Source organism: Corvus cornix, chromosome 4, assembly GCF_000738735.6.
Source record: "Corvus cornix cornix isolate S_Up_H32 chromosome 4, ASM73873v5, whole genome shotgun sequence".
NCBI classification, from domain to species: Eukaryota; Metazoa; Chordata; class Aves; order Passeriformes; family Corvidae; genus Corvus; species Corvus cornix.
The window spans coordinates 25,866,239-25,928,438 of NC_046334.1; the positions used below are offsets into that span (position 1 = coordinate 25,866,239).

The window sequence follows — 62,200 nt, forward strand, 5'->3', positions numbered from 1 at the left end:
CCCACCATTACCGCGGGTGGGAGAGGAGAGAAGCTGGCAGCTAGGACAGGTTCTGGGCTGCTTGCTGGTATCAGCAGGTGCCTCTGAGCAGGAAGCACAGCAAGAGGAGGTGGGGAACAACACAGCCGTTCCAACTGTGAACTACAGATTACCAAGACTCGCTGGGACTGGGATGCGTAATAGAAGCCAAGCAAAATTTTAACTCCTAAGGAGCCTCTGCACACTTTTCAAAGGATTAAAGGGGGAAAAAAAAAATGGACCAAAGAACAAACGTTTAAGATGTCGCAATTATACCTCATTATTGTATGTTTGTTATCCAAAACAGCCCGAGAAGCACCAAAGCTCTAAAGTAACAGCTTTACTGCACGTTTTAATTGTGTCCATATTTGGCATAACAGAAATATTTTATTTCTTTGTCTCATTCATTGTTTTAGCCAAGCTAATCTAACTTGGAAATGTAATTTAAAAGTTAGAGGGTGGGAACAACTTTCTCCCCAGGCAAGAAGAGAAGCACTCTAAAGTAATTTGTTTCTTGCAAAAAAGGCAGTTGCCACTGAGACGGACAGAGATTGTGTTTGCATACACAAATTAACAGGTGAAGTGCACGATGCACTGAAGGGCATTTCATAATTCATGCTGCAAGACACGACTCCCTTTAACCCACACCTTATGTTCTCCCCTGCCCACGTTTCTGTATCAGGCGCCCTCCAAGTTCTCATGAGAACAACGCCGAGCCCAACCACAGCATTTGGGCGTCTGTGTCTCAGTAACAACCCTCCAAAGAGGCAAACGGAGCAACTAGTTGCTGACTGCAGACAGAGAAGCTGCAAACGCCGATAACCAGCCCCTGATCCTGCCAAAACGTGCAGGTTACAAAGAACACGCAGCTTACACGATACAGCGACTTCGCACTTCCCCACTCAATGCATCCCACAAAAGCCCTGTAGGGCACCGCATCCCTGCCAGCCGGCCCGGGCTGGGCACCCGCGCGGGGCAGCGGCCCGGGCCAGGCAGGGACCTGACGGGGCTTGGCCGGGGGATCCACTCCGGCTATTTTTTTTCGGGCTCCCCAGGGGCCGCGCTCGCCCCGCCGCAGGGAAAGGGCTTCCAGGGGAGCAGCCCCCAGCCCCACCGCCGTGCTCTCCGCGCGGAGCAGGTGTCTGGCTGAGGTGCCCACGCGCCCCTGAGGGGCCCTGCCGCCGGGACCACCCGAGGGGCCGCGACGCAGATCCTCGCTCCGTAATTCCCTTCCACCGACACCGCAGGCCAGGGGGCAGCGCGGAGGGCGCTGGCGGCTCGGCTGCACCCGGGGTAACACCGCGCCCGCTGCCCTCGGGCTCCCGCCGGACCCCGGCGCCCCGATACGCGCCCTCGGGCTCGGCGGGAGCGGCCCGACCCCGCTGTCCCTCGCAGGACGTGGCGGGGGCAGCGCTCGCTCCGCCGGAGAAGCCGGGGCCGTCCGGGACAGCGCCCGCCCCGCCGTGCGAGAGGAGCAGCGGCAGCGGCTTTCCCGCCGTGGCAGGGGTCGGCCGGACTCGGGGTCCCGCGGGAAGGGGAGCCCGTCTCCCCGGGAGCGCTCCCCCTCCGCCACCCGGAAGGCGGCGAAGGACCCCCGCAAGCGGACGGCAACCCCCTGCGCTGCCCGGCCGCGCCCCCGGCAGCGCGGAGCCCCCGCCCGGCCGGGCCGTCCCCGCGCCCCCCGCTCACCTCCGCGCCCGCGGGAGCACGCGGCGCAGTCCGGTCCGGTGCCGCCGCCGCCGCCGCCTCCTCCCATCGCGCCCGGCCGGCCGCGCCGCCGAGCGCGGGGCGGGGCAGCGCAGGCGCGGCCGGGCGGGGCCGCGGCAGGTGACGGTGACGGCGGCGGAGCCCGGAGCGGCCCGGCCGCGGGCAGCGGGGCTCCGATCTACCCTGCCCGGCCGCGCCACCGAAACGCCCGTGCGGGAGGAGAGCGACCCCGCGACCCAGCGCCGGTGCCTCCGCCGCGGCGAGCGGAGATGCGCAGTGGCGCCTCCGGGGGCACTGGGTCTAAGCCAGCTCCGGCTGAGCTGATCCATCCACATATCCATCCATCATTGCCCGCACGCTGTCACCGCACTCACAGCAACTATTTCTATAGAAACAGGACAGCGGTGCTACCGGCAGCACGCCTGGCTGGAGGGAACGGGCTCCTTTCCACGGCTGAAGCCTTTCGCCCTCTGCCCGTGCTCCCGAGCAAGCGCATCCCTCGGTCCATCCCGCATCCCTCACCCGGACGCTCCCCGCCGGCTCAGCCCTGCAAGCTCGGGGGAAGCAGGCAGGCAAGACGGGCCCCTTGTGTCTCCAAAGCGGACGGTGTGAGAGACGTGCAGACGAATTTAAGATGTGATCACAGCCCTGGGTTACAGCGCTCCAGGTAGCAGCGCACGTGAGTTGTGGATACCCGAAAGCCAAAGTACCATCCACTGATAAGACAGCAAACAAATGCAAATGGTTCTAAAATACTTTCTCAAGATATTGAATCCTATTTATAAAATAAACCCATTTTCCCAGGAAGAGTAAAGGTGAAGAACTTCACTCAAGTCAGTAAATAGTTCACCCACACACCTCAACACTCCTTTTTACAGAAGGCAAATTCCAAAGGCCTTTCCTGAGAAGAGAGGGAGGGAGGAAAAAAGCCCCCTCACTTCCAGTCTTGCTTATTGTCACCCCAAGACAATAAGCCACCAGAGCTTTTGAGCTGAGCACAGGAGAGAGAAAACACCTTGGCAAAACCAGGGATGGGAAGGCAGGAGCAGCGGGACAAAATCATGTCTTACCTGAGTGTGTAGCGCCTCACCTGTCCTATTGCCTCTGCTCAGGGGTTGGGAGGCAGGAACCAGAGGAAGAGCGGGAGACCAGGTGGCCTTCTCTGGCCCCAGGCCTGGAGCCCAGGCCCATGGTCGCTGAGGTTACACCATTCCTGCTCACAGTTCTGCATCCAGAGATCTGACCTAGTGGTCTGGCAAGACAGCCTGCTTGAGTCACCTCAATTTTAAAAAATAATGTTAGAACAAAAGGAAAATTTAAGGAATGCAGTGCCAGAACCCAGTCATTTAAGCTGAAAATTCACTGAGTGAAAAGAGTTCAACTGCAGTAAAAGGCAATTCCCATCACAGCACACATCTCTGCCTGGCAGGGTTAGCAGCAGCTGGGGAGGACACGCTCAGCTTTGAGCCAGCATGGACATTCCTCGAGAGTGTCAGGTCACCCCTGAGGTCATCGGCGAGGAAGCGCTTTGCCACTCGGACTGTAACTGCTTGTGCTGCAGCCAAAGGGACTTGTTTTCATTGCTGCCAGTCATGAGCACAAACGCTTGCTCGAAAAGACGGAAAGAGCAAGCCAAACAAGAAACTTGCATAATGGCATTGTATTTAAAAAGTCAGAACCCAAACAGGACAGCAGAGAACCTGGGAGCCAGTCCGGATGTGAAGTTAAACTCTTCACTTTTCCTCACCCTGTGGGTTTGTTCTCCCCAAACTTTTCCAAAACATGTTAGCAAATTAATTTTAAGTTTTTAGCAGATTTTTTTTCACCTAAACATGTAACACTCAACAGGCAAGTATTTTGCCCACATGGCTAAAATTAACTGGAGTTATAAACAACTGAAAACAGGTCTTTACAGTAGGAAGCATTAGGCAACTTTAATAATAGGTAGATCAAGCAGCCCCACCTATAATAAACAACAAATGCACCTCCCTAGAACAGATAGCATTTAGATGAGTTGGTATACTACAAAACCAAATCATATTGTTAATTTTTTAAGATTTCTAGTTAATGAAATGCTCAAAACAGTTTGCAAGATTACTACTTTTTTAAAGGCTTTTTTTCTTATGAGAAGAAAAAAAACCACCTTGTCTTTTGTAAACTCTGCTTTTCTTCAGAGCACAAAGAGCATCTAAGTCTTTAGGCTGAACACAAATTTAATGACTGAACAGATCTAATGGAAATAAAGCAATTTATACCACCTGAAAAAAAGGTGTCATCATCTTCATTACAAGCCCTCAATTCTACAGAGTTTGGACAAAGGTAGGAGAGAAAGTTAATTGTGACACTCCTATCACATTAAAACCAAGTTATATTTGGTTTCAAAATTAAGCACTCTGTTAGTTAAACTCTCAAAACAAAAAACCCTGCAATTAATTACCACCATCACATAAAACTAGCATGATGCATACGCATATGTAAGAAATGTAAATCAAAACTGAACAGGCAACACTTCTTGTTAGCATTATTTAACTCTTAAGTGCTTGAATTTACAGCCCTTAGTATTCTTTAAAAGGCAGCAAGATGTATAATTATTTAATTAGCACAGTAAGACACACCATTTGTTAAGTACCAGGAACACACTGCTGATAGCTGAACTGCTCCCAACTGAACCAATGGATTTATGCTGCCATAAACAGCAAGAACAGGGAAAACCTGAACTAAGAAGTTGTTTCGGGTTTATTCTGTTCTATATCTGATCTCTGCACTTAATTAAGAAATGTTATCAGACAGACACTGGGACCCATCTCAGTCCTACCAACCAATGTTACAAGGGAACTCTGCAAAGATTCCCCTGATCTCTCTTTCTGCTCCTCCTGGAATATCAAATACTCCTTCCTCCAGTAGCTAATCTCTTTAAAACAGATTCTCATAAAGAAATGACACTGAGTGTATTTGCTCAGAAAACAAAGTTCTGTTCACCTACAGCCATTATAAAAAGTTAAATGCTCACTTTATGCTGAGAACAAGTACTTCACAGAAATACACCACCAAGAACAGAAGCACAGATTTGTTGCTGCTCCTGCTCCCCCTTCTTACACTTTTTTTTAGAAAGGCAGCTGAAGTGTAAAAGCAGTGCTTCTGTGCCAGCGCTCCCAGCTGTAGGAAACAAAGGATTTGCAAACCACAGACTGAGCTTTTCTGGCCAGGGCCACTGCAGTGCAACGTTCAGACACTGCTGCTCTGGGCCGCAGTGCTGGGGCTCTGATGAAGACAGCAACACATCACTTTCCACTGCTTCTCCATCAATTTATGCTCTTCTCCAAGGCAGGCACAAACCATCCTACTTGCTGCTCCTCCACTGCAGGTAAGTTACTTCCTTCACTCACTTCAAACTATTGCCATGATGATAAAAACATGTAAACACCCTTTGTCCCCTGGCCATTTGGTTTCCACAGAACACTCAAGGAAATGAAGAGGAAGGACCTTGGTGAAAATAGATGTAGAGAGGTGAACAAGAGTGCTGTCACAGACAGAGAACTCTTGTCTCCTATGTGTCCCTAGCTTTAACACCAGAGCACTTTCGTATGGAAAGAACATAAAGATGTCAAAAAGTGACTGACAAGGCTAGGTAATAAGAAATGAGAGAAATATAAACCAATCAATAGTCAAATCCTGTATAGATCTTCTAATAAAAAGAAACACCTTTCAGTTTGACACAACTTAGCTACCAGTAGTTGGATAAGTTTAGGGTTGGAGCTGCCACAAAATATTAAAAGATTCATGACTAATATAAAAATTTTCGTGACAAGTACCACCCTTAAACCAAGCAAGCAACATGGAAAAGATAACTAGACTAAAAAAAACCAAAACCAAACCTAAAGATAACTGCAGATCAGGAATGCTAAATGATTACAATACCTTACACTTCTTGTAACACCACAACAAGGAACAAGAGCAGATAAGCAAAGCATAAAAACCAAATATGCCCCCCATTCAGTTCAAAATGGAGTTGAGGGCAACATTTAGCTTTCCTTTTACATTACTTTGATCATTTTTGAAAGGACAGACAGACTAGAGATAAGGTTTCTGGGAGAACCAGTTGACTAAGGATTGAAAAAAAAGCTGTTACTTTAATGCTGCTGGTGTGTTACTGTACTCTGCTCGTATAGATCTCTTTCCAAATAAAAATACAGATACATTTTGTAACCAGAAAGGTTGTCTGTAAGGGACTTGTCAAAGCATGAAGTAGGCCAAAGAGCATTTTTAGAGCAAAAAAACTGTTTGTAGAATTCAGATGAACAAAATAACAGGAGCAACAATTTTCAAACAAGCCAGGAGTACAGATAACTTACAGTATGGTCACTGAGAATCAAAACAGCTCTCCAAGTCTTTGGTACAGCAGCTACAACAGTGTATCTGAAAATGTTATTGCTTTGAATTCTTCATCCTAAGAAACCTCACAAAACACCGTAAGCATTAATGCAACAATTTCTTAACAGAGATGAAACCTTTCACAGACAAGTCTTTCCTAGGTGGGTATGGACTCCTCTAAAAACAACAAAAGCACCCCCATCCTGACAACTGTCCACCTAGATAAAGGCTATATTACAACCTTAAGATATTTATAAGGCTTTCTTGCAAGCATCAGAAAGCCTGACACCCATAATTACTTCCCATTGGAAACGTTGGAAGTGTCTTTTCTCTTACAATCTCTTGATACAAGTGTCTAAATTTGGTTAAATCTAAAAAGCTAATTTTAAGTGTAAGATATGAGCTTCAATTATATATTTGAGTGGTGACAAAGAAAGTTCTAGTACTACAACAGACTACTATCAGTTTAATAACCTATTGACCAGCAGAACAGAGAACCCTCCTCACCGAGGCCACCCATTAGAACAATTGCTTTGCTGAGCAAAATGAAAATAATTCTTCCTTCCCCCTGATACTAAACAATACACAGACAGGTTTTAGCAAGTAATCTCTTTGGTCCAACCTTTTTTTCCAGGTGAAGAGACTCCAGCAGTTTTAAGCCATTGCAAAAGTTTGAGGGTTACACAATGCCACATGGGTCAGTTTTTCATAAGGCAACTGCAGATTCGAGTTCACTCTTACCATTTTTGACCGATGAGTTCCTTCTGAGCAGCAACACAGGCAGGAGATCTGTGAATCTGAGGCAGAAACCAAGAGCACGTGTTCTTTATGTACCCTTTTCCTGCAGTGGTCTGAAAGCTGGTACTTCAGTTGTGGTCAGTGGGTTTGATTCTTCACCCCTGCAATAATGCATTTCCTGGCTCAACCCTACAGTCACACAGCTCCCTTTCCTTGCACCATCATACCACACGTGTGCCAGGATTCACAGACAGTAGAAGTCAATGGCTTTGTAAGAATTGTAAATGAAATTTCATTTCCTTTTAAAGTCCAAGTCAAGAACCGCATATACGGAAAGATTTGTTTCACTATGGATTTAGTTTCCAGTTGAACTTGCACATTATTAAATCAGCATCACCACCTAGCACTGCTTTATGAGATATTCTTGGGCAGGGGTGACAACTCACAAAAACAAGACTAAGCTTTCACTGCAGAAGCTCCCTTCTACTTTTAACCATCAGAAGTCAACAAAGTTTGACTGCAAACACGTTTAATATGAATACAAAATTCACATAGGATATACATTCTAGGGAACGTAACTGAGCTATTACAAGAGATTCTGACAGAACAAAAACATAAAGAAGGCTCTGTCAGGGCCAAGAATTTAATGAGGAATGATTAAAAAGTTTGATTTACAGTTACATTACAGTTGTTTTAAGCACTGAAAACTTTAAGAATGTCAGCTGAAAGGTGTTTGAACGTACAGTACATAAATCATACAATCCACACCATTGTAAATAACATATTTGAAGTATTTCATTTTACTTAATATAACATAAAGCAACATAACATGTGCAAATGAGGACTCCAATATACTGAATTTAAAATGTCTATGATAAAATTGACGTATAATTTTACATTTAAGGACTACAGAAATTATGAAGAAATTAAAAATGTGTCCTCCATTTTACTCCCATTACTGAAGTATGCTTTTCAATTAAACAGAAAAACATACTGGCCCGATTATCTTTCAAAATCATACCTGTCCATGAAGTTTAACTAAAGCTTTAACTTGCTCTAAGTGTACAATGACACAGCATTTACACAGTCCTCTTCCCCTTGTTGGGAACTGACAAACTATTACATGAAAGGGTTCTTAGATTATGTACACTGGTGGAAAATATTATCTTATAAAAAGGCACATACCTGTGATTTAAGGCTAGTACGGTATTTGTTTCATAGACAAACATTTTAACTGAAATTAGTACATTTCATGGTTGGCCTCACTCAGCAAACCACTTGGTGCAAAGCAAAAACGTGTGCTCAGAAGCCTCAGACTGACAGTGATTCTTGCTTTAGTGTTTTTTGTTTGGTTTTTTGTAACCCTTTGATGGAAAGGTATATTTTTTAAAAAGGCATTTGCTGCAATTCCACTTGTCAATGAGCCATCTGCTATTGTTGCCTTATATGCAGATATCACATATAGGCCTTGTATTATTCATCTGCAAAATATTCTTTTAACTTTCTCCTTCTCTAAAAGTCATATGAAAATTACTAAAGATGTTTTCTATATTCATCTATAAAATACCAGATGTTGGTACAAATAATGTAAACCTCCATTTGGAAATATTTTGACTAGCCACCAAAATGACCAGAAATCACAAGTATTATTTGTCAGTGCAAATCTATAATAGTTTTGTTTCCCCTCCCTTTTTCCCTCCCCCATCCCAGTTACAGAAATAACCACCAACCTTTACATACAAAAGGAGTGCTCTATACTTGAAATTACAGAAATTACATTTGGTTACCTTAAAGTCACCCACTTTCCTATCAAATTCAATTTTACAGTATTATAAAAGGGGAAAAAATTTAAAGCTGTCCATTCAAGAATCACTACAACAGTGCTTCAACCCCAACCCTTAATTATTCTCAGATTTAAAGATTTTTAGGTTAACATTGGGTCCTCTTCTATGATCTGATTACTGTTCTTCAAGCCAGGACGGGGCATCTGCTCCAGGAGTTTTCAATTTGATGTGGAACTGTTTAAGTGTCTGTTCAAGCTGCTTTTGATTGCCAGCAAAGTACGCTGCAATGGCATTGTGGAACAGAACAAGCTGATTGTGCAATACCTTCACCTGCAGGCAAGGAGAGAGACATTAAGAGGAGGAGGCTGATGTTAACATCAATCAGAGGTCAGTTATAAAGAAATAGGTGTATTTCAGATGCTCAGACTTACTATAGATTTATTTAATAAAAGCTTAAAAATACAGATATGAAATGCAAATATGGAATTCTTTAACATTAAAGTGATTTACAGTTTTCATAAAGTATGTTTAACAGTCAATACCAACTCTGCATGCACAGAGCAAACACAATTCACTAAACAGCATAATGTTATCAAATATCAAACACTTGATTACAAGTACTTGATGCCTTGAAATCAGATGCCAAACCTCTAAGATACGTGCCTGCAGGCCAAATGGACCTCCCTGAAACAGTACATGACAAGGTCATTATCTGAGTACACAGTTCATGTATTTGCCACCCTTGCAGAGAGTTGCTGCTTTCCATCTCATGCATACATAAATCAAATTAAACGGATGTATTTCTCCCAACGATATTTCTTGCCCATCTCCTGTAACACAGGGTCATTCACAGCACTTTGTCAGTATCTTGACTAACATTTGTGCAAAGTAGTCATGAAACACACCTGTCAGAGCAGCAACCAAAACCTGGGGAGAAGAGCACAAGGGCAGCTGGAGTTTTTCTCTTCCAGCCTAGTCTATAGCCTGAGTGATGAAGTCAAAAGTCAAGGAAATGTTATGTTTCCATCCTAGCACACCAAGAAACGTGAAGTTGTGAATGGACAGCAGTATGCTGAAAGGCATCTGTCCAGTTTCTCCTGCAGCCAAAACTGGTCTTTTTTGTTCCTGAGTGTACTTTCAGCCCAGCACCACCTTACTCTTGTGTCAGACCCCAAATCCCCACAGTGATGGCCCTGTACCTGTTTCCAGCCTGGGTGTTGAGCCCAGCAGCAGGCAGCCAGTGTAGAAGGGAACAGAGGAACAAGGTGGCTGACTGAGCCCCAAGGGAAGAGGTGGGAGGTAACAGATTAAGCTTTCTCTACTCAAATTTTAGATCACTGCCTCATCTCTCAGCACAATCCACAAGAGACAAGTCTACTTCTGTCACGCTGGGAATCAAAACTGTCCTTGGGCCAGGTTTGGCCTATGCCTACCAGTGGGCCATGCCTATTTTAACAGGTTATTTGTTACTGGTTACTGTGCTTCTCTGAAATGCATGCAACTCAATACAGAAACACTTTATGGTCTTCATTTAACAAAACATCTCAAATTAAAGCCCCCCACCATTATATCTGACATGCTATGACACCTGAAGAGTGCACATTTACTCAGAAATGTAATAAACAAATTTTAAAAATACCTTGAGAAAAAAGGGCTGAGCACATGTGTATGCATCCATGCAGGAATATCTGAAAATTCTAACACAAAGCTAAAATTTCTGATTATATCCCATTTTTTTTAACTGAACATAGACGCATTGCAAACATTAAGTGATAACCTCTTCTTTGCTGGCCCAAATTTTCATCTAAGTTGCTCTGACAATTTGAAAACTGGTACACCTATGTTTTCTCCTTATGTTTCCCCTAATAATTCAGGCTAATTTATGCAAATACATGCCAAAAACCAGGCTTTTTGCCTCATTAACAGTGTAAAATGATACGTTATTCCACCAAAAGGCTCCCCAAGAAAATACATGAGATGTGTGAATGGTTAGAAAGGAATTCCCCATCATACCTTGAGATGATTTTCTTTTTCATTTACAATAGAATTTACAGAATTGATCACATACAGACATTTTAACATCTAGGAGAGACAGGATTTAGCTAACTACACTTGTTCAAACATAGTTCAAACTCTTTTTTGAGTCATAAAAGATGGCCTCTTCTTCAGTTTATGTGGGCAGACAGGTATACAAATACATGGATTTTTCATCTATAAAAATGTTCATTCCCAAAATATTACACTTTACAAGTGGAAAATGTCACAACAACATGAAGGCTTTGCTTTTAAAAGTTTAGATAGAAACTACAGTGCTTTTCTTGAGCAGATACTTTCATCATTGTCATGCAAGACTTCATGCAATCCAAGCCAGGAATTCTACAGAGAAGTACACTCACTATTATACCATATTATTAAAATGCTATAAGAGTTTTACTCATACAGTTAATAGGAATTCAAATAAAACAGGGGTAATGAACCTCCTCTCCCAGCCCAAGTTCATCAGTCTGAGACTAAATGGGGTACTTTGTCAGGGTAGCTTTTAACATAAACCTTCTGTGAACTGCCCCAAAATTTTCTGATAATTTAAAAAATTCAGTCAGGCTTAGGCTCAAGTGTGTGCGTGTGCACACAGACACATACAGAGGTGGGAATTAACAGTGTAGAGGCAGATAATCTGGACTGAAATAATATGGTTTGCTTTGGAGGGATTTTTTGAACTACCAGAGCTACCTCACTGTATGAGGTTCTATCCCCTAGATCACTGTGGTATAAATTTTGTGATTGTTATCAAACTGGTTGCAGAGGTTCAAGGTGTTACAACTTCTGCTCTCCTCCTTCAGAAGCTGATTGCAAAGTGAATCCCAAAAGTGATGGTGGGATCTTCTTTTCCATTAGCTTCATTCAAGTAACTTTAAGATGAAGTTTTTCTAGAAAAAGACCACCCAAACTGTCTGACACTGTACAAAGAAGCTCTACTCTGAAGCAGCAGCCAGCAAAGAGAAAAAAGCTGTAAGACCTCAAAACACCTGATGTCCACAGGAAAACCACCGGCAACCACAGCTAAGGACTGGACAGCAAGTATTCACTTAAAACCAAATTCAAATTTACCCACTTTTCCCATGAAAGCATCTCACTTCAACTTGGGGAATGGGAAAGTATCTTACCCACTCCCATATCCAGTCACTGACTCCAACTTCCACACTGTATTTCACCTTAGCCCTCTGTTGGCAAAACATTCATGCAGATAAGCAGTCAGTTGGATCAGGGAACAGATCTAGATTAAAATTAAGCAGACAACAATGTATCTGCTTTAACCTGGATCAGTTCCCCAATCTGATTCTCTACACAGCTGCAAAAACACTTTTACAAACACCAGAGAGAAGGCAGTGGGGGGAAGAGGGGGGGATGAAGGGATCACATTTTTTTTGCAGCAAAGCCTTGAAACGATTGTCAGATTACAGCACTAAAGGCCAACTCTTGATCACCAAGCTGTAGCACCAATTCCAGGAAAGGAGTGTTTGAAGATTTGCCTTTCAATCAATGAATGCTAATGGTATGCTGCTAAAATACAGTTAAAATACAGGTTCCAGTGTGTGACTAACATGCCTGTCAAAAAGCCATCATGCTTTACGGCTGAACAATAGTTAAAATCTTTGCTCCTTGTTAATTAACTACATATAGCTATTTGTTCCTAGTTATAAGCAGAGTAAGCACTCCATAATACAATTGACAAACATATCTCAAAACAGAACTGAACTTTGTGGATAAGCCTAAAAACCAGACACATCCCACACAGGAGACTTAAGTGTCATACACAGAAGATACTATAGGTTGGATTTGACTTTTCACGCGGATGCTCTTAGCATTTTAGTTTTTCCTAAATATTGTCCTCTTTCCCCACCTCCTGCTGAACATTGTATTTTCCGTGGCACAGTAAGTACATATTTCTTTACACCTCCTCATTCAGCCTGTTTCAGCCATCTCAACGACCAAAAAGACAACACCCTTTCAAGTCTTTCTGTGAGTCTGTACTTCCTCACAACCATCATAATCCTTTCTCCAAGCTATCTTAATTTTAAGGTACTTAGTCTAAACAGTTTCATCATCTGGGTCTCCACTGGATTGCAGAGTGCTTTCATTTGTAGAAGCAAGCATTTAAGAATCAAACTCCTGAAGTACAACTCACAGAAGTGCAGTCAATTTTTTTCTCTACACAGAATGGTATTTGACATTTCTCAAGTGCATCCAAGAGTAACAGGGTTTTTTTCTCAAAATGACAACACCTTCTAAAACTGTTTTCAGAAATGACAGAAATCTTTCAGCTGAGAACAGGACACAATCCTTATTAAAAAAAAAATCTATTTGTAAGATACAGATTTTGAATGCAACTATTCTTACAGCCATTAGCAAATGCTACAAATTTCTATGGAACTCTTGTCAGCTGGGGATAGCACCAATAAAACTTTGTAACAACATTAAGAAAAATGAGTTCTAACTTCAAGATCAAATGCTGTAATAAAAGTCAATAGAAATCTTGTGTATCTTGGTTTTACAGACAGAAACTTGCAATTCCAGCTTTACTGTAATGCAGCTCTCTGAACCTTCGAGGGCTTTTAATTGAAATACTAGCATAGAGAACAGGCACAAAGAGACTGCAACCATGCGATGCCTTTTCCCCATATAGGGAAAAGCTAGATAGGGCCAGCTAGATTATGGGTTCTTTGGTGACATTTGCAGCAACACAGACCAGCTGGAGCCCACCAGCCAGTTAAACTGGCTTTAGAGGTTCTTTGTAGCACCATTTACTAGGAACACACTGCTGATAGCTGAACTGCTCCCAACTGAACCAATGGATTTATGCTGCCATAAACAGCAAGAACAGGGAAAACCTGAACTAAGAAGTTGTTTCGGGTTTATTCTGTTCTATATCTGATCTCTGCACTTAATTAAGAAATGTTATCAGACAGACACTGGGACCCATCTCAGTCCTACCAACCAATGTTACAAGGGAACTCTGCAAAGATTCCCCTGATCTCTCTTTCTGCTCCTCCTGGAATATCAAATACTCCCTTCCTCCAGTAGCTAATCTCTTTAAAACAGATTCTCATAAAGAAATGACACTGAGTGTATTTGCTCAGAAAACAAAGTTCTGTTCACCTACAGCCATTATAAAAAGTTAAATGCTCACTTTATGCTGAGAACAAGTACTTCACAGAAATACACCACCAAGAACAGACAGCACAGATTTGTTGCTGCTCCTGCTCCCCCTTCTTACACTTTTTTTTAGAAAGGCAGCTGAAGTGTAAAAGGCAGTGCTTCTGTGCCAGCGCTCCCAGCTGTAGGAAACAAAGGATTTGCAAACCACAGACTGAGCTTTTCTGGCCAGGGCCACTGCAGTGCAACGTTCAGACACTGCTGCTCTGGGCCGCAGTGCTGGGGCTCTGATGAAGACAGCAACACATCACTTTCCACTGCTTCTCCATCAATTTATGCTCTTCTTCTCCAAGGCAGGCACAAACCATCCTACTTGCTGCTCCTCCACCGCAGGTAAGTTACTTCCTTCACTCACTTCAAACTATTGCCATGATGGCAAAATGTCATCTTACACAATAAATAGAAAAAAAATAAAGCTTACCTCAGAAAAGCTCTTAGCAGGTAATTATACTTAAGCCACTATTTAAGTGCAAAGGAAGTCCTTTCTGTAGCTCATTTGGGAACAAAATTACATACACCCTTTAGTAAGAATTTTTACATCTCTAGTGTCAAAACTGAGAAATGTCAACTACTGATAAAAAGGCTTAAGCATGTGAGATTCCCTACTGTATTAATCTAAAAGGCAGGAAGGAAAAAACAATCTCTTTCAGAAACAATTTTAGGCTGTGACTGCTAACAGGATGCTTGGTCTAATTCAAGACTGTCACTAGGAAGACAACTTCTTCAGTGTTCCCTAAACCATCTAATTTAGTTTAAAAAAATTATGGAAACTTGTTTTGTACAAGATGGAAATAAAATGCTTTTGCTCTGAAGCCTTCCTATACATATAAACATAAATTGATCAGTGTATTATACAGATAATGGAAACCATGAGGAAGAAGGGTAAGTCCTATTTTAAACTAATTCGAACTTAAGCATCAGAATTCCTGTACAGAGATGAGCTGGAAGGGTCAAACAATTTTAACAGAAGTACATTGTAGCGGTAGCAAAAACTTACTGAAAAATGAAAACAAAGGCAGGGAGAATGGGAAGACACCTTCAGCATATCTGTTTTCAACCTAGCATAGTTTTAAAACACAGCTCTTAGGAGCATTTTCTAATTTAAGAATCAGTATCAGCATTTAGATTAGACTTCAGCTTCTTCAAGAAAATTAATTTTAATATGGATTTTTTCAATCCTTTTATTATCCAATTTTTTCAGCAAGAACCAGAAATAAAGTTAGGCCAACACCAATTTTTTAGTCACCTGATCATCTGATCCATCACAAAGCCAACTTTTGATGGCTATGTGATTCCAGACCAGGGAGTCCTAATGCAGATGCCTTTATGAAGGAACAGTGCTCAGGAGCTATGTTTTAAGCGTGTACCGTTATGGAAACCAAAATGTTTGCTTATTTTCTCGATTTTTTTTCTCTTATCATCTGTTGATGGTTCACATTTCTTCCCTGACCTCTATTTTTATTCTAAGAAGTGGATGCAACTGCATATGTGATAATATATTCAAAAATACAAAGTAATAATCCATTTTAATTGGTTTAGCTTGTCCCCATGATTTTTCCCTTAAATTTTCCTCCAAGGAACATGGTTTGCTATCGTTGTCATCTGGGGCCAGTCATGTATTCTTTGACAGACTATTTTTACCTGTGTTTAAATTTTTAAAATAAATTAATCAAGCCATATTGAAAATGTTAATCCACTAAGAGACCTGGATAAACTGACAACTATCTATCTATATTTTAATCACATTTTCCTTCCTCTGAAGACATGGGAAATACAGCCACACATGATTATAACTATCTCCCTTACCATGACTAGGAACAAAAATCAGATCTTGAAAGACCGTACTTTTTACATCTAATTAGAGACAATTTAAAAGGACTCATTTATCACAGAACAATTTAAAGGTTGTTTTGTATGGCAGTTTTATTTTTGCCTGGTAGAATAAGAAGGGTAAGAATACCATCATTAAGAGGATATCAATGAAATGGTAGGGTTGAAATAAACACTTATGGAAAAAACCCCACCCTTCCAATCAACAGTTCAAGAGTCCTGTTTTAAATTAAGAAACTATAAGGGAATTAATTACAGAAAGTAGTACTTCTCAGTTCAAATTCTTAAAGCTTAATTTTGAAGAAGCCTCTTCATAGTTCTCTCGCTTTCATTGTGCATAACCTCCATGACAGTGTTGCCAAACATGCATATTACTTTGAATATTAAATCAGTAATTATGTGACTCATTTAACCATTAAATATGGTAAACTGGAAAAGTAATGCTTTTGCAAACTTGAAACCTCCTGTATCAACAAGAAATTTACTGCCATAATGTTTGCCATTTGTAGCTGGAGCAGCTTGCTTAGGGACTTCTAAAGCTGCCTGCTCTAAAAGGGTGTCCTCCAGTGATACAGCAAGAACTCAGAAAATTCAGCTTATTTTCTTTGCTTGCTCTACTTTTAAATGAATATCTATTTCAAGATATAACAACTTAAAATATTTCTAGAAAGCAGTTAACTTCTAGAACAAAACTCCTAAACATAACATGAGAATTAGCAGCTTACCTTATTTTCTTCCAAAAATTTCAATTTGATAGATACGTCATTACGCATTTTGTCGTATTTCTCTTTATGCACTTGAAACAGTTGCTGTGATTGTTCAATCTTTGGCAGAGTGTTTGCATCACGAGGGCCAAGATTCAGCTCTTCCAGGTCTGTTCGATAAGCATCGTATTCAATCCTGAGAAGAAAGAGGAGAAGGGGGAAAAAACCAAAAAAAATCTAAGTGTAGCGTCTCAAAACTGACCTCACAATTAAGTACAGAAAAAATTTTAAAAACTGGTTAAGTATTTTTTCTCCCTGCTCCTATTTACCAAACAAGCCCACTCTGAAGCACATTGTATAAAACTGCCTCAACAAGCACCCTCCCTTTTCTGTTTCTGCCTCGGTCACATGCTCTCAGCCCTCTGTTTTGTACAGGCTTCAGTAGTCAGAGCTTTTCCTGGTACATCTCAACCTACTAACCCAGAAAAAGGCAGCAAATATTTTTCAGGTCATTCTTCTGCTGTTGAATCAGTTCAATGGAGAGCTTGTGTTAAGAGTAAGAGACACATCAAGAGCATGACACCCCCTTTAAGCAGATGTTTGAGGAACAGGTCACTTATACCAAACTCTGACCTAAAGCACTTTCAGCATGCTCCACGCTTCTCCATATGCATTAACTGGACAGTTTCATAACTCTTCCACAACACTTTTCTGAGAACTTGTCTGTCCTATGGAAAAAACAGACTGCAAAAAGATGGTGCAGCCCTGCCCAAAGCATTACTCTTCCTTCCACAGTTTTCTGTAGCTGTCAAATGATGGAACCTAGCATATCCACCAATTTTAATGCGACAAACCACACTATTTCTGGCCTTTTAAACATGCTTTCTCACAAACATTTCTTAAACTGGAAACAAATGAGGATTAAAAACCGGTTATAAAACACAGTTTTCAGTTGATATAACTGCTCAAAAATAAAATACAACCTTTTCAGAGGTAAGAGGAATAATATTCACAGGGCTCTTCCTGATTCTCATTGCCACTATAATTGAGGATTTTTATGTAATTTATGGCTTAATTCCAAAAAGGAAACTATTAAACTAATAGAGAGCGGATAAAAGATGGGAACAGATGAACACTGAAGCGCAACTAGGGACAGGAAAGAACAGGCACAGAAAAAAATGCAACCTATTTTCACAGTGCAAAATGACGAACCGGCCCTGTCTGTGAAGAACTTTCGTAATTTATTTGCCTTATTAAAATGGCAAAGTATTTGATTTCTTTAGTGAACAGAAAGAGAAAACAATGAAGGTATTTCAGGAGGGAAGAACCATATATAGAAAATGACTGACAAAAACAACTGCAGCAGATGTATTTTGCACAAATTTTCAAGGGGATACCTGGAAAATGTATGAACCAATTCTTTCTTTTTTTTTTTTAACATGCCAAAAATAAAGCAATACCTTATCTACACATTAATTCTGCCTTTCATGCCTTTGAAAGTTTACCTAAATATCAAAACAATAACTTACTATTTTGCTTAAAAATAAGCACTAGAACAGAACAATTAAAAAAGAGAGGGAAAGAACTTCAAAACTCAAGCAGTTTGCACTTTCTGACCTAAAAAAATCCACAGAATCACAAAAAATTATGTGCATGAACTACATCCTTTGTCAAATTAAAAGAAATTGTGAAAGAAAGTCAGAATGGAACCACTCATCAGAAATAACTACAAGTTCCTGGCAGGAAAAAGGAACCCAGCTTTAAAGTGCTATGCCACATCTAAAAGTAACCTTCTCCAGGGTAGGAAAGCCATTCCTCGCTCACTGAGAAAGTCCGGTTTTATTTTCCCCTTTCTGACCAAGCCTGCAACTTCTGCATAAAAACTGAAGTGTGAATTGCAGGCATTGTTCATCAACAGAGGCACAAGAGTAAACATCTTTCAGTCACAGAGATTATTTTACCTATTGCAATGCAGCTGGATAGAAGGGCTAATCTTCCACTGTCACGCTACCTTAGAAAGCCACCTTTATCTAGCACGCGGGAAATGCCAGCTATAATTACTCCTACAGCTAACAAGTAAAATTCAGTCTACAAGGGAACATGTACAAAACATTTGAAGATCTGTGCAATCAGTTATAGTTAAATGGAAACCCTCATTAGATGAGAGCTGTGTTACAAGGTTTTTATCTGACAGATTAGTCACTCAAATACACAGCCTAAGCTGCTACAGAGTCTGCTTCCCAAGAATTAATTCATAATGAAAAGAGCTAGACACAGGATAGCTACCTGGCACTTTCATACTGTTTCACAGTCAACAACGTATCCTCAATTGTTTTATTTACCAGTGTATTCACACTGGCAATAAAAAAGTTAATAGCCCCGAGAAGGGTTTCTCCATTTTTGGCTAGAAGTTTCTGCGTATCTGCATTGTAGCCAAACTCCTCCTATAAACAAAGAACAGAGAAAACAAAAGCTGTAGATCAATTGAAATCATAACATTCATCAGCAAATACATAAAAAAATGCAAACACAGATGTGGCAGTTCTTTCACTTCCGTTTGGGTATGATTATGATTAAACCAATATGACTTTGATACCATATTCAGTTCACAGTTCTTATGAAATCTCTCCACCATCAGTAAAACATGGTTTAGATTTTGTTACCACACATGATGTTAAATCCTATTTTATAATGTGATTTTTCTGCACTCTGGTATCTTGAATGTTACTTAAAAGTAAGTGCTAATGCAATCTTCGCATTGTCATTGAGCAGGGTTTTAATCCAGCATCTCTCGTGGTTGTCTAGGTAATGCTTTAATACGAACAGAGACACCACTACATTAAATACAGTAATGTAACTAAATGCACAAGGGCACACAGCATTAATTAGCTATTAAGTTTTATTCTTACATTCTGGAAAGGAGCACTGCAAAAAAACCCCCAGCATCTATCACGGTTTAATAGGCTGTAAATAATTGAAGAGCAGAGCATTATAATGAATAACAAATAAAAATATTAATGTAGCTCATACATAAATTTCAAAGGGACAAGGGCAAAATTATTTCCAAGGCATTTCAGCCACATTTAGATATATGTTTGTCCATGTCTCTTTGTTAACAGCAGTGTAGACTGACCAAAGCTGCAAAGATTTTCCTAATGCATGGATGCCAAATGAATCCAATTATTATATCTATGTCATCCATATGGCATCTCCGTATTCTACAGATGGGAGTTCTCACAAAAGAGTACAATCTCTGGTTGTAATGACTGTAAAACATACTAGGTTTGTATTTGGAACTTGGGCCTTTTTAGAGCTTGCACACTGCCAACAACTGACTCAGAAGTGCTGTATTCTCCCAGTCTCCTTTCATCTGTCTAGAAAATGAACACCAGAGCCAAATGATATTTCATGTTAACAAGTTCACGACAGTAAGGGTAATGCATAATGGGCAACGGTAAGACAAGAATCCTCTAGAAAAGAGTGCAGTGGAAGTGAGCAACTGAAGGAGAAGAAAAAAGAAAGAGAACTTAGGGCAAGTTTTCATGAGCTAAGCCCTGTAAACACTGCTAAAGATCTGTCATCTTTGCTTTGTACAGCTGCTTTGGGCAGCAAAAGCAGTTGTCTAAATTGCTACAGATTTTGCTGGAAAAAAACCCCAAAACAGTATTTTCCAGCTGGCTTTGCTCTAACATTGCCGGCTACACAGCTAACACGAGTGCTAGCACAGAGAAGAAATAGCAGCATGCTGGCAAAGACAACAGCAGCAGGACTGCCCCTTGCAGCAGCTTAGTCTCATCTCTTTTTCCTTCTGCAGGCAAGACTGCAATTAGTTTTCCAGCTGGTCCTCTCACTCAGATCATCCCAAATGAACAACACTACCACTTCAAAGGGGGAGGTACGAAGGATGGGACTGCAGCGGCCTGCAGTACTAAGGAACGCGCTAACCAACAACCGTGTCCTTCCAACGGCTCACAGTTTCATACACACTTTTGAGCTTTGTCCATGACCTCTGCAGATTATCTCTTATGAAACACATAGGAAATCCTTTCTGTACCAAGAGTCTACGCTCATTTCACACCTTATGGTCAGGTCAATTAAAATTTGGATTCATCTGCCTATATAATTAGAGGCACATGAGCCTGGAACTAGGAGTTACCTTTGTATCCAAAAGAGAAACAGCAACCCATTCACATTAAGTAATACCTCACCAGATACCACATAAAAATTTCGTTTTGTTATCATGTATAAAAGAAGAAGTATTACCTTGAGACTTGGAGTTTTTTTAAATTTTATTTAAGCTTATATACTGTTATCACATTAAAGACTAACTATTCAGAAATTTTACTTTTAGTCCTGCACAAGTTTTAGAGGCAACAATCCAAATATCCAAAAGTAGGCCAGGCTACAGATGATAATACATTGCAGATTAAACAGAGGGAAAATGCAAAGAGGAAAGAGACAAACACCAGGAAAGTCTCCAAGAGGCAAAGGTCAGATAACTTTTATTACAGCAGCAGAAACCTTTATTTGATTTTCATCAACAGCCCCATTCAATAATCTACACGAGATGAACGACGGAAACAAATTCCAGACCAATACAAGACGTTGAAAGAACCTGGAAGATCAGTATTCCCATTAGAAGTTACAAGCTAATCATGGGAAAAAACCCAAGATTCACTAAATGAGCATGATGCCAGATTCCATCCAAGTTTTGGAAGAAACACCAAGCTTCAGCACATACTTCGTAACAACCACTAAGTTCTGCCACAAACCACATGCCCATATTTGTGTCAAGAATAAACTGATTATTAAAAGCTTCTTTTAGCAGATCATTTAATTTCTTAGCTGCTAGAAGTGTGCTACATTCACAGATTTTCATCTGTCAGACTAATATTAAAAATTCCCTCACATCAGTGTAGGAGTTTTAAATTTTTTCAGCTAGCTGTCACTTGAAGTTCCTCTGTGCAAGCATGAACTCCACCTACTCCCTTAAAACTCAATGGGAAAAGAGAATTATGAAAAGACAGATGTTTTTAAAATCACAAAGATAATTTGAGCTGTTTCAGCAGCTATGTTTTAGGGAATCATTAAGCCATTTAATACTGGTTTTCCAAAGGATCAAATTGTTTTAACTTTGCAAATGCAGCACAAGCAATGTAGAAGCAAGTCAGCTACTACACTCTGTAAGCAACATCCACGTTCTCTCTCTTTACAGCAAACAGCTTTACTACTGGCAACAGAAAGTGCCAGTACTACGTAGACTTCTAAACCATGGAATCATAACAACCCAGATATCTCAAGACTGCCTCTCTTGCTCAGCAACTCCAGACAACATAAGAATACAGATTAGTCTTATTAGTAGGAAAATTCTGATTAAGAAAGGACTTTGAGATCAAATCTCAATGCTTAAACATGCTACAGAAAAATAATTTACTCACATTCAATGTGCACAAGTGAAGTAATGTGCCCTAATCTACTTACTCCCAGGCACATTCCCCAAAGACATCTTGTAATTGAAATGACGTAACACTCTGGAACACTTTGATGACATTTCATTAGAAGCAAACTTAATAGTAAAATGCATCTTCTCTGCAAAGCATAATTGCCAGTTCTTGAGTTCAACCATCAACTAGAGGCTAACATTTAAGAAACAATAAAGAACTACAGTAATTTCAGTCATTTCCTATAGTTTTAAGTGAATAACATAAGCTTTCAACACAAAGAGCATGTAATATATTGTTAACTACAATGTTTGTAAAAGTAGAGGCTAACAAGTAGATACCCTGCACGAGTCAATTAGGCTTATCTTAATCTCTGCCACTATGTTTTTACATTGTAAAAGTCTTACATGAAGTTCCAATGATTTCAAACTCAGGTCAGCAAACGCATCTCCAAGTTGCCTTTGGGTATGTACCATCTGGAAGAGCTGTGTGGACAGTGTCTGTGCCAGTCTCAAGATATTTTCATATTTTTTTTTGTTATCTCTCAATATATCTATCTGAGCTTCTAGTTCCAAGTCTACTGTTCTTGAGCCACGACCCAGTTTTTCAGAGATGATCTGACGTGTACACTGCAGAAAAAAAAGTAAATTATAAAGATTCAAGTATATTCAAGACAACACAGCATACACCCATTTTCAGCTTCAAGGGACATATAATTACACACAATTCTTTCACAACCACCCCTCCCAATATAAGTTTGCACAACAAACTGAAAAAACAACACAGTCTTCAGAAGTTTATCAGGACTCAGCAAGAACAGTTGGACAAGTCTCAACTCCTACTAAGATGAATATTCGAGTTAGCAAATCAAGAGCATAACTAATTGTTTCTCAAGTAAAAGAACACTTATCTCTTTATAGGTTTGGTGAATCTCATTAAGTTAAAAGAAGCATTTTAGCACACTGCATTTAAAAGTCAGTTAATAGGAGCATTACTATTCTGCATAAAAATGTCTAGTTAGTAATTTTCTGGGCTTTGTCTACCAATCATCCTATTCCAGAACATCCATGTTGCATTTTCCAAAAATGTTCTTTTTGAGGTTTTTCTTAGGGGTTAAGTAAGAAGGTGGTGGTTTTCAGCATGTTTTTCTAAATCTGACTAGAAAACTGGGAACTCCTACTGAGAAATATGCAAAAGTATTAAAATGCACTTATTATTTACACATCTCTAAAACAGAGACAATTTACTCAGACTATTTCTTTTCTGTCATAAGTCAAATTCTTAGTAGATTTGCCGTTCATTAACACACTGAGCAGGAAATCTGCTCTTACAAGGCTGTAGACACTTTCACCCAGCCTATGGCTGTGACAGAGGAGGCTGCTACCACATTCCACTGATCCGTGACACCTTGTCTGCCAGCAATTCGAGCCCAACTTGGCAGTGAGCCTCCCAAGATGCACATTGGGATTTCCCTTGACTAAGACACAGGAGAAGCCATTTGCAAAGCAGATGTGTAGCAAAGCTATACTATTGCTCTATGGAAAGCAGAATTATTTACTGCTGTAGTAAGTTACTTGAAGTTAATCTGTGGTTGTCCCAATGGGTGAAGGGATAACCAACTTAGACATATGAAAAATTACTGATGGAAACAAATGTTACAAGGAAATTAAGTTACTCATCAAGGCCACAACTACTCTGAAAGGAGTTAACCTAAGCACAAAGCTGCTATTTTTATCTTTTTTGTGAAATAATGCCCAAGTTTATCTTATAACATACTCCCCAAATACACTACAGCACTGGATTTTCCAATTCAAGGACTCCCCAAATACACTTTCCCAGGGTTTCCCAATTCAAGGACTTTAGTTTAATCCTGCCTTTACTCGTGTCCAAAGGAGATGCACATTCAACCTCCTGGAACTTCCATGTCCTTTCTAAATGATGAACACAGGAAAGAGTCAAGAATGATCATAGAGAACAAGCTGGTCATTACCCATAAGGTTTAGGTTGGAAGGTACAGATTATTTGGGCTACTTCATTAGATTCAAGTAATTCACAAGAAAAAGCACAGCTAAGTCTAGGTGACATTTGTCTGTCAAGCATCAGAAATTTGGGCAAGCATAACAATTCACAACCTAGAATATAACTTTACTACCAAACTCTCCAAGAGAAATTGCAAAATACAGCTTAGCAATGAGTGTGCTCAGAGCATAAATAAGTCTTTCATTAGGAACTATGAAAGTGATGGTCAAATTTTGGCTATTTTCCAAAAGAGCTGACACACACACACACAAATCCCCAAGGAAATGCAAGAGAAAAATCTGAATCATGGAAAACAAAATTTTTGAAAGCAAGAATAAATTACAAATGAAGGGATTATTTTCAGCCAAAGGGTATTTGCTTCAGAAGTTACAGCAAAACACCTAAAAAAGCCCAGCATTGACAAGTGAGGAAAACCCAGTAACTGGAAAGACTTACACTGCATACTTTGTTAAACTCAGATGTAGCAAAAGATAAAGAAGATGCCCCAATCTATTTTGATTTACTCCAGTTCTACGTGGACTAGTACAAGCACACAAGTTGCTCTATATTCTCACTAGCAAACAAAGAAGAATCCACTCATTAATTTCATCATGCTTTGTTCTAAGAGTATCTATAAAGGAAACTGTCATGAATAAGACCATGCTACTCAAAAACAAGTCACCCAATGCAAAGTTTAAGAAAAACAACTCAGAGAAAAAAAGTTACCAAAATACATTTAAGAGAACTATGTTTTAAATTGCATGTTAAAGATAAACAGAGGCATTACTGGACATGTCTCAGAAATAAATGTTCCACTAGTAGCCCAGTGTTAAGAGAGATTTGTAAAACAGGTTTGCCTTTTTTCCCCCCTCAAAGTTGAAGAAGTTGTATGAAAAACAAGAAGATAAGCTTGTGAGAATTGCTGAAAGTCAAGAAGAGTAATGACTTTCTTGTGCCTAAATGTTTTTGCTAGACTGAAAACCTCTTTCGCATCCAAAGGGGAAGGCAGGGGCTGAAGAAAGAACAGAAAAAGATCTTGTCACTAGACTATGGAAAAAAGGGCAATTTCTTTCCATGCTAACTCACTAACTAGGGAGCATACGACTGGCAAATGTGAAGGGGGATGGTAGTTGCAAAGGCATTTATATATGGGAATGACTTCTGAACATATCCAATAATTTAGATTTCTCAACCCCTGATACAGACACCATGGCACAAGAACTACTCATGTCAGATTCCTAAAGAACTTCCCAACCACAGATTTCACCACTAACTCCACTTGTAGATTAATGTCTGGTACATCGATACCAGGGATTTTAAGTTCAGAGGGATTCAAGTGCTGACCATTTACTCCTTCTCCTTATTTCTGCATCTTCTAACCTATGAACAGTTAGCTATTATGAGATAAGGAGGACACTTCTTCCCATGATCTTTCTGATGGGAACCAAAGCAAGCCAGTATTTCCACAAATTTAAACACTGTCCTTAACCATATTAAGTATGCTTTTTGTACATAGCCTAATAAACAAATGTATGGCATCTCCAGGTACATTTGCATAATACTCCATCAACTCAAAATGAACTTTTAAGTTCTCTGAATGATCTTATATCTCAAAAAAAGAGCGCAGAAGTAGTCAATATGGAATTCTAGAAAGATCACAACGGACATATCTCCTTAGGCATGTTTGGAACAGCTAAAAGAAAACATTAATTTAGTTTTCTGAAAATGCTAGTCTTTATTTCCTATGCCATAACTGGTGTGATTCTGGATTTCAGGAAGGGGAAGCTTAAGCCATGAAAGAAATCTAAAAATCTGGACTTTGCAGAGACTGCAGTCAAAGAAATAATGTTCTAAAAAGGATCCAAGACCCCTTTCCCAACATTTTTCATTAGTCTTCTAGCTGTTGGTTCACGTCAGCGAGTTTGAGACATTGTGAGTTTTTTTGGTTTTGTTTTCTAAATCAAGGTACCAAAAATACAAAATAAGGTCAAGTCCTGTCCTCTTTAGTTGTGGTATAGCAGATTTGATCCCAAGAGTCAATGTTTTAAAGAGACAAGAGAATTTTAAAGAACAGCTTCAGCTCAATAGCACATATTCTGACTGGACCACAGCACACTGTCAGACTAGCTGACAGAATCAGAGAATGGGTCAGGTTGGAAAGGACCACAGTGGGTCACCTGGTCCAACCTCCCTGCTCAAGCAGGGCCATCCTAGAGCACATGGCACAGGGTTGTGTCCAGACAGTTCTTGAATATCTCCAGTGAGGGAGATTCCAACACCTCTCTGGGCAACCTGTGCCATGTGCTCGGTCACCTGCACAGTGAAGTTCTTCCTCAGGTTCATGTGGAACTTCTGTGCACCAGTTTCTGCCCATTGCCTCTTGTCCTGTTGTTTGGCACCACTGAGCAGAGCCTGGCTCCATATCTTGACACCCTCCCTTCAGATACTTTATAGGCATTCATGAGGTCCCCTCTCAGTTGTCTCTTCTCAAGGCTGAACAGGCCCAACTCCCTCAGCCTTTCCTCCTGAGAGATGTGCTCCAGTCCCTTTCACCATCTTTGTTCCCCTCCTCTGGACCTGCTCCAGGAGCGCCGTGTCTCTCTTGTACTGTTGAGCCCAGAATTGCACACAGCACTGCAGATGTGCCTCACCAGGGCTGAGTAGAGGAGGATCATCTCCCTCAACCTACTGGCAATGCTCTTCCTAAGGCACCCCAGGATACCACTGGACTGCAACTTCTGCAGTTGCTACAACTATTTTGATGACAAGAAAAGTAGCCATTTAAAGAGAAAAAAAAAAAGAAACTTCTGATTCTAACAGAAAGACAGCATAAGCATTTACTAGAGGGTAGAATGCTTCCCATTCTCACTGAGGAGGATGTCCTTATCTGGACTTAAAGAACACTGGAGTGATTTAGACTTTCTTTTCCACAGATTCTTCATTTCTTCATGGTTTGATGTAGACCCTACTAATGCACCTGCCCACAACTCCATCATTTCAGTTGCAGGCACAACATAAAGTAATTTTTCAAAACTGGTATTTGTTTAAAACTTGACAGGAATGCACTCCCTGACAATTGTTCCTTACTTTATAGCTTTTTAGTGAGAGTCACTTATAGCAAAGTTGTCTGCTTTAAGCACCTTTTCAATTATTATGTTATTTTTTAAATTTCATCATATCTCAACTGATCACGAAGTAGAAGCACATAAAACATACACTAATTGAAGCAACTGTTACAACACTAAGAAAAAACAATCAGCCAAGACAGGACAAAATCATCAGAATACCATATAACAAGTTTTGAACTTAGAGATGGCCCTGATTTTTTCATGTCAACTAAAATCTTATTGTATCAGCAATCACCTCCAAAATAGCAAAAAGATTTAATTCTGAGCTTTAGTGCTGAAATCTCTCTGAAGGGAACATTAGAAATGGAACATTCTTTACCTTGCTAAATCAGTAATACCTATTAAAGATTTTCCACATTATACCAGGGATTTAACAAAGAATGCTACACTTGGAAGAAACCTAAGCCTTTCCTATACATTCTTGCTTATGCTCACTGCAACAACAGCTCACTTCATACAGCTCTAGTCCTACCTACCTAGTAGCAATCTCACTTACAGAATACATACACACACACACACATATATGGCTGCATACCTTGTAAGTGTTTAGGCTCCACTTTCTCACCAATTCCAGTTTCTCCATTGCTGGATTCTTTACTTCATCTGCTAACAGAACAGGTCCACTCTTCTGCTGAGCTCTGCCCCCTGTGTCAGACACAAAGCAAATCTTCAAGGCCTTGCGTCTGGGCTTTTTGTTTGTTTGTTTTAAGGGTAAGTAGCAGATATGGAAGATTTGTGCAATTGCAAATCCAAAAGCAGAACAAGATGACAGTATGAATTTAAATGAAGAAGCAGATTTTTCAAATCAGTTCCAGAAAGAAAGACTTACTTTAAAAGTGATATAAAATGTATGTATATATCACTATTTCATGTAGTAATAGGCTGAATTAAGTGGACTGAAAGCTTAAAACAGCTTTTGAGACATGTTTATTACTTAATCTATGCTTAAAAACTCCAACAGTTGAACACTCTTTTGCATTTAGTCAATCTAAAAGCCTGTTTACAACCTGAAGACCATTAAACAACAACTATTGGCATCCTGTTGTCATGAAGTACAGAGTTTTTAGATCTTTTCCAATGAAAGTCATTCTTTCCAGAAGATGTGTTCAGCCAGTATTTAACTTACTTATTTCAGTTTTATTAGCTCATTGTATTAGCAACAAATAATTCTACAAACCAGGAGAATAAAACCAGCAGAGAAGAGATTGAAAGCAACAAATTAAAATACCTAGGGCCAATCACCACACAATTTGCCACTATCCAGCATTTTCAAGCTAGTAGATCACGTGGATTCCATGTTTCAATTTTGCAAAATTCCTAGTGTCCTAAATATTAAAAACTGCTAAGTATCATCACTTTTTAAGCAACGTTTTTATTTATTCATGTACATACTCATTTTAAGTACTCCTGCTTCTGATCCCTACTGCTACTTACGGCCACCTTAGTCTTGCCAAGTTATTTACGTAAGCAAGAGTTTGGAAAAAAGGTTATACCGATGCCCCAAGATACTTCTTTAGCATCAAGTTCTGCTGTGCTCTTTACATCTTCAACACGCTGTGCAAACATTAAGTAATTAACCCTCTCAACATCCTTATGAGGTAACTGAGTTTTCTCCTTTTATGCAGGAGGAAACAGACGAAGATGTTAAGTAATTTGCCCATAGGCACAAAATGAGTCAAGTGGCAAAGCCTAGATCGGGTGTTGTGCATTCCTAATGGCCACCTCCACAGTCTATTGCAATATGTGACCATTTGGGCAAAAAATGCTAAAAGTGTCAGCTTTAACCTAAATAAAAGATTTTGGTCACTCCTATTTTATCTACTGTTTGTTATTATTAGGATTAGTTATAATTTTAATTTTATAGAGTAAAATCAGCTTAGAGAGAGGAAAGCAGAGGTTAATTTGTAAACTGCTGAAGTCAGAAGTGAGAGCCACCAAAATCCCCCAGAAATTTTATTTCCAACTGATAGTAAATCAAATAATTAGAAACGTGGAGGGGTTAGTACACTGTCAGCAGAGACAAGGGCGTTATCCATTCAGTGCTTCGATACCTGTGGGAATAATTAAATCACAACCTTGTCCAGCCAGTCTGCTAGCTGCTGCACTGCTAGGAGATATAACAGATGATTTGGGTGATGCTGACGAACCTGAAAAGCGGACATTTAACCATGAAAATCCATCATCCTCCCTCAGACGTGAACATGCACTCTTACAGAAACACGTTTCCAAAACAAAGAAACATCTGCTTCAGCAGCTATAGAAGTATTCACAGAAAAGTTGTTGGAATTTCTGATGGAAATGCTTTTTAGGAGGTGCATCTCTCCATGTGAACTACTCCAAGTTTTCATGATTTAATCTTTTTCATGATTTAATCTCTACGTCATGACGACATTTTTTTTTTTTCTGTAAGAGCAATCAAAATACAACTGAGGGGCTCATCAGTTAAGTACAAACAGAAAATTCCATGGAAGATGGTTATATAACAATCCACAGCTGAAACATTCTTTTTCAGGTCTAGGTAGCGTTCACTCTGCATTGTCACTGAATGGAACTTAAAGCATTAAGAGGTGAAGTAAGCCTCAAAATCTCTGCCAGTTTCAGATACACTTACTGACACCAGCTCTTAAGTCTGTATAAACAGGCAGCAATAAGTTATCCTGAAGATCATACAAGTCATTAGCTGTAAACTCATTCCCAAAAGAAAGATTTTACAGCACTTGCTTTTTCCCTTAAAAAAATAAACAAAAAACCAAACAAAAAACCTCAAACCAAAACAAAAAGCAACTAACTTTTAACTAAGTGACCTGCACTCTGTGTGCTCTCTAAGCTGTTTTAGGATTATGCTTATTATGCTTTTCAGAGCTTTGCCACTCTTTAGCAACAGATAAATCTGAAGTGGTATCCTTATGGAATTTTCAGGATTTAAAAACCAAGTAAGCTTTTCCTCTATAGTGACGACCACCATATTGGAGGGGGGAACATTTACTGCTTTCGCTGATAAATTCCAATGTACTTCAGGGCTAACAGTGTGATGAGGGAAAAGAAAATCAAACCTGAACTTGGCAGTTTCAACAAAATTTAGTTATCAGTAACACCAAAAACATCATTTAAAGTAATTGGATCAACAATCAGCTTTAAAACCTTCCACAGAGCACTACTAACATGGGGTAAATAAATCCAGTGATTTGGATCCAACTGCACAGAAAAGATGAGACAAAGACAGCTAACTTGCTGTGTCCTTCTGTAGAGACACATTGTGTAAGAGCTGCAACTGAATTCACCCAGGCATAAAAGTTTGACTGCAAGATCCTGCCTGAATCATTTCAGCAAGCAAGCCAAAACAAGCAGTTAAAAAAATCCTTATCATTTGACAGAGTATTAACACAGACTTATGCATGCTTCATCATTCAACATCGCCCAAATCTGAAAAGCCCTTCCCCTCCAGTACTGTCTACTTTGCATTCAAAAATGAAGCCCTAATAAGGACACTCAAACAGACGACAGAATTTTCAGAAATAGGGCAATCATTCAACTTTTGTTCATGGTTTCATAGGAAGCCCTAGCTTTTACCACTTTCTCTGATTTTGTTAAGAGCATCAGGAAAAATCTGAAGAAAATATCCTTGGAGAAAAACTGTGATATCTAAAGTGTCCAAAGCTCATAATTTGTGTACAGAAATTTCCACAGAACATTTGCATTTCAAACATATTAGTGTAGCTTGAAAAATCTTAAGACACTTTTCCCTTACAGACTAATACAATTAACAGCTGGAACAGTTATCCTGCCAATAGAATACAAAAAGGCAGGAATGGTGAGCAGTTTGCCATCTGCTCCAGTTTTTAGCTAGATATTTTGCTAATTTCAAAGGCATAAAGAAACACAGCATTCACTTTGTAATATATGTAAAGTACAGCATGTAAATCAACTGCATTCATAAGCAAAGAATTCTACCAAACAGGAAATGAAGCAAAATGTAAATTAAATTTATGACTACAAAGAGACTTATTTTCACAGCTGCACATTTGAGATAATTTTAAATCTTTCCAATTCAGAAACTGTCCAAGGTACATAATACATTAAATACCATTTGCCCATACAATATCATGGTATTCTATTGCTTTTAGACTGGAAACAGTGACATTATTGGCTTATTTATCACTTTGCATTTCTCATTGGTTAATACCACATAGATTCTCTAACAAGAAGAATCCCACTTTTTAATCTACCCTAGGTAAGTGAAGTGTGTATCAAGAAATAACTAACTCTCCAGTTACGTTTCAAACCAGACCAATAACCTGCAAAACCTAAAGAAAACTTCAACACAATGTAATAGTAAAATTCTTCAGCCTGACACCAGTTCAAGGTGCCCAAGGCCTTCCCTTCCTGTAAGGGCAGACCAACTTAACACTGAGTAGTTTCCTTTAGTCCCTTGACAGATACTACAAGTGCAGTATATATTCTCTATTTTAACAACCCAGCTACCAGAGAAGATAAACCAGTTGTCACTAATGCAAATCTCATTGTGTACATTTATAAAAAACCGCTCAAAGCAGCTACAGAACATTGTATTTCTGACCATTTAAGAATATGCCTAAAGATTTTAAATTGAGAAATACAAAAAAAAACCCATTTACCTTTACTTGGAAACTGTCCTGCCTCAACAACTCCCTCTTTGGCACTGTCAAAGCCACGAGATGTTATTTTGGTTTCAGAAAGTCCAAGTCCAACTGGTAACGAACATTTCAAGTCCTGGAAAATATATTAATAAAAACGGAAATTTAATGATTTAAAAAAAAAAAGGATTGAAGTGACTCAAAAATATTATAATGCAGTTTCAGCAGCTCTCAGACAATCAATTCTGCCTTTAGCCTCGAAAGAGTCCTTGCTGGTGTCACAGCTTTCTACTGCTATGCACAAATAAAGCTATAAAAAAAAATATAAATGAATGAGAAACACTATAAGTATAGCCTGAGTATTTATTCTAGAATTTTTTGTTATACTGATGATCAAAGAGAACTGCTTCTCTCAGAGAAGCAGTTACCAAACATGTGGCCAGAAACATCATGTTATGTGGTCTGAAGCTGGTCCAAGCAACCATATCAGTTTAATAAAGTTTCCAGTTAAAAACTGACAGGGGTGCAGAATGATGTAAGATTATCAAGCAGAAAACACCTTACAAACCAAAAATATGGAAGCAACTATCACAATGTTGAAAATATTAAAAAATCACTAAGCAAGAAATAGCCTTAAAATTCATAGCATCCTTATTTTTTACAAATAGCACATGAAATCTTTTTAGTATTTGACATGGGGAGTCATCCAGAAAGGCATCACTTCAAAAACTTCCTTCTGAGCACCTATTCTACAACATAAGTGCTCAGAGCACAAAGTTGCCACTTACTTTTGTTTGCTTTGGAAACTCCTTCATTTAAAATTGCGTGTGATCACCTAGTTTAACTTTTGAGGGCTAGTTTAACTACTTCAACCAGCTCTCAAGGAACAAAAATCTTCACTGAAACGCAACACAGGCCTAAGAATCCACACACCACAGCTGACATACCATCCTACTGCCCATTTTTGCTATCTTACCTACCTCTACAAAAAGCTCCCCACAGGTTTCCTGGACCATACTGCCAGCGATCTAATTGAAGTTTAAGCCTCTGGTGTTATGGAATTAGACATGGTGCTTTAAAAAAAGTTCAGGTTTTAAAGCAATTTAAAACCATTAATTAATAGAAGGAAAAAGTGAGTGAAAAAGTACTATAAAAGTGAAAGCGAAAAGGTAAAATACAGTTACAAAAAATAAAGCATCAAGAAATCAGAACACTGTCAGCATCTGGAGTCAGGTACTATTTTGTATCCCCTCTGCTTCCATAGAGAGGTAAAAAAGTGGAAAAAGTATGGAGGACCACTAGAGAAAAGCTATACATAACTTTAAGATGTTTGTGTCTACACACATGTAGTAACTGTTTATGATCCATACAATGCTTCTAATTGCAAAAAACCCACAACCTTTAAAATCTAATCCATGTTTGACCTATTACTGTAGTCACTCAATCCACAAACCAGAAGCAAAGTAGTGCATAAGAATGATACTGATACTGCCTAGAGGCTCAGATTGTCAAGAAGTAGTTTTGGATCACATCCCCCCAGATTTCTTTAGATGTCTTCAGTTTAGGACAAACACCTGGGAAGAAGAAAAAAGGAAGAACTACAAACACATGAATTCCAGCAAATTCATTTTTCCATGTGAATTCCAGGAATCTTGCTGACATCAAAAACCCAGCATACTACTGCAAAGAGCAACCAATTCCTACAGCCATACTTTCACTTACATGAACAGGCCACTTGATAACAGATTATGCCATATTTGTGTATCTGAAGCATTATACCAAAAAAAAAGAAAAACAAACAGCAAGAAAAACAAATAGTAGTCACATGCAGAACCTGATCTCACAAATTAAGCATATCAGAACATTGGATACATACTGGTTTCAGTCTTCACAACTGACTTAACACTGGTCTTCCATTTAAGTACCCGCAGTTGGTGGTACGCTGGAAAGCCTTTGCTTCAACTTAGTTTAGCTAACAGACAGAGGCCATTTAGCTCAAAATGTAGCAAGTCACTAGAATGTGAAAAAGCAGAGACACTTGAAAAAGGATAACCAGATTGCAGAGAAGATGCACTGATTTCACTAAAAGGACACAGCGTGAATTATTTTTTTCCTGAAGGCACCTTGGCATGTTGTGTAGTTTTCAGAAATATCTAAACCTGGAGCCAAACAAATGTAGACAGCTAACCTCCTTAAGCCTGTTTGCAATAGGAATCTAAGCAATCAACTGTATTTAAGGTTAAAATGCAGAACATCTGCTTTGTACAGACAAAAGTTTGTATCTAAACCTAAGCAACTGCACTACTTCCGTACACTCAATGTAATTCTCCTTTGAAGTTAAACACAAGCTGAAAAAACTATAGAATTAAGTAAATCAAAATACAACGCATCCATCTCTTAAATAAAAACTTGATATTTGGATTATGAAAATTTTAAACATCTACAATTGTGTATATATACACACCAGAGTTTTTTACATTAATATATACATATGTATATGTATACAAACACAGATTTGTTCGAAGAGATCTACTTTTTTCCCCACTGTCAGAAAGGCAAAGTTCAATGTAAAGAAAGGCAAAGTTTAATTCAAACCTCTTTTTAAATACCTATAAACCAGTTCAAATATATCTTTATGAAGAATGATATTCTTACGTATGGATTTTAAAAAAAACCTTTACCATTTGTTGATTTGTACATGACCAGAATGAAGAAAAAGTCAGTGATTATCAAGATAATACCTTTTTGTTGTTTACAAACATGCAAGTTACTGTTCAGGGGAGACACATTGCTGCATGTAAACTACATTTTTTAATGTCATTCTTGCAACTGATTGTGCTTGCTTTTTTTTTTTTTTTACACAAGCTTAAATAAACAAAAAAGATGGCAAAAAGTCTGTAAGCACACTGACAAAACAGTTTATCCCTTCAATAACTTACAAAGACGGATAATTTAGAAACACTGCACAAAACGTAACACTTAAGGGAAGGTATGACTGTACTTAATGTTTGAGTGGTAAGAAGACAACATAAATAGCTTTCTTTTTTCTTCCCACTAAAAGTAAGTTTGCTGTTACAACACAGGAAGTGAGGACAGATTTCCCTACTACAATATGGTGATTATATTTTGACAATGTATTGCTCTTCTAGCTAAGTTTAAGATTTCCCCCCTTCTTTGTAAAAGGTAAATTCAAGTCTTTAGAATTGATCAAAATTTACTGATATATTTCAAGTCCACAGATCTATTAAGGGATCACCATCACCAAAAAACAAATAGAAAAATGCTTCATTAATAATTTTCACTTGTATGAGGCTGAAACCATATTTATGCAATTATCATCTAGCACAAATATTTTAATATTGTAACTTCACTGAGACCCAGAGCCAGAGGTACAAAAAAACCACAACTCAGAAGATTCCCAAGTTAAAAGGTTGCATTACCTATCCCATTCTCAGACATTTGGCATGCTAAAGGCTCAAAGAAGCAAAGGCATGAAATACAGCTACACAGAATAGCTGCAATAGCTTAATTAGGTCTACTCAAGACAGTTCAAACCTATATGTCATAGAACATTTAAGTCACTTTAACCATTTGTTAAAATCCAATTTTAATTACTTCAAGTCACTATATTACACTAAACGTATTTTAGTCAGGTTAGCCTTATTTACACAACTCTATTATGCAGATCATCTGATGAACCAGTATGAATTTTTGACATAGCAATCCTGTTGAGACAGTAGACACAGCAAAGAAATCGTTCCGAATGCATGTTCATGAAAAAATGTTGGCTGAATTACAAGACTATTTCCACAATGATACTTCCCAATCATGCTATCCATAATAATCCAAAATGAAGAGGGGGAAAGACCAGAATTGTATTGTTTCTCCAACAGCAGAAACCAACCTAGCCAAAACTTAATTTATTGAAGCTTACTTAACTGAGGAGGAACTAAGGAAACAACTAATAGTAATGCATCACTAAGCATTAACTTCTGCTTAGTACTAGCAGGAGGTTTGACAGATACAGTTTTACTTGCCTTTACTACCTTGAATTAAGGTATTCTTAAAACCTCACACCAATGGCTAGTTTAGCAGGGGAGCAACTAATATCAGACTAATCACATGCTTGTTTCTTTTTTAATGGTGGATGACATTTTAAATAAAACTACTCAAGTTGCCTTCAGGAAAAATTTACAACATATCTGATTGTAAAGTTCAGTTTAAAGTGTGATTACAAATCCTATGGAACAAAAGGTTACGTAGATAGACACAACATCTATCCAGTGAGATACATGGGCTCTGAACGTTAACTTATCAAAATCACATGCAAGTAGAGCTCCTTGTACATATTCAGCATTTTCTTCTTCTCTTTGCCCCATTACATCACTCAGTTCCTATTTTCCATCAATTAAGCCACTAGACCCTCACATCAGTATAAATTCAACATAAATAAAAGGGAGGAGACCTGAAGGCTTCAATGTTTGATGAAGTGGCAAAGAACAGACGAACACATTTCTTCTACTCTCCAATACACTGCTCTTCACTCAGAAGACCCTTTCTACTACATCCCTTTTGATTTACCTAATGTCATACTACAATCCAGTTTTAAATTAGCTTCCCTTCTACTCTCATCATTAACACACATATTTTTAGTTTTTCAGACTGTATGAAGAACATTTGACTTTTTTATCTCCTCAATCCAGTTTTCTAGAACTGACACAGTTCTAGAAATAGATTTTAAATCAGATCTACATTAATTAAACTATAATTACCCAAAGTAAAAACCTAACTATGTCATTCAACATAGCAAAACCTAATAGATGAACTCAGACCAGTTCAGTTCAAACTCAGTTGCAGGCAGAATGTGAGTGACAAGGCTGGCATTTTTTTTCAGAAGGCAAAAGACAAAAGAGAATTGACCTTATCTATTTGTGCAGTCTGGCGATAAAATTACAGAACAAGAAAGTGAACACATGCACTCAGATTCATCAGATCTCAGACCTTATTTCGTAATTCTGGTAAGATAAATTGAAGACTCACAACAAAGTTCATTATCTTTTGCATCCTGAAGTTTATTACTGGTATTATACACATGCTTAACTATGATTTTGTTCCCATAGGAGTACAATAAGAACCACGAGAAGAGGCAATACTAAAAATGAAATTAAACAAATTCAGGCTCAAACTGATAAGAACATCATATAGACTTTGTGCAGTACTTTAAACGTAACAAATTGCTTACAGCTGCTTGAGTATCTTTACAGGCAGACCAAACTGTTTTCTGAAAAATTTCGTTTATTCCTATGCAGCTCTCACACTATATGGCATGTTACTGCATATAGGAATAACAGCAATAATATACTTCCCTCACTCCTTCTACAGTCCTCAGCTCCCAATCCCCCCAGTCACATTAAAACACCACTGTGCTAATCACATAATTACAATAGCACGGGAGGAAAACTGGGCTCTAGAAGTCAGGGGTAAGTGAAGTAAAACAAGTGAATAACATAAACCAGCTAGACTTTTTTGTATGTTGGGCTTTCTTACAGAAAGTAGTAAGAAAAACTTTTAGTTAGGAAATGCTGAAGTCTCCTGTCTAACAAATACCCAAACATTAGTGAACAGTTCCATAGACCAAGTTCTTAAAGCTCAAATGAGATCCAACAGAGCTTGTGGAGTTAAAAAGCACTATGTCAAGCTTTTGTGTAATGAAAGAACATTGGATATATGTTCCAATGACGACTGAAGCTACAGCTTTTCAGCTTTTTTTAGTAAAAGAGTTTCCATCCATCATTCGGGCAGGACAAAACTTGTCTGAATTCCACGGGCATGTCTTACTAGAGAATTAGAATGTAGCAGCATATTTCTGACAGAGATTTTACAGTTAGGGGAACACTTAAGTTACCTTTTAAATATGCATTATACCAAGAAGATGCATCAATTAGTGCTATGTCACATTCTCACAAGAATGGAACTAACATGCTTCCTTCTGAACTGCCATTATGACAATCTATGCTCTCTGATGTTCTGAAAAACTAATGGCAATTTTCTTTAAAGAAGGAGCAACCTTACTTGTTATTTCCAGGTAAATACATTTGCTCTGCACTGCCTTGCAAAATGAAATACTTCTCATGCTTGAATGCCTATTAATACTGCATTGGTAAAACCCAAATATGTATTTTCACGCCAGAGCAGCTTATGGACAAGGTCTGATGGAAATGCTAAGCACAATGCAAGTCTAGAGGAAAGTGCAGTTTTGTAATTAAAGAATTCTAAGGAAAGGTTGCACAAATACCTCTTACTCAAAAACAAATAATCAAAGCTGTTCAAGTCTTTGTGGCAAAATAGCTGCAGAACACCAAAAAATACAGAACAAGTAGTATTTTATTCTTTACATCTGAACTGTACAGCATCTAGATGAGTATTTCCCTGATCATAAAAATAAGGAAGCAGGAAATTAAAATAACCTTATTCCCCAGCTTCCCAAGAAGGTGCAATCAAAATCAGCACACTGGAGTGCCCTAAACTCTACTGTGGTCACATACTCTTACTGAGCACTGTGGTAACAGTACAAATTATAGTGGTCATGGTTTCTTGCCCCTTTCTTAAGTGACCTTATAAAAATCACTACTTGGCTTGCCATTTCCATAAGCTGATATGAAAAAAGACCCCAGAAATGTTGTGGTACAGTGCACACTGCTTTAGGTTAAAGCAAAAAATTACCTGGCAAGGAAAAAAAGAGAAAGCAGGCATTAAGCATTAGAAATAACAAACATGAAGCAAGATGAATAGAAGCTAAATATTAGAATTTGAGACTAACAGATTAGTAAACAGACCTAGATGTTAGTTCCAAGAAGTTTATTTTCTTTGTTTTGTTTATAAGAAGCCTTGATTATCACATATTGAGTTTAGGTCACACATGCAGGTGTGAACTTGTACAAGACAGTTCAAAAAAATAATTGAAGTGCACTTCTTCATTGATCTCAGAATAAGCACTGCGAAAATAATTACAGCAAGTTCAAATATGCTTGCAGAGTACAGGTTTTTCTGCACTTTGAGCAAATATTTGACCCATTTTTGTCAAAGTAAAGTTTCAGAATATAGTGGACTCCAAGCCAGCAAAACGATTAGCATGCAGGAAAAATCTACTCCAACTTTTACATATGGCCATAGACAGAAACTACCTTAAAATTCCAACTTTACACTTTGACTAAGCAAGGGCCCCAATGCAGTCATTTGCTGTACATAAGTGTTGCAAGCATTGCACTCCAGAAGCAATCACTACATAAGAAAAAGGTAACTTAGACAGCAGCCAAGTCACAGCAGCAGCAAGGTCATCAAGATTAAAACTACTAAGTCTGTTTCCCTACTTTGAGGTGAACCCAAATTCATTACCACTTCAAGATGCATTTCCCAACGTTGTCTCCCTAAACACACATCCTCATAGAAATGTAGTTTTAACTTCATTTCATGAAACACTCTGCTAATTTTTACATTACGTCACTGGTAGATCTTAGTTGAACAACAAATCTTATGAAGGCTCCCCTCGTCTAATCAGCATTTTAATAAAACAGAATAAAATGTTGAAGTTCTGCTGAGTATTTCTTTTAAGAGTAATTCTGCACTGCAAGTCAGTATGGAACTGTTAAAACTTAAGGGCTTTCCTTAAAATCTAAGCCTCTGCACATATCAAATAAACATGGACAATTAACCGGCCTCCATACTTCCAAACGAAAATCCAAATAAAAGGAGCCCGACCCCAAATTCCACACGCTGTGCCGTAGCGCACTCTGCTGGATGCCTGAGCACGAGCAGAACTGATCGTTCACCTGCACCAAGCTGAGGGGGAAGAACTCAGCATTTGCCACTGCCAACGTGCCTTTTGTATGGAAAAGATCACTGCAATATGCAATCACACTGTGTTAGTCAGCTCTGACAATAATCTATGTGCTTCAAAGGAGTTTCTTCAGTAAACCTCCAGAAAACTATGTCAAGTGAAGTCTGCTGTGCATTGCATTGTGTCTTGGGGAGACGTTGTGATGTGTATCCCATATCGCTGCCCCATGCCCAGGAATTCATTCTGTGCCCTTCTATGCCTTTAAACTGAGCAAGAGGGAAGGGAAGCACCCGGCTTTTTTTTCTTTCCAGCCAGCTTTCGGCAGCTTTTTTTTCCTCAGCTCCTTTTCCTTCAGAGAGTTGAACTTTTGTTTTCCTGGGACTTCAGTTTTCTTTTTTCCTTTTCTCTCTGCTGGACTGTTTCAGCATCAGAATACATTGGGAGAACTTTCCACCGAGGCCTTGGCCCTGGAGGTGGGCCCACCACCTCGTCCCAGCTCCAAAGATGGGGAGAAAGAGATCTACGGAAGGACGCTGAAATTTTCCCAGGTTTCTCTCAGCAGATCGAGAGGTTTTAATATTTAGCATCATTATCCCTTTTCCTGTGTGTTTGTTAAATAAATAGTTTTTATCTCTTTCACTTTCCTTCAAGGAAAATTTCTTTTTTCTCGAACCTGGTGGGGGAGGGGTGGTTATAGCCTGCCTTCTCTCAGAGGATGTATTTCTAGATTTGGCCAAACCAGCACACATTGTAACTTCAGCATTTCTGATAACCGTACCACGGCAGACAGCAAAGAAAATTCTTACCCTGTTAAAGCTGTGCTCATGAGAATCTTCCAGCTGTCCGTTGCTAGTCACAGGAATTTCTGCTGCTGAATTTTTGGGAGATTCTTGAGCCATTGCACTTTCCTATAAAAAGAAACAGGTTAGCATTTGTCTTACATTTCCAATGAGTAATCCATAAGAAAATATTTGATGTATGGATTTCATAACAGTTGATTTTATTTCAAATGCCAACTGGAAATAGTCTGATATACTCAGTCTGTATATATTTATTTAATCACATCCTCGAATCACAATAATACTCTAGCACAACTCAGTCAGAAGTAATTTAAAGTCTCCAGATTTAAGAGAAAACTAAAATTTAACCCATTGGCATTGGGGGAGTAAGACACAAATGAGACATGTGGGCTCACACATATATTTTACAGGCACACTTGAGCCTTAGAGTAGTTTTTGTATCTCAAAACTATATTGAGCTTGGCTAAAAAAATTGTATTAGTTATTCATAAGCAATAAATACTAAAGAAGAGCAATATGTTTAAACATATGTTGCAAGAAAAGCAACAACTCCAAACTTTAAAATAAATTCAGTTTCTTCTTATTTTACCATAATACAGTGCCACCTTCTGACTAAACTGTTGGTACGCAACTCTTCATGCAGTCAACAGCAGCAAACCTGAAGTGAAATGCAGAAGCGCCAAAAGAACTCAAAAGTACCAATAGAATTCAAAGTTAGTTTCAAATGCAGCTGCATCATGAACAGCAGCAGCAGCTGTGACACCACTGCTTTCAAATACAACCTAAGGTAGAGCCTAGAAGATATATTCCCAGAAGAACTGCACATCATTTACTGCACATCATCTAAAGAGAGAAAGGCAGCTTAACACTCTCCAAAATTAAGAGGAACTGAAAATTTCATCCCTTTCAAAAGGCTACTCCTAACTCTGCAAGGCAGGTTCATCAGTCACATAAAGTGTAAACAGTAGAAAAATTAACACACAACCAAGTTTGTTCACTTAGATAAAAGTTGTCTGAGGTCCTCAGACCAGCCCATACACTTGTGCAAGACTGGCAATACAAGGTATAGCATCAACAGATACTTGAGAATAGGTACTCTTCTACCTCAAAAGCTCTTAAATCATCAAACTGAACCAGCTTTTTTCACTCCAAAGGCCAGGAAGAGGGTCAGCCTGAGATCAGGATCTGAAGTACCATCAGCTTCTCCAACCACATGTGAAGCTTCACAGACTATCAATATAGAAGGAAGATTCTACTGGTACATACTGAGCATCACTTGCATCATTCTTAATTGGAACATCTTCTGGCATACCCCCATTGCTAATATTTCTTCTACTTTCACATATCACCACTTAATTTACATTAGTGAGTCTGATTTCCTTTATTAGTTTTGAGGCCTCTCAAGACTTTTTCTAACTAGTCACTGTCTGTGGGCTCCAATAAATGTACTTCTACTAAAGCACACCAAAAGGTCTATGCTTATTTCATGAGTTAACTTTTAACTTTTAAAACAGTTAATTTGTTTCATTTCATAGAATATAGAATATCCCAAGTTGTAAGGGACCCACAAAGGATCATCAAGTTCAACTCCTTGCCCCTCACAGAGAGCTCCTATACAACACCATTAGATTAAATGGTCTAGTTACTGCCACATTACATTTTGACTTGAGAAATCTGTCCAATAGCTCAAGTTTCTTAAACTTGCTCTAAATCTCATGTGTGCTTAAGCTCTGAGACTGCTAAGAACTATACTTCTACTTGACACAGTCAAGTGAGGTATTTTTCAAAATGCTTGGCCAGTCACAGCTACTTGCACAATACAGAAACATTAGCATAGGCCATGTCCTGTTCACAGCTATTTTTGTTCTTCTTTCTGCAATTATCAGAGAACACTGTGCAAAGGGAAAGTCCTCTACTGTCAAGGGGCACTTTGCTAGGGATCATAAACAAAACTGCATCTCTAATTAAAGGAAAAACAAATACTTGACTTAGGTGCTTTTCAACAAGGATCGCAAATAATTTTGCAAGTATTTACATTGATATATTTTTATGCTTTTATTCAGAGATATCAAGCTCAATGCATATGCACACATCTCTAGTAAATACATATGCCAGAAAACAAAAAATCATCAGCTTCTCTGGACAACTAGAAGCAATTCACGTATTTTTTAGGCACTGCTAGTTGAGTCAGACCTATATATCTAGTTCAGAGAAAGCAAAAAATTACTTGGCAATGTCAGTTCCATGCTATGTTTGAACTACAACAATTTCCTATTGCTGAAAAGAGGACATTTCACCACTCTACTTTTCCAGTCCCTACCACTGTGCATCACGTCCCACTCACTCACCTGACTGCAGTCACCACACACAACTCACTAGCCTGGCAATAAACCTTTTCACCAGGTAATTTTCCAGTTTCAGCGAGTTCAATCAGTTTGCAATGAGGTCAGACAAGCACCAAAGCCATGAAATGAGCAGCTGAAAACAGGAAGTGGGATAAATTGCTAATTTGACTCAGACATAACAAGAAATGACTGTCTGCATTTTAGTCAATAGTTTAAGCTTGCACTGCTGTCAAGAACGAGTCCTTGCCCTTTGCCCCCAGCTCTTCCCCCCAGCAGCTTTCACCATCCCTTCACCTCCTTCCTGAGCCAGAACAATGTATTTGTACAGCAAACAAGATTCTGGAAACACTGCAGGTTAAAAGAAAGCGACCTATGCTCAAAATGAGGATGGGTATTTTCCACTCCCATCAATTCTCCAAAGCAGGCACAACTCCAACACTTGCTCCTTTGAAACAGAGCAGGTAGTAATGCAGTAAAAAAACTACTTTCTTTGAAGGAGAATGAAGGACTGCCCACAGCATCAGCTTACTTCAGCAGCGCAGTATCTCAAAATACTTTTTCTGACTGTAGGCTACTGCCAAATCCAGAAGCCATTTCTCTTTTCCTCTGGATGTGTGTTCCTGTAACTTCACACAATCATGGTAAGGTTATTCATCTAAGAGAAAACTAAACCACCAAATCACATTCTGTTTCAGCATTTCTGTTGAAACAGGGAGTATGATTCCTGAATCAAGTGTCTCTTTGGCAAGTGCAGTCCACAGCTGACTTAAACTAAGCATATGAAGAAATTGGTTCCTCAGAAAAAAATTTATCATATGTATAAACAACCTAAAGTAAATCTAAATAAGTTCCTAAATTTGTATTGATGTATTAGACATGAATGACATAAGCACTACAGAAAAACATTGTGTTTCAGATGAAAGTTTTATTTTGAAAAAATAGTATCATCCTTTAGTAACAATCAGTATTTTCTTTGTACATCTCTGTTTACAAATATCAGATTTGCAAATACGCTAAATAGCTGTGGAATCACTATTCTGTTTTTGCTGGAAGTTTAAAAACAATTCACTGTCACTGCAACTCCAATAGTGATAAAGTTAGCATTACCTTTTTTCATTTTTACTCAAGAACAGTCAGGAAAATGTTGACTCTGTCTTTCTGAAAGAGCATCCCAAACACACCTGATTAGCTAAATAATATTGGGAACCTTAGGAATTTGTTCATAATTCTAATAGGTCACAGACCTCTCCACAGAGAAGGGGCAAACTATATCTGCTCCCAGGGAAAAAAAGTCACTCCTTCAGCAGTAGATAGAATACCTTGTTATACTGAGGTTACACAAAGATTGCTGCCCTTTAAACACCAACCCTTTCTTCCTGCAGTACTCACACATTTCAGACTCCTCCTGCCTCAATCTATTCAATTTACAAAACAAACAGTGCAGCACAGCAGCAGGCTACTGGCTGAAGTAATCCTTTGCTACGAATTAACTGGACTGTTCTTAATGGTGTCTCAAAACCAACCCCACCCATTCAAGATGCTGTGCACAAACTCATATCCCCATACTAACAGCACTGTGCTATGCATAGCAGAATTTTTGGGAGTCTGAAACTTGTTAGGATTGGTTGATTTTACACTATTATAACTATCACCCAATCACCTCAGAGCCAGACTGGACCTCTTCTGCAGCTGGATGAGATTCATCAAGTGTTGTGGATTCACTGCTGTGTTCTGACATACCTGAAAACCAAATAGGTTTGGCATGCATTAATTAAAGTGAAAGGAGCTGGATGTTGCACCTCATAGAAACTAAAGCAGGCTTTCAGAAAACATTTCTTTTACAAGTTCTGCTAAAGCAAAGTGAAACCTCCTTCTTTTGACGGTGACCAGGTCTTTAGCTCTCCAAAAACGTAAGAGGGATTAGGAATACAGTCTAGTGTAACTTCCATTGCCAAAGCAACCTTTCCCCATAGACAACTAAGCTTGCAACATAAAACCCTGGAAGTCAAACAAGGTTCTTCAGCTGATATGTATACTGTCACCTGCAACAATACACTGACTGTATCCTACCACTGCAAAGATGACCATTTCATTAAGACATAAGATTTATCCAAACATTGCAAGATTATATTGGTGCTAAGCCACTGAAACCTATTAAGCTGTTAAATCTGTTGTGTTTACTAGAAACAGAATCCCTTTCATTTTAGTCTCAAAAAGATCTCAGCTACAGAGGCAATGGAAGACTTGCACAAACTTGCACATTTCTTGCACATGTGCAAGAAATCAACTCTGAGTATAGTGATCATGAAAGATGAATTACATACCCAGTTTTAGCTTAAGTAAGAAAAGTATCTAAGTTTGATTTCAAATAGCTGGTAACTACTGGTGACACCACAATTCACTCAGCTGTTTGAGAGGAGGAGACAACCAATCATTAAAAATTAATCAAACTGTCAGTATTGCATATAATCACACATGACTTCAGTTCATTAAGTCTTGCACCATTTCATACATGTTCAGACACATACCAGATTAAGAAAAATTATAAAGAGATTACTATTTGTGTTTATATTGTACTTCAAATTCTTAAGCTATAAAACATTCTAATTCAAGCAAATAATTAATAAGGTAAGCAGCTCACATAGCAAGGGAAATAAAATAAGGACACAAAGGCTGAGAAACGGAATCACCCAGATCATCTAGATAATATTACACTGGATAACCTATTACTTTGTTTTGGAAAACGAAACATGTAAAATAAGAGATTTTCTACAGAAAAACTGTTCATCCAGGGTTATCACTGAATGAAGTTAGATTTTTCTAGGAGCAATACAAAATTCCCTTTGAAGTAATTAAGAAATAAATTAAACATATACCTTATATAGCTTTCTTAATTTTTCAAATTTCTTTTGAACATGAAAGACTGTACAGCAGAGGTGCTGTTTGCCCACATGGTCCTGTCCAAACTCTCCTTGTGGCTGAAAACAACCTCTGTGCTTAACAGCTTATTTCTGAGTAGCTAAAACAATTACATTATACAATAGAAGAATAAGTGTGATCTCCTTGTTCTACTGGTTAAACAAAAAGCTAAATTCATCTTGTAGTGCAGCCTTCATTAAGACAATCTGTTCTTCAGTGTTCCTGGAGTTACATTTGTACATCGCATACAAGCTTACATACCACGGTAACACTGTTTTAAACTATTAAATGCTATAGGCAAAAATATTTTTGATAGATTTAAGAACTTGTAATAACCTAATCTAGAGTCAAGAAGCATCTCACAAATCCATATAGAAGACACTGCATAAAGGCAAGTAATTAATTTTTTAAAATCCAAATCAATTCTCCATTTGTGTTAAATACTCTTCCATCATTAATGTTTTGTACAGTCTCTTTTCCTACAAGTAGTGCCAATGCTTTCGACACAGCTCTGCAGGATCACACTGTTCAACTTTAAAACACAAAAAGGTGAAAAAAATGTAGTTTAAAGGTGGCTTTCATAAAAAGTTCAACTGCACATTCTAATTTAACCACAGAATTTCCTGGTTTCTACAGCAAAAAAATGGGGATGTAAACACCAAATACTGGATGAAAGGATGAAAGCTTTCTATACCTTCACCAAGATTCAGAAGTGAAGACAGTCATGTGAAATTGTGGTAATCACGCCATCTACATACATGTATCATTTAAGGTTCCAGTGCAGAACTGCATACACACTTTTGCATCTCTGTAGCTCTTGCAAGTGCCAGGCAAAGGGCTGTTCTTTATAAGAAGCTGCTAATCCCCAGTGCAGCGTGGATTCTGCATTATCAAGGGCTTGGTTTGTTTCTTCACTAAAGCAGCCACAACTTTAGAACACATTAGGTGACTGGTATAGCAGGACATTTGCTACCATCAGCTGCAATTAGAACAAGTCAAAGAGGTTCTACTTGGAAAAAAACATGCTTGATCCATATTCTGACAAGAACTGAAACCCCGTCCATATCTCTCCTGACCCTCTGGGTTTTCTTTTTCCCTACTATACCAATTCTGCAAATCCACACAAATACTGCACCACAGTAGAACAGAGGACACAGAATAGACTAAGAATCATTCCCCCCATGGTGAAGCTACCTTAAATGCATACTGAATTACAGCCTCAGTAATTTTAAGTTTTGCTCACCATAAATAAAACCACACAATTTTTAACTCCTGGGGATTTAGATATCACTTCTTTAACTGGCAAAGTAAAAATCAAAACAAAGCAAGAACTTACAAACAACATAGTAAGCATCCTCTCAGATGGAGACGTCAAAGACATTTAACCATTTATAATTAATTGTTATAAGAGCATGCTTATGTACTTTTCATTAAAAAGGCAAATTCATATTTGCTTATTCATGAAAATATGAAGTAAATGTCATCAACAATAATTTAATTTTGAGTAAGAAGTCTATTCTTCACATTCTTACATCAGTTAGGTAAATGATTTATGGTGTCAGAAATAAGAACCATGGGATTCTCAAGAATCAGATCTGCTTCTCTAAGTAGGATGCACTGGCTCCTTTGCTTATTTTTCTCCTAAATTAATTGCCAATAAGGCATCAGCAAGATATCTTCTGTCTAAAATGAAGTTTATTACACACTTTTATTGTTGTCTTATTACTTAACTGCATAGACAAAGAATATGAATTTTTCTAACACTGCAGAAAATTCCAGTGCTCATGGAAAAATAATGATTTTATGGATGTTTTCTTAATTTCAGTTTCTAACTAAGAACACTTCCACTAATTCTTGTCAAGATTGAGATCAACCACTTTTTAAAAAAGACTGTAAAGAGCTGTATTAAACACTTCCTGCTGCAATCACACCGTAATTTCCTCTTCAGGGTCTTGAATTCCCTGGCTGTTCCACTTGCAAAATCTAGTTATGCCTGAGAGTTACAAGATGTGATTGGAGACAAAAACTGGAGAACAGGGCTGCTGCTGACTTTCACACTCCCCATGCTTCGTCAACTTGGCCCTAAATGCTTTAATGCTCTGCTCATCTCCAGATTAGCTAAGCCATGGACTCCCATTATGGTTTCAACTTCCACCAAACCAGAAAAAAGCAGCTGATCAAGATACTGCCTCACCTTCCAGTTTTCCCAATCTGACACTCTTCTGTGTTTCTTATTCCTGACATTTTAACTGCATGTGTACATACATACATACATATGTAAACATACACATGACTCAGAAAGTTTTGGAGTTGCACTGATCAAATAACATCCTTCTCCAGCCCTGCAAAAAAAAACCCTTCTGTTATCTTGTCCAGTGAATCAATTCTTAGGTAACAGAGCCACCGACTGCAAAGTGATAACTCCTTGCTACCTTTTCCACCAAGCATAAAAAGCACATGTTAGACACTGAAACTACATCCTGAGCTGGATGTTCAGAACGATCCCCTTCAAAGCCTTCCATGCAAGATGAAAGGCTATTAGGGAGTTTCAGTTAAAAACAACCTATTAGAGAGGTACTGTAAGAAACACTGGAAGAACTGCCTCTAGTTTGCAAACAATACCACATGCAACACCTGCTTGTCACACAACACCAAAGCGCTTCCATACTTTAAGAACAGTAAGCAAAACACAAATTGGCACACTTAAAACAGTAATTGCCAGGGCGTGGAATAAGTCCCAGGGGCACAAAATTTACACAACATCTACAGTTTTCTTCCTCCACCAACACACAGCTTCCCTTTCTCTCTCGTGGAACCCGCCTGCTCCCGAGCTCAGGCGCTGCCCTCCCCGTGCGGCCGCCCAGCACCCCCGGCGCGGGGCCTACGAGCCGGGCCGACCTCGACCCGCTGGGCACTGCCGGTGCCGCCGGGAGCCCGAGAAGGGGAGGCCGCTCCCGTGGGGTGACACGTCGGACGGGCCGGAGCGGGAGGCGCGGCCCGGCCCTCCCCGAACCCGGGCCCAGCGGCCGGGCTGGCCCGGCCGGCCCGTCCCTCACCTGCCGGCGGCGCCGCTGCGGCCCCGGGGGCGTCGTGCTGCGGGGGGCGAGAGGGCAGGACGGAGGGAGGGAAGGGGGGATGGAGGAGGCCGGGCAGGGCGGCGCCGGCGGCCCCTCTCCAGCTTTATTTTCTTCCTTCTCCGGTGGCAGCAGGAGCCGGAAGCGCCGGGCCGGAAGGGGATGACGGCGGCGGCCTCTCTAGGCTGTCATGTCTATGGTCGCAGCCATGGCAACCACCGCCAGCACCGCCCGGGAGGCTGCTCCAGCCCCGCCGAGTGCCGTGCCCGTGGGATCGGGCCGCCGGCTGGGAAAGCAGCCCGGAGCGGCAGAGCAGGAGCGTGCCTGCCCGGCTGTGGGCGCGGATGAGCGCGCCTGGGAGACGCTGCTCGGTGCCATGGCAGAGGCTCTGCCCGAACCCTCAGTGAGGAGGAAGAAAAGCATATCTATCGAGGAAAAAATTGACATCATAAGCGCTGTGGAGAGCGGCAAGAAGAAGGCGGACATTGCAGCCAAGTATGGCATCAAGAGGAATTCCCTGTCTTCGATTATGAAGAATAAGGAAAAAGTTTTGGAAGCCTTTGAAACTTTACGGTTTGATCCTAAAAGGAAGAGACTGAGGACTGCTTTTTATGCCGACCTGGAGGAGGCATTGATGAAGTGGTACAGAATTGCACAGTGCTTGAATGTGCCGGTCAATGGCCCTATGTTGCGCCTCAAGGCGAATGATTTTGCCCAGAAGCTTGGACACAGTGATTTTAAATGCAGCAATGGCTGGCTCGATCGTTTCAAGTCGAGGTATGGTTTAGTTTTCAGAGCTCAGCCTGTAGAAGCAGCTGCTACTGCTACAGTGGATGCTCCAACTCTTTGGTACCAAAATGTGCTTCCTTATTATTTAAATGATTATCAGCCGAAAAATGTGTTTTATATACAGGAGACTGGGCTGTTGTATCAGATGTTACCACATAACACGTTTGCTTTTAAAGGGGAAACTTGTTCTGTAGGTAAACAAAGCAAAGAGAGGATCACTGTAGTGGTGGGTACAAATATGGATGGCTCTGAGAAACTCCCACTGCTTGTTATAGGAAAAAACAAAAGCCCACGCTCTTTCAAAGATGTGAAATTGCTGCCAGTGGATTATGAAGCAAATGATAGGGTGTGCATGACTTCAGGAATCTTTGAACAGTGGATGCATAAACTTGACGACAGATTTCAAGCACAGCAGCGCCGAGTGGTGGTTCTTGTTGATTCTCTCCCAGCTCACACAGAAGTAAAGAACCTGAAGTCTGTCAAATTAGTGTTCTTTCCTCCAGACTCTTCTTCATGTATACCTATGAAAGAAAGGATTATCAGAAGTCTGAAGGTTAAATACAGGCACTGTCTTATCAAAAGATTTGTTGACTCTGTAGAAAGCAATAAAGAGTTTATGCTGACCCTTCTTGAGGCAATTGAGATGTTGTACCTGTGCTGGAGGGAAGTAACACCAGAGACTATTGTAAAAAGTTACAATGGAGCAACTTTCAAATTAGAAACTGAGACAAATGATAAGGACAATGAGGTTGAAAGTGATTTTGATTTGATTGCACATGCACGGGCAGCTGGAGTAGAGTTTCCAGAAGGTTTGTCTTTGGAAGAATATACAGCTCTAGATGATGGCTTAGTAACTTATGAAGTGCCCACAAATAATGAAAGGATGTGTGCCAAAGAAAGCGCATCAGATAAAGCTGAGACATTTGTTGGTGATGAAGATAAGGATGAAGGTGATCGACTTCAGGGAGCTGAACAGCCTTTACCATCCAAAAATGAGGCTTTGAGTGCTTTAGATACACTTAGAAAGTTTCTCAGAAGTCAAGACACAGATGATTCTCTTTACGATTCCCTAGCTGACTTGGAGAATTTTATTCAACATGTAGCATGTGAATAGATATTTTAGTAAAGTGGGAAAGCATGTAATTGGAAAAAAAAAGAAATTATATAAGCAAAAAAGATAGGCATTTAATAACAAGCATTGCTGAAATGTTCTCTGGTATATTTTGCTCAGGTGCCTAGATGTATGTAACAAAATAATGAAAAAGGGCTGTGAACTGAAATTTTCCACAAAATCAGGAGCAAATAACACATTTGAGGTGTAGAGAGGGAGTAAGCTGAACCCTTAAAATGCTAACTCTAGTAAGTACAGTGGAGGCAAAAGAAATTCTTTGAGCAGTTCGGTGCACTCAGAATAAACTGTTGACTGCTTTGAATTCTTTCTTCAAGGAGAGACTAGCACTGCTATACATCAATACACCAGTGGTTTTGGGGTTTTGTCAATGGAGTAGAAAATATTTATCACCCTGGTGCTTTTGATACATAAACACAGAATTTAATAACACAGAAAATACATGCTTAAATTCTGAGAAGTAAGGCATTTTAAAAATAAATATTTTTCACCCTTCATCAGGAATTCTGGCCATCATTTACTCTTGCAGCAGATGATGAACAGCAGAAAGTTACTACAGCTTTGGATGTGTTGTTTTGTTTTCTTAAAACAGCTCATGTGTGGCTTCACTCGAATGGCATAATCATTTATCCAAGAGTCAAAAGACAAACAAACCTTTACTTAGTCTCTGAGGAGGTCAAAAAGGAAGGTTATTCTTTCGCTTTCCACCTTTTTGGTGCATGGATTTGATGTAGGTCTTTCTGTGTAGCTCCGTGTATTTCTACAGTAAATTCAGAAAAAAAAATCAGTATCTACACTAAAAACCTCACTGAGCTGTTGTTTTATTTTCAATACTTGGAGGCTTTGCTGTAGGATTCAATGCACTAATGTGGTTTATCACTACAAGTCCCATTAACAGGGCTGCTGCTTGCATGATTGCAGTGTGAAGTTGTGTAAATTGCAGTACGTTTACATATCTTCGAGTATGCATTTCAAACAGAGTAATCATATCAGAGCCAAAACCCACCGTGTATATGACCTTGTGGATTTTTTCAAAACCTGTTTTAAATCGTTTCCATTCTATCAATTTAATTTTTTTCAGAAGTTAGAGATATTAATTTTTCTAATTTAGAGGAAGAAGAAAATATTTTATGGATGCCCTTTAGGCAACTTGTGTAATAAAGAATCTATTATGCTGTGTATAATTAAACCATGAGAAAAAAATCGCATGCATATGTGAATCTATGGTTTTAAATAAATAGTTTGGCTAAAGCTTTGTTTACTGTTTTTTTCTGTAGGACAGTTTATCCATTTATGAAATAATTGCAGAAAATTTATCAAATTGTTGGAAGGTGGCAAAAATATTAGGGTGATTTGTTGAAAAAATGCTTATAGCTGTATGAATGTTTTACTAGACCCCCTACCAAAAAAACCCGACAAACTTCTGGTTTCTTGTTGTGAAATATCTGATGTGAATTCCATCCAAAGGATATTCTGATTAAATAAAAAAATTCTGTTGAAATCCCAATAAATAAATTCCTACATGGAGATTTATAGATTCTGTGAGAAAGGTACTCCTCTGAATTATCTCTTCTAGGTATTTATTACTTTAAAATACAGATGCACGGTCTTTTAAATTAAGAAACTCTGTCACATTTGACTTGCTTAATACTTTAGAACAAGCTTATGAAAAGTACTTTCTATTCTGATTAAGCTTATTTGAAGTTCATATTAGTCCCACAGAGATCTGTAGATAATTTTACTGTAGTAATCTTTTGATTTGAAATCTATTTCTTTGCAACAGCTTCTCCTGCTAAAGGGAAGTTTAGGGAAAAGTTGCTCTTATCCATATACTAAATGTGGAATTTGTTATGATTTGACTCCACGAGGCCCTCACTGGCCCGGGTTCTGGATAAAGACTCTGTGTTTCCTTCTGAGAGAATTCAGAGTGTTAAAGTGATGGATCTGAATGAGAAAGACAAGCGGCAAATCTTGGTTAAACAAGAGTTCACTCCACAAGAAGTGTAGTTTTTGCAAGAAGAGGCTTAGAAAATCAGGAGATGGGAAATAACGTAGTTAGCTGGAAAGGAAGGAAGTGAATTACTGACTGTTGTCATACTCCCTCATGAAAACAACAGGAAGGATTTACTAATTTGGCCTGGACTTTGAAGGTGAGTTGTGGAACTTGCTTTAAAAAACATACATCGAAATCCTGTACCTTTAGAGAATATATGACTTTTTCCTAGCCTCTTAGTTCATTTTGAGAAACCAAGATAAAATGCACTCACTGAAACTGGTTCTGTGAGACAGATACTATATTCTAACACTGTAGCTTTCAAAATTATTTAGGAGCCCAAACATTTCTCCTCGCTCGGATTTTGGTCACATTTATAGTGCGAGAACGTGAAATCCATTCTGAAGTTGTTGCTGTTTCAGGTGTTTGTCACAGGGAGATGCGGACTCCCAGATCCAAAGTGCTAATACTGAAAAAGGAAGCGGTGCTCTGTGTAAATGTCAGTTTAGCCTGTGCACACAGTTTGAGCTGGAGATTTCTTTACATTGTCTGGGTAAACCACCAGCCTTTTTACATCTGGGGTGGTATCTTTTGGAGGGAGAGGAAGAATATGGCTTTAGATTGCATCATATTTAAAATGAAGAACCTTTTCTACAAAAGGCAGGTAACTAAGGCTGTCATTTGCTTTAATACTTTAATAGTAGTATGGACAACTATGTGCATTTTCTCTGTAGCTTTTCTACTTCATGCTGTGGTTAGATAGTGATTAGGTTCTTCAGTGTCAAGTCAGTGAGGTTGCTTTCAGTTACCCAAAAGTGACTTCTTGAAGTGGGAACTGAAAATATGAAGTTTTAAAAATATACCTGATTTCTATACAAGGCCAAAATACAAAAAATTATTTGGAAAAGATGTTTGATATAATCAAAAGCGTCCTCAGATTACTTCTTCAGACAAGTAATATGTGAAATAAGTATACTCTTCAAATGGCACAGGTTTTTGAAAACTGTAAGAAATATTACTGTGGGTTTTTTTGTTTGTGTGTTACTATGTGTGCAGTTTTGGATATCTTTCAGGTCTATAAAACTACATCTTCCTTTAAAACTGTTGCTGAAAGGAAGATCGCTCACCCCTAATGGTAGAAGGAAATAACAACTTTTTGCATCCTGAGGCAAAAATGGAAGAGAGGAGGCAGTCAGGGATTTATAGGAGGGCTATCCATGTGTGCCTGTATATCCAAGATTTGTGACATTTTGATAGCTGAACAATCAAGGGAGTAAATGAGTCTATGGTTTCACACTATTATGCAATTCTTGAGAATAATACCTGCAAACACACAGAATCTTAAAATTTAGAGATTTTAAATTTTAGGTGCAATATTTTTGTAAACTTAAATTAAATTAAAACATTAGAATATTAGCAAAATACCTTCAAGATTTTTTTGGTGGCTGTGTTTATTGAAATGGTAGAGTAATATTGGCCTACTCAGGACTTAACGAAAATGTATGGTGACTGGGCAACCATGGAATGTAATGACAGTGTTTCACATTATTTTATTCCTTTAAGATCAATAAAAGCTGGTGCTTCCTATTTTTGGGAGGCATTGGTTAAATGAAGAGTTTGCAAAGTTCTCATTGGGAAGTGGATGATGCTGGGGCCAGAGAAGAGTTTTTATATTTATGCAAGGAAGTCAGTATGTGTATCTAGATGTTTTAATATCCCTATTTTGGGGGATCCTTCCTTGAAAATCAGATACAAGCCCAGTCAATTAATAAGCAAACAAATCTAACTGAAATTTTTGCACTGGGATGAGTGACAGCATACTTCTGTCAATACATTCATTAACAACAGAAAAAAATCTTTGCAACAGATGAAAATATAACAACCTTATGTTTGTCAGCCTGTTTTTACACACAGCCTTTATGCTGGTAAAGCACTGTGGTATAGATATGTGTTGCCCTTTTGCTGATACAACTGCACTGTGGTATAACCACATCATTGGTTTTTAGAAACAGGAATTCAGGTGTAGCTCATTTCCCTTCTTGCTAGCCCAGTTACTCCATCTGAACTGTATTTTCTCCTTTCAAAGGTAGCTGTTTAACCACATTGTTCGAGTTAAAACCATGCAACATCCGGGTTAAAGCAGAGTGGGAAAGCCAGTAGTGTCTTGCCAACTTATTCATAGCTGTGTCACCTCTGTTCTTTGAGCAGAATGGAAAAGTGTAAATTGCAAATTAGTGTGATCAGTAAAGTGAACAAATAGCACACTGAATTACCAAATCTGTTGAGTGAGAAGGTGCCATATTTTTGAAAATTTTTTAAATGGCTCTTTGTGTTTTAGAATATTTCAGCTGAAAGTCACGTTCTTCCTAAGCTTTCATGTCACGCTATCTCTGTCACAATGTTCCAGCCTTGTGCATGAACAGCACCAAGGGGAACAGGTCACTCCCCTCAGCACACAGGTAGCTACAACCCATGTGAGTTGTCAGCCTGCCCACAGGTTGGCGGCTGTGTCACTGGGGAGGTGAGCTCCAGAGCTGGTTTGCATCCTCCCCTTCCACGCCTGTGTTGCTTTGTGCGCTGTACCAGCGCTTGGCTGTAATCACCAAGGTACTGACTCATCTGTCTGAGAAAGTTGTGGTCCAATGGGATGGTGCAACCTCACCCCAAATGCCAAATGAAATAATTCATGGTTTATTGTTTGAAGATGGCGGGACTCAGGATTGCTGAGGAGGGCATTAAGATGTCTCAGCTCTCCTGGCCCCTGCTCAGTAGCAAAGCTGAAAGAGAAGTTCTTGCTCTGGAGAAGTTCTTACAAAACACTCGCTATTCAAGAATTACTTCGACATGTGATAACTAGTTGTTGGTTTTCTCATCTGAAGTCATCCACTTCTCTTGAGAGATGTGCTGTGAGGCTGCCTCTGTATCGTGTATACAAGGAGACACCCTACTGAAAGCGCTGCTTTTCTTCTAGCAGCTTTGGTGCTTCTTGTTTCTAGCCTGTATAAATGACACGATATGAGACTTTGCTATTCAAAATTCTATTTCTTTCCCCTTCCACCTTTTTTCATCCATTGCCCTTATAATTTTATATTCATTGATATCCTGACAATTCTAGTGTTAACGTTAGGATTGTTGGCCCAACATTCTGGCAAGCTGCTTTCCTCCTTACTCTCCCTATTTCTAATATTATCTTTTGCAGGTCATATTTTTGAATCATCTCATGTAACAGCCAGTATCACCCTCTTGGTACACATCCTCGTGATCTCTGGCCCTAATTTTTCCAGTGCTGTATTTAGTGCCTTTCCCAAATTCTTGCTTCATTTAGCTGAGAACATTTAGTATGTCTTTTTGTCTTTTCCTTTTGTAGAAGAGGGTGACCAGTGCTTTTTCCAGCAGTCCCCCAGGATGTCCAAGAGAACTGGTAACAAAACACATAATCTCTCTCTCCTTTCAGGTGTCTCCATTTTCTCTTTCTGTCAGTGCCCCCTTCTGACCTGTTCTTTCAAAACTCTCAATTTGACATTTAGTATCTTTGTTTAAACCGCTCCTATTTCTCTTTCATCTCTTACCCCTACCTGCCTGTATAGCATCTTTGCCACACTTCACTTTTACATTTCCATTTCTAAATATCATATCCCTGCCCTTAGCTCTTCGGATCTTTCTTCTCTCCTCTTTTACTGGCCCCATCTAATATTTAAACTACATTTCACACTCCCTTGTCCTCCTTTCTATGACTTCATGTCCAGTTCTCTCCTCCAAAAACAAATACTTAACTCTCTCTGCACACAACCAGCTTTTTTATTTTCTATCTTACTTGGCATGTCTCCATGATATTCTTCCATCAAAGATTATGTAATGATTAAAAGTATGTTATCATCCCTAAATTTACCTCTTTGCATTTTATTTTTTCTCCCATCTTAGTAATTTCAAGTCTTGCCTTTGTTTGAACCTTTCTTTTGCACTCCTGATCACCAGCATGAATTTTATTAGTTTTTTTTTAACCTTGTAAAAAAATAAACTCACAAACAAAACCTGCACAAAGACGGAGTTTGGGACTGCTTGTTTACACAGCTAACTGTGTTACAATGTTACATTAAAAAGTCAGATTGAAAGCCAGCTCAGACATTAGCTAATTTCTATCAAGGATTTTATTTGAACCTACGTCTTTTGTTGTTTATTTTGCTCTTTGCTATTTCAATAGCTGTTTGTGAGACTTCAGATATTTATGCCCAGTTCTGCTTCGTAGCCAGCCCATATGGCCTGAGATCATGGAGAAAGGCAAGAAGAACATAAAAAAAGAGGAGTTAAAAAAGGCAAGGTCCTGGTCTATTGAGATTCCCCTGCAGGAGGTCAACGAGAATTTTAAGTCAGGTTAAGCAGAACTTTTTATTCCAAATCAATATCAAGAGTCCTCTGTAAGTCTATATCCATATATACATGAGCTCACAGAAATTATTATGAGAGGTAACACCACAAGTTCTCTGAATTCTGGATGGCAAGAAATGGCCACCCACAATTCAGCACCACTTCAAAATTGACACAAGTTTGCATTTGGTTTTTTTTTCCCAGAACTAATGACACATGATCTGTGTAAACGGTCTGTCACTGCCCTGCCCAGGACTCGTCCACATTCAGTAAACAAATAAGACATTTGCCTAGAGACAAGGCAAGGCTGAAACAGCATTTCTGTGTAAGAAGTGTTTCTGCAGAGTCTAGAAGTTGCAGTAAGAGTCAGATGAGCTTGAAAATTGACATGGCTTTTCAGAAGTTAACCAAGAGACACTTTGTAATAGGGACTTGGGATCTGAATTAGAGATACTTATTATGTGCTGTTACCAACAACTGCTGAACTATTTTTGAAAAGCTGGCTCGATGGATATCAATTTTACTGCTCTGAGAAAAAGTGGCTCTGAGTATTACATGTATACTCAACACACGGCACAGACAAACATTACAATTCAAATTCTAGTAGAGACAAACCCTTAATTCCCCGTGAGAGCTGAGGGTGGCCAGACTCAGTGCATTATACAGTGAGTGCCCGCAGAGAAGCAGGAGCAGATGTGGCAAATGTTGTAGACATGCAACAGCAAGGCAGAAATACAAGTACGGGCAGACAGAGCTACAGGCTCTTGGCTCTGCTTGTTAAATAAATACAAAGAGCCATCCAATGCCCCATTAGGAGGCTTTCCCTACATGTCCTATTACCAACCCAATTTTTTCAAAAAGCAACAGAAATTCTCTTAGGAACCAAAAGAAATTCAGGGTTTGATAATTTCTTGCCAAGTTGGCAATGTTGTTCTTCATACCCTTGCACTGTGTAGAAGTTGACAACACAAACCCAAACCAGAAAAGGTAAAGCTGAAGTAAATGTGTAATAAAATTTGTACATTTTGTGTCCCATTCTCACCTGGCCTTCACTCATCCCATGTAGATTTAGGTGCCCTAAATCATACAACACCTTCAAAGCTTTGTCAAAGTCTACTCTGTCGCCAACAGTTTACCCACCAGAGCTAACAGGAGAGCATTTGGCAAACAATGTTTGGGTGGCTAAAAATCATCTTGCAATTTCGTGTTAAATATTCATGGTTAAATAGCTTTAGTAAAATAACTTGATCGTTCCCTAACAATATCTACACCGTTATCCATACCCAGCCAAAATGCACATGTGCAACTCCAAACCTGCATTCCTTCTGAAATGCCTACATCTGCAGTGATGATCTGTTGAGGACTAATGCTGGGATGGCAGATAGCATCCTGGACAATGAGATTATATGAAATTTACATTCACGTAAGATTCCTAAGGGATTACTTGGAATGGGGATTAGGTACCTTTATGAATTTAAAACTTCCTTTGGATTTCTTCATCCTCTCACCTCATCTCACAGGGGAAGAACCCAGTGGCTTGCACTGGTGCAGCCTCACAAAGGGGATCATTTTGAACAGTGTTCTTTGGGGGGAGCTCTGCTAGTGTTCAAAAGCATATTGGTCTGCAAGGATTAGGAAGAAATTTTGCAGCGTGTGGAAAACAACCCATAGGATCCAGCCAGTGGGAGGTTTAACTGCTGCTCTGCCTCCCAAGTGGGCTGAGCCAGCCTCTTACGAGGATGCTGACTCCTCAGGCAAGGCACATATTTGTGAGATTACATCTTCCAAAAGCAGTAATGCAGGTACTGATTTGCTTTTAATTCATCCTTCTCTCTTCTTCCTGTCTGCCATTCCAGCTCCTCAGAGATTAAAAATTCCCTGTCAGCCGCCTGCCTGATCTGATCAGTCCCCCGGTTTGGAAACCTGGGATGGTTCTGTGCCTAATTTACAGGCTTTAAATATAAAGCCTATATTTGGTGGGCATATTTTTTGGGTTTTGTTTGGGGGTTTTTTTTGAGTATCAGATACTTGCATTCTCTGAAAGCATTTCCAGCTGTAATGTGAAAAGAATGAGTCGTGAACCTCAAATGAACTCCACGTTTCTCTCTGTGTCGAGATACAGTTATAAGAATTTAAACCATGCTGAGATATGCCCTTATTAACATTCAAGAAGGGTGTAGATGCAGGCTAGGTGTGGATTGACCTTTGCAGACATGGTAGAAGGCATAAAGCTTCACAAGTACTCAGAACCAAAATGGATTAAGAGAGGAATTATACATTCACTTCCATGAAGTGCCTATTTCCTATAGGATCATATCTACAATTCTTTCCATCAGGGGTTTCATTAGCAGTCATTAGTTAGGACTGACCTCTTTTATTCTTGCTGCATCTGCCTGTAACTGGCTGAATTCCAGTTCTCATAGAATTTCAGTATTGCTTGCCTCGTGCTAAGGGTACACCTAAGGTAAACCTGTACATTCTGACAGAAGATCAAGCTTCAGAGAGCAGGATACAGGCAAGGTAGCAGCCTGTCAGAAACACGATCTTCTCACTTCAGACCACACTTGATGCACCTACACTTTGGCACAGGGGTGTGACTGCGGATGCATAGAAAAGGAGCCACAGGAGTTAAGGGGTATCAGTCTGGGCACTGCTATTAGGATGTGTAATTGGGCTGCTAGTATATATACTGCAGTATATTTCACTGTCACAGCTCTCTACAGCAATGAAGTAAATATTTAATGAAGTTATGCCATCCTGTACTGCCATCACAGATACTGGTCAAAATGTGGATCCACCTGAAAATATGCTACAGTTCATCCAACACAGCTGTTTGATAAGGATTTCTCCCCATACCAGACTCAATCAGAAGGCAAAATTTATGATTTTTTTTTCAGGTAGTCTTGCAGCACTACAGTCAGCTATACTGAACTGAAAGTTAGATTTAAACACAGGGTGTTGAGAGGCAGTGCTTTCTGCCACAAATGCCCTCAGCATATCCCTCCCTGGGTTGTGACTGATGGTATTTTGGATGCATATCACCAAAAAATACTATCACCTGTGTGAAGACCTGGTCAGTGGTTAAATACACCATGTGTTGAGACAGGGTATTATTTTCAGAGAAATAAGAATTGTAGGCAACTCTGCTCACATTGCCATCTGAAAATGAGGCTGCAGATACATGATTTTCCAGCTTTCAGCACGGTGTCTGATTTCAGATTCTAGACAAAAGTGTACCATTTCTGAAACAGCATCCTTGCCATTGCAAAAGCTGTTGAAAACTTGTTGAGTTAGCGACGTGTGGGTTTAATACAATCACCCTGACAAAGGGATGTATCATATATTAGCATCTGTGATGGTCAAACCAGTGTTAACAATGTAGTGCCATATAGAAAATGCTTTACCTGCATATTTTTTTAAAAAATATGTATTTCAAAAATATGATCATTTTCAAATAATCAGCTATGTTTCATTGCTTCAGTCCTAGTTTCCCCTGGCATAGAGGAGCAGACAAAGTGCCTTTAGGAGCTCCAACACATTTTGATACAGGGGCCTGAAGTTAAAAAGGCACATGCTCAAAACACAGGCTGAGAGCCATCCAAACAGCCTTAATTTAGCCTCTTGCTTGCATATACACTATAAATACAGTCTCTCTACAGACTATCACACTTTCTTCCTTTAATATCTGTCTGGTTTAAAGCTGGATGCTGTTTCTTTAATTCTACTGGGATTATTTATATGCTTAAATATGTCCTCAAATTCTTCAGAGCTGGACTATGACAGGATTGAAGGCTGCTTCCATGATTTTAAATGTTGTTTCACAACACTACAGTAGAACTGAGTACTTGGGTTAGGTCCTTTAAAAGTATTTAAATGACTAACTATGAAAAATAAATTTTTCAAATCATCTAGGAACAAAATTTGCCCCAGATCAGATATCCATACTCTTAAATGTAGGTAGTGATTATTTGCATCTTTAGGTATCTGAGAAGCTTTAAAAAAGCTTGTCTTTTATGTTTCTTTAGAGTCTGGACTCTATATTAACTATTTGTGAAGTAAAGTTCAGTAATTACAGTGAAAATATGCAAAGGAAAAAGACAAGAACATTTAATTCAAGAATAGAGAAAGGGACCTAGATGGGAGGATCAAATGAGAGCTGTCACAGCCTAAAAAAGTATCAAGCAACATTTAAGCAGCATTATTTTAGGACATCAAAGATTATTTTCAGATGCTTTAGGTGTGGCTGGAAAAATCTTAGTACTCACATTACAGTTTGGATGTGCTGGTGTGTTTTTTTATGGTCTAGTATTCCTGAAGGAATGTGCTTTTCAGATTTTATTCTCTTCTTATGAATTGTTCACAGCTGAAACAATACCTTCAGACGTCCAGCTGAAGCACCCTAGAAATGAAAGTAAGCAGGATTTTAAAAAATCTAGCTGACTTTCCCTCAAGTACCTTGTCTCTCTACTCTTCATTTTACTAAATTCCCCAGTGATTGCACCTGAGACAGATTTGTGTTTGGTTTTCAATCCTTTACTTCATCAATCTCACTTCTTGTTATCTCTTTAAGAGAACTGTTTCGATTTCTACAGAGCACTGTGGGTTTTTTCAAGCCAGATCTTAAGCTAGCATTGACTCGGAAGTGACAACTACTGAGTAGGCACCTCCATGTAGGACACACAGCACTGATGTTTCATGTAAAGATAATTCACTGGCTGACAGCTTTTTTCCCCGTTTAAGTTGCTGACCATGCATCTATCAAGAGAGCTGGCACATGAAAGCCTGTGACCAGACAAGGCTCTGATCCTTTCCTGGGACACCCAGGCTATGTTTCTTCTCTCACTCCCAGTAGCAGCCACAGAGAATTTCCATTCTCTGAAGTGTTATTCTAAATTGCACAGATACTCCTTTTAGCATTACCGTTGTATTGTCTGCTGTGTATCTGTGTGAGCTGTGAGGTCTGCTCCCCTCCTGTGCCTGCACAGTCATTTCTGTACAAAACAGCTTTATTCCCGATACTGGAGACTCAGGAGTCAGATCCTGCACTGAACAGGCTTTTGAACACACTTGCATCCCTCTGCAAGGCACCTCAAGCAAATTAATTCTTCCTACCTTATTATGTGGCTCTACTTTTGGGGTCCACTTCTGGTCAGATGTGTTCCTCAACCCCTGACTGAGAGTAGAAGGGGACTCTCTCCTGACAACAGTTGCCATGCCCGATGACCCATTTGTTCCTTTAACTATGACTTGGGTTGTTTGTATCAACTGCACACTTAATACAAGTTTGGGATACATTGCAACCCTGCAGAAAATTTGTATTTCTATTTATATAATTTCAGTCTCTAATTCCAGCTTAAACCCTAATACAACATGTGCATAATC

At 39.2% G+C, this 62,200-nt stretch overlaps 2 protein-coding genes and 1 long non-coding RNA gene across 9 annotated transcripts; 2 read left to right on the forward strand and 1 right to left on the reverse strand.

The window, feature by feature from the left end:
- Positions 1-7,346: 7,346 nt before the first annotated feature.
- ARFIP1 (ADP ribosylation factor interacting protein 1) lies at positions 7,347-48,650 on the reverse strand. Of its 7 annotated transcripts, none has more exons than XM_039550947.1 (10): positions 48,525-48,650; positions 44,210-44,289; positions 40,211-40,312; positions 31,589-31,703; positions 29,030-29,101; positions 27,490-27,599; positions 22,215-22,436; positions 18,653-18,810; positions 16,388-16,562; positions 7,347-8,948 (listed from the first exon to the last, which is right to left on the reverse strand). In XM_039550947.1, exons 2-10 carry the CDS (start codon positions 44,285-44,287, stop codon positions 8,793-8,795), a joined length of 1,188 nt encoding a protein of 395 aa, XP_039406881.1. In that variant the 5' UTR covers positions 44,288-44,289; positions 48,525-48,650; the 3' UTR covers positions 7,347-8,792. The 7 variants fall into 7 exon arrangements, with proteins under 7 accessions (XP_039406881.1, XP_039406878.1, XP_039406880.1 ...); XM_039550944.1 differs by having other exon boundaries at positions 29,006-29,101; XM_039550946.1 differs by lacking the exon at positions 48,525-48,650 and adding an exon at positions 47,663-47,681 and having other exon boundaries at positions 29,006-29,101.
- LOC104697162 lies at positions 13,987-21,185 on the forward strand. Its single transcript, XR_753124.3, has 2 exons — positions 13,987-14,165; positions 20,181-21,185. It is a non-coding gene; the product is annotated as an uncharacterized LOC104697162 (long non-coding RNA).
- Position 48,651: 1 nt separating the features above from the next.
- Positions 48,652-51,711, forward strand: TIGD4 (tigger transposable element derived 4). The gene has a single exon (XM_010411795.4). It carries the CDS (start codon positions 48,733-48,735, stop codon positions 50,443-50,445), a length of 1,713 nt encoding a protein of 570 aa, XP_010410097.3. The 5' UTR covers positions 48,652-48,732; the 3' UTR covers positions 50,446-51,711.
- Positions 51,712-62,200: the final 10,489 nt, after the last annotated feature.

Coding starts and splice junctions, on each gene's coding strand:
- ARFIP1 (XM_039550944.1), bottom strand. CDS start 44,287: ATGTCAGAACACAGCAGTGAATCCACAACACTTGATGAATCTCATCCA. Junction 27,600..29,005: donor TGATTTAATTATTCCCACAG/GTATCGAAGCAC, acceptor TGTCTGACACAG/GGGGCAGAGCTCAGCAGAAG. Junction 18,811..22,214: donor TGAAATCATTGGAACTTCAT/GTAAGACTTTTA, acceptor CTTTGTTTATAG/GAGGAGTTTGGCTACAATGC.
- TIGD4 (XM_010411795.4), top strand. CDS start 48,733: ATGTCTATGGTCGCAGCCATGGCAACCACCGCCAGCACCGCCCGGGAG.